This window comes from Papaver somniferum, chromosome 10 (assembly GCF_003573695.1).
Source record: "Papaver somniferum cultivar HN1 chromosome 10, ASM357369v1, whole genome shotgun sequence".
Taxonomy (NCBI): Eukaryota; Viridiplantae; Streptophyta; class Magnoliopsida; order Ranunculales; family Papaveraceae; genus Papaver; species Papaver somniferum.
The window spans coordinates 74347439-74419527 of record NC_039367.1 but is presented as its reverse complement, the minus strand read 5'-3'; the positions used below and the strand labels follow the sequence as shown (position 1 = coordinate 74419527).

The following is a 72089-nucleotide window of genomic DNA, read 5'->3' as shown; positions in this document are numbered from 1 at the left end:
TATTGGTCTAAAGTCAACAAGTTTCGTAGCGCTATCAGTTTTAGGAATCAAACTGATGTAAGTTTGATTAAAAGAAGTTGGCATAAACCCTGTTTCAAAAAATTTTTGCACAACATTAATAACATCTTGTCCTACTATATCCCAATTATACTTATAAAAGCCTGGTTGAAACCCATCAGGCCTTGGAGACCCCCAAGCATTCATATTCTTAATGGTTTGAAATATTTCATCACTGGTAGGAGTTCTATTAAGAAAAGAGTCATCATGAGTGGTAATGACAGTTGGAATGATATCAAAAGTTATATCAGTAAACCTAGGATTAGAGGTTTTACTAACCTGTTCAAAATGAGAGACAAGCATGTTAGCAATCTCAACATTATCATCAATCCAAGAACCATCATTATCACATAAACAATCAATGTTTTTCCTAAACATTCTCCTATTGGCCAGGGTATGAAAATACTTAGTATTCTGGTCCATATCTGTAATGAAAGTATCACCAGATTTTTGTTTGTAGAACTCAGTCCTAATGTTGAATCAATCATCAAGTTTTTTAGTAAGCAGAACAATGTTTTCATGCTGAGAAACTGAATTATGATTATTTTGGGAAGCTTCAAGTTGATCTTGTAATCTATCAATATTTCTATCAATATCTCCAAACTCAATTCTGTTCCAGTGAGAAAGTTTTTTCCTAGTACTTTGTTGCTGAGCAATAAGTTGGAAACCTGCAGAACCATAAGTATTAGTATTCCAGGCTATAGTTAACTGGTTTCTAAAAGCATGATGTTTCATCCACATTGCAAAAAATTTGAAGGGTCTCCAAGAGTTGTTGCTTAAATTTTCTGGAATAAGTAAAATAGGACAATGATCAGAGCCATCCTGAACTAGATGTTGAAGTTTAGGATGAGGAAAGGAAGTACACCAGTATCTATTGCCTATAGATATATCAATTATATACTTTCTACTACCTGTTCCAAAACTATTACTAGTCCAAGTATAGTGTTTTCCAGTGTATCCTATATCCATCAAAGTACAACTATTAATTTTATCTTGAACATATCTATCTTCCATAGAAAAATTAGCAGCCTCAGATAACTCATGCATATGAAAATTTAGGTCACCTATAACCAACCAAGGTTGGCTTATATTTTCACTAATCCTTTGTAGGTAATCCTACTGAACTTTTTTCTTATCAAAATAAGTGGATCCATACATAAATGTAATAAGGACATCAGGTTTACTAGGATTAAGTTTAGTGACCACATGAATCATATCATTAGAAACATCTTGAATCTCACAATTTATACCATCTTTCCACATAAATAAGATACCTCCAGCTAGGCCAACTCTGTCTATATGGACATAATTGTAGTAGTTCGGACTATTAGCTAGGAAAATCATTCTTGCACTATCTATCTTAGTCTCTTGAAGAAATAAAAAGTCAGGAGATTGTTTCTTGACTAGTACAAAAAGCTGATCCCTAGTAAATTTGTTAGTTAAGCCTTGAACATTCCAAGCCAAAAGTTTCATATTTGAAAAAAGAAAGCAATAAAGGTAAGAGAACTTAATTTGTAAAGGGAGGGTTGTAGAGGGAGAAAAACGATTTGCTGGTTTTTAAGGAATTGAGGAGACGACCATACGGAGGAGACTCCTCAAACCGAGCGACATGTTAAACCTCACACAGATGCACCGCTGCAAAGGGGGTGCTTTATATTCGAGAGATCAATCTGTAGTACTCCGGCCTAAATCAAGATAATGACCGTTCCAGAGTAAATTCGGTCAAAAGAGAGAGATGGGTTGATATGTAGGAGGGAAGCTGAGAAATGTGTGGAATCAATGGTAATCAAAGATTGTGGGTGTGTGAATTCTGAATACGATAAGCTCTGAGTGATTGAAATTGCTCAATTGAGAGTAGTTGCTCAATTGATGAGTTGATGATCTCGTGTTGTCAGTTTGACGTGAGATTGATGATGTTTTAATCATGATTCAGAGACTTATTTATATTGCTGGAATTGTAGACACCATGATTCCATGAAGTGTGACAGTTGATAGAATCAAGGAGTGGGGAAGCGGAGATCGTGTTTGAAACAAGTTGCTCAACGTGTGGAGACTTGGTCGATTTTCCACCCACTACCTCGTGAATTCCTTCAACTGATTGCACGACTTGCTCACATTCCATCGTGTGTTTGAACACACGTGCCGTAGACCGCCAGACTAAAAACCTAAGTGATATCCCCCCAAGTGACACGATTGACGTCTCGTGGTTTGTTAGTCAATTGATGACTTCGTGGTTTGATGGGACGAAGAGTCCATGTAGTCATTGAGTTGAACATGATGTTCTGAAACTCGTGAATTAAACATGTCATGAGACAGAGATATAGTTCTTACGATGAAGTGAGCAAGTATTGCTCATTTGATGGATCGTTGAATATTGATTGTTGAACCAATATTCCTTGGTTTGAACAAATATTTATCATCTGAGCAAGTTTTTCTCATGTGATGAATTGTTGAATATTTGGTCGTCTGAGCATGTGTTGCTCGTCTGATGGATTATTGGAAGCGTACCAAAAATATTAATTAGAATACCGGTCGTTGAACCGAGCATAATTAATAAAATTAATGACCATGAAGTTGTCATAAAATTATTAAGGTTAGAATCTGGAATGATGATCCTTGGATTCAGAAACCCTAATTCGATCAATTGATGATCAATTCATGGTTCGTCAGAATTTAAACCATGGGAAGAAGGAGGGAGCGACTACATGGGACCGTGGATCAACCATGTAGTGTCCATATGCTCACGTGAGCAAATACGAAGAACTCCTGAAGAGTTGACGATTTGTTGGTGAAAGAATAATTAAATGCTGGCTTAATCATTTATTCGAAAATACTCGTCTGAGCCTTAGGTGAGAAAACCTAATTAATTATGACGAGGTGAGGGACTGACCATGGAGTCATGAAACCGGCTCTGGGTTGTCCCGTTACCGCCTGACGATCACTTCATGAAAATACAAAGTGTTTGGGAGAGTTTTTGACCTAATACGAGCAATTGTGCAAATTAGGTTAAAACTGTGAAAATTCATGGGACTGGCTTCCATGATCCAAAGAGTCAATCTTGGTCGGTCAAAATAGCGTGCTCGTGTCCCCAAGGCATCCGCGTCTGAGTCCTGAGAATTTTGATATTTTCTGGCGTGCAATTGAGCATCCATTCGAGAAAATATGCCAAAATTAGGGTTTCGACGAAACTGAGGAAAACACCATGAGATGATGAAAAATAATTATAAAATAATGAATGAGGAGGCGTGGGACCGCCGTGGTCAAGGCATGGTCGGGCGGTCGTGACCACGGCCCCGTGGTGCCTTTTCCTTAATTTTATAATATTTTGATGATTTTATGAAAAATTCATGAATTTTGAGGAATTTGATGAATTTTGGGAGTTTCCATGAATTGAAGGAGTTTTCATGAGTTCAAGGAAGCAAAAAATATTAAAATAATAAAAAAAGGGCGTGTGGGACCGTGGAAGGCATGGCCTGCCGGCTAGGGCCCGGTCACACGAGTTTCCCTAATTTTATAATGATTTTATGAAAAATTCATGAATTTTGAGAAATTTGATGAATTTAGGGAGTTTTCATGAGTTCAGGGAAGCAAAAAATATTAAAATAATAAAAACAAGGGCATGTGGGACCGTGGAGGCATGGCCGACAGGCTTGGACCCGGTCCCACGAGTTTTCATAATTTTTTAATATTTTTTAGGTATTTTTGATGATTTGAGGGAATTTTTCCTAATTTGAGAGAAATACCATGAAATCAAGGAATTTGATGAATTGAAGGAAAACTAATAATAAAATAATAAAACAAAGGGGCGTGTGGGACCGGACGGCCAAGGCCCGGTCCCACAAGTTTTCATAATTTATATTATTTTATTATTATTTGATGATTTGTGCAAAAATACCATGAAATCAAGGAGTTTTTTCATGAAATTAGAGAGATAATAATAATAATAAAATAATAAGGAACCGTGAGTGTGGGTCCGGTTGGGACCAAGGCATGGACGGTTGGCCAATGGTAACGCCCCACACTCCTTTCCTTAATTTTATATTATTTTTTATGGATTTATGAAAGTACCATGAAACCGAGGAGTTTCCTCGAGACGAAGGAGATTTGATAAAATGAGAGGATTTTCATCAAATCATGGAAAATAATAAAAATGCATTAAAATATAAAACTGGCGTGGGATTGACCACGACACGGTCGGTCGGTCGTGTGTTCGTGCTCCCAGCACCCTGGTCAATATTTTTAATTATTTATTATTTTCTTCTCTATTTTGCATAGGTTCATCATTTCGTTGTATTTTTGAAATACTCGTTCGTGCGGTGACTGTTAGTGTATCATCGTAGAATACACCTTCACCATTTGAATCGGGGCTTACTTAGAGGTAGCTCAGACGCCCAGTTGTTGATTATTTACTACTAATTGTGGAATTCAGTGGAGAATAATTCACAAAACTGAGTAATAAGATGTTTATTATTAATTCATAGGATCAGCTGAGGATTCGACTACGAATTCAGAATAATAAAGTGAGCATTAACATTCCATGGGATCGTAGATTCGACCATAGAATCGGAGTAATTAAGGTTTATCTATTACCATTTATGAGACCAGTTGTGGATTCGATCATGAAATCGGAGTAATGAGATAATATAGTTATTGCTATTTTATGAGATCAAGCTGTGGATTCGATCATAGAATCAGAACAATTGTTATTGTCATTCCAGGGGACCAGATTCGACCATGGAATAGGAGAAATTGTTATTGCCATTCCATGGGACTAGATTCGATCAAGCTGTGTTCCTTAGTCAGCATTAAATGGTGATTTTCCGGCCATAAATAATAATACCAGTAATTGAACTTAGTCGTAAGTTGAGACGTTACCGGATTTAGAGAGCATGAGCAAACCACGACTTGATGAAGGCTTCAATGTCATGATTGGAGCATCGTTTGATGAGCATAAATTGGTGTTGAACCGCTGGTTTGGATGACGAGTCCGTGGTCGGTTAGGATTCGCGGGTCGGGCCCAATAAGGAAATCCTTAGAAAATTAGGTTTTGGAAATAAAATTGATATAAAAGGGATTAATCCTTTTTTTTTTCCTCACACACGACCAGCACCTTCATCACCTTCACGCCAGGGAAGGAGAGTTCTCCCGCCGCCGTCGGACCACCACCTGCCGCCGCCGGTCGCCGTCGGCCAATTTCCTGTCGGCGCTCCCATGTACATTTTTTTTTGATGTTTATGATCCTCATGAGTTGTTCATGCTTTGATCATGATGAAGTTATATACATGTGTGTATATTAGTGTGAGTTTTATGAAAAAACCCTCGTTTTTTGAAAACGTATGTTCGTTCGATCGTTAGTTTTGAAAACTAACTATAATCCCTGATTTAGGAGAGATTTTTTTTTTAATATGAACCTAGGTCCAGTGATAAAACTTAGTGTATGAGCTTTCATGTATACCAAGGTTTCATCATAAAAGAAGTGAATTTTCATGAAATCGGAATAATCCTTCGTTTTAAATAATGATGACACGAAGGAAAATATGTATGATGAACTTGTATCCAGTGATAAAATTTCGCCTGTGAGCTTTCATGTACATACAAAACTTTATCATATTTATGAGATGTGAGCTTTCACAATATTTTTTAAAATAAACCTTCGTTTTAAAGACAAATAACGACGATACGAAGGAAAAATATTTTTTTATATATATATATGTAGCCGTGACATATATTGTGTAAAATATGATGGTATATTTTATTTGCATGAATTTGTTTTCATTAGATAAATTCTTTGAGAATTTATATATGCAAGTTGCATTAATTGCTGTTTTTTTCGAAAAATCAGAAACGTGGGTTTTGAGGAATCTTCGAAGATAGACAATATATTTATGATGAAATATTTTATTGGTGTAAACTTCATAGGTCAGTTGTGTGAATGTTAACATTATGGAAATTGTGTCCGTGATTTCATGAAAAATCAGTTTCGGAAATTAAATAAAGTTTCGTTCGTTTTTGCAGTTTTCGAAGAGATGAACGATTTTGGGGTGTTAATTCTAGCATTACTATCACTATTGTTAGTGGAAGTATAAAAGGTAAGATTTAAGAGTTACCGTTTTTGCTCGTATTTCCTTGATTTATATCTGGACGGCATACTGAAGTAGAATGTAGTGTGAACATTTTCAGCTACTTAGCAAAGATGTCCAATTCCCAAGCTGACGACGCCTCGAGGGAAGATATTTGCGTTGATGATGGCATCTCCAGAGATGAGACATGCATGGATGAAACTTCCGGTTGGGGGAGACAAAGACGAAATCCCGGGGATTAAGAATGTCCCGAACATAGATGATTCATTCTTTGAAGAAGATATCTCAGGAGCTGAGCAACATTTGAAATCCCCAGTTTATCGTCTTTTGATAAATCCCATAACTGTTACTCAGAAGAAATTGGTGACTCCTAAGACAGTGATTCGATTTTGTCTTGAACGAGGGGTCTTCGCCTCATCAATTATAGATTTTAAGCTTTCTCGACGACCTTTAGAGAAATTTGCCGGCTGGGAGAGGCATATGTTGGGTTTTCCTCATGTGAGGACTATGCTCGACCAGGCGCAGGTGACGAGAGCTATTCAAGCTTCTGGAGAGTTGTTCATTTATCATGACGCAAGTGGTATTGTGGCTCTGTTTGCTCGTTGGTGCATTCCCACTCACACTTTCATATTTAGATGGGGAGAATTTACCATTACCTTGGAAGACGTGGTGGATCTGATGCATCTCCCGATCACGGGCAATCTTCCTGGGGATTTTTCAGATGAGGAGACTGCCGTTTCTCATGTCTTGACAGCTGCAATGGAGAAAGCGAATAAGGCTGGTAGTAAAGGATGCTATGCTTCCTGGTTGACACACTGGTGGCCCAAAGACGAGGTTTCTGATAAACCCATCGATGGTATGTTACCCATTGCTGCTTTCTTAGGTTTATGGTTGTCCAGAGACGTTTTTGAAGACAGTGGAAACTTGTTGAAGCCTTTTGTGATTCCCTTTGATATTGAGATGTCTCAAGGTGAGAAACTTCCGATAGGTAGTTTATTCTTAGGCTCCTTGTATTACAACATGGACTCCTTGATTATAGACTCCAGTGTGTCAAACGACTCTATGAAGATTGAGTGTTATGCCAACACGATGTTTCTTCAAGCTTTGATGTGGGAGCATTTTAAGAATTATGCACCTACTCCACGTAATGTTCTGCAAGGACCGAATACTGATGCGCGCCATACTTTCCCTGAGAAAGATAATGCTAGGATCATGCGTTGGTCCACCAAGCAGCCTCGTTCTAAAATACGTTTTATTGATGTGTTAGATGAAGAATCTGAGTTCAATTTTCGCCCGTGGGTGTCAGTCCCTGATTATGTTTCTCAGCCGATGACTTTCAATACTGGAGAAGGCACGAGTTTGACGTCTGGTGCGCATCTGAGTGATGGCGAAAGATCTTTCATGTTGAGTTGCACTCCTGGTCATTTGCTATCAGTCACGTTTGGAGAGCTTTCAGTGGAGGAGTATAATATTGATAGAGCAGCTCGACAAATGGGTATGGATCAGTGTGTTCCAACCATACGGAGAAGGAAGCCATCAGTTGAGCAACTCAGGACTCATTTGGATCATACTCACGTGGAAGGGAGTAGCTACTGGTTTCCTGGTTCTGATAGATTCGCCTATGTAACCCCAGGTTATGTAGAATTCTGGGACCAGCAACTTGGGCGTTTGCGTGGCTTTGTAAGATTTCCCAGACCTCCATTCAAGGATCTTCCTTCGGCTGAGATGATTTCCAGTCGACCAAGATTGAAGTATCTTTCTGGTGATAAACGAAAGTCGTCTCCAGGATGCTCTCAGGTATGTTTCTTCATATAATCTTCACGAAATTATAAGAACTGTATTCTGATTATATTACTGGATTTCACCACAGGACGGTCGTAATATACGACCTCGAATCGGTGTAGATTTCTCAGAGACTGAGGCGGTTATTCATGGCGGAGAAGGCAGGCATAAAGGTTATAAGCTGTTACCAATACCGTAAAGTCCCCAGTTGGTGCTTTGGTGAGTTCCCAATATTTCTCACCGTGACTTTCATTGCTATTAACATTAGAATCATGAAGCCAATGTTGTTAATTTTGTTGCAGAATTTTACTCCATCGAGTCTTGAAGGTCTTCAATTTTCTGCTACTGAACAAGCAATCGCTGATTTGAGTGACGAAGAAACTGTAAGTATTTCTTCACATGTTCAAATGTGGTGCTTCATAGATGAAAATATTGATTGTAAAGGACGTGTACAGGAGGATGTCGTCATGGAGATGGAGAATTCTGGAACTCAATCATCCTCTGGGAAGGGGAATGGAGGTAATTCCCAAGATTCGGAGCCGGATGGAAGTGATGTTCCTCTTGTCGTTGATGTGGACAATTCCAACCCCTTGGACACTTTGGAGACTCCTCAAGTAAGTATATATCCTGTATATTCTTCATAGAAGTATAAAAGTGCTGACTTGTGAATGAATGAATGAGAACCCATGTGAATATATGAAAACTTAGTCGAATTTCGTCGTCAGAAAATTCAGAACCCAGCTTTTATAAAACGCTGTAGAATCTTCGTCCGGAGTCGGATTTTGATGATCTGCATGTGCAAATTCAAGCCCGGAAAATTTCCAAGTTTAAAGAAGATTTTTAAGTTTTGAGCACGTTCAGAGCTGAAAAAGGCGAAATAGTAAACTTCCAGGAGACTTCCAGAACTTTTTCAGATTGCGCATCACTTGATATTTTGGCCACATCTACTGCTCGTTCATCGGATTGTCATGAAATTTTGACATGTCATAGAGGACATCCATACGAAGAGAATGGAATATGACCCATCCTCGATTCCTTGTAGATTGCTCCCAGTTCGTCTCCTAGTACAGGGCAGAGTTCAGTTTCTTCAGACGGACTCATCGTAAAATGTGTTTTCATGACTTTCATGTTATTTGCTCGTGCCTTGAATGTAGTATGATGAACCTTGATGATGTTGCCTTGCTGGTATACTGTGTTTCATAATCTCCTTTGGATTCGTGACTCTAACCTCATGTAATCTTCGTATTAGGTGCTAAATACCGAAGTTGAGGATACTGGAGCCAACGATGATAACTCTAACCATTCCGGAGTTATTGATGAAGAGAAACCATCCCTGTATTTCAAGGCCATGAGAAGGTCGCTACTTGTTATGGAAACCCAGATGGTTGTTGCCTCAGTGATAGAAGAAACCGAGACAGCAGCGGAGAATACCGAAGGAACTGTTGCTTTAGTCGTGGGAGCCACTCCAGTGACCGAGAACCGTATAATAGTGTATGAATATCCAACTGCAGGGGTCTTTCGATCCTCCCTTTAACACTTCACTCCCGTATCATGAACTGGTCGGTGGATTCAGCGTTCCCATTGGATATGCACGCTTGTATGAGACGATATGGAAGAAGTTCGGCCATATGATCGTTGACAGGAACCCTGGGCGTGCTTATGCTTTAATCATGCAAGTAGGCGTTATCTTGCGTGTCGTGAGTGATATGCATACGAGACCCAGGAATACCGTGACTCCAGATATACTCTTTGATTGGGAGTTTAACTTGGAGAATTCAGAAAGACTTGGCCTCAACGTGAAATGGCTTCGTAAGCAAATAAACGTTATCAAGGATTCATGTGAGAAGAACATACCCTTTCCAAACGATGCTGTGAAGGAGAAGGAGGACAAGATTTCCAAGCTGACCGAGGAGTTGAACAAGGAGAGGGCGGCTTTGCAAATCTTGAAGGATGCTGATGAGCGAAAGCCTTTTCTTGCTGATCTCTTGAACTTCTGAACTTCTGAGAGATGTGAGGTTTATACTTGGGTTTTTGATATTTAGATGGTTTTGGATTGACTGATGGTTGAGGATTTTCTTGTAGATTTGATAGAGATTTTCTTTTACGAAATATGAACTGAATTTTGATAAATTGCTGAATTCAAATACTGATTGCAAGTATTGCAAATGTTTTGGAGGAATTGAAATACAAATGAAAGAAAATCCTAAATGTTAAATCCCAACACCATGAGTGCTTCAAATGCCCAATACCTTAAATGTCCAATAATTTCAGATAAACGCCTTGAGCCAATTTTCGTGAATTAATGGTAGGTTCTGCCATCTGTGTTGGTCAATTTGTAGTATCCTCCGGCCACAGATTCAACGACCATGAATGGTCCTTCCCAATTGGAGTTCCTTGTGGAATGAAGACCGCGTTGAACTGCTTTGAGAACCAGGTCCCCTTCATAAAACTTGTTAGGCTTGGTCGATCGTGCCTTGAATATCTTCCACTGATTCGGAATTCCCTGTTTGATGGAATTCCTCGATTGTGGCCCGTATGGATACTCGCGCAGAAGAGAGTATCCAGCATAGCGTTGATCATGCTTAGCCAAGTCTTCAGCAATAAACCTCTCGACGGAGTGACCGAATTGAAGAAGTTCTGAACCCAACCATTGAGTGTAATATTGCTGAGGTGAAGTTACCCACTCATAGCTTTTGATGACTGATAAATTATTCATGGGGAGAAGTCCCTGGACCATAGTAGCGTATTTGAACATTGGTAATATTGGAGCAAGAGGAGTAATAAGACTTGCCTGAGCTCGAAACCTTCTGACAAAGGTGTGCGGATTATCTCCAAGTTCCAGCGCAAGTCCCATCAGAGTTTTTACTTCTTCCAGATGCTCAAACGGTGATGCGTCCTCGGCTTCGTCTTTCGACTCGGAATCCTTGTCGATGACAGGATGTGTTGAAGGCATCGTTGTCCTTTCATCATGAAACCAAGTTCTCCCAAGGACCATGTCGTATCCAGGGTCTTCCCGGATTTTGAAAAACTTGGCCTCAGTGCAGATCGATCTTTCCGTAACTTTGAGAGTGATGAAGCCGTATGCGTTTCTGGAGATTCCTTCGTGGTCCCTGATTGCTATGGGAGCGTGGGTGGCTTCCCGTCGAGTAATACCAGCAGCTCTGAGAGTTTTCAAAGGGATGATGTTGACGGCGGTACCAACATCTATGAACGCCCTATTGAACTCATTTCCTTTAATGTGCACTGTGGTGAGCAGTCCCCAGTCATACATTTCTGTGTCGGTGGCTGAAGGTCCAGTGGTGGTCTCTTGGATCAGCGGACGTCTTCTGGACACGATGTGGTTCAGTGCAACAAACATGTCTTTCCTTTGAGCTTTCGAAAGATACAACAGCTCGCAGACATATTCGATCAGATATTGGACCGTTTCCTTGACAGGAGGTTCGGAGATGGTAAAAGTTCTGACTGGGAGGGGGTTTTTGTACACCCCCTCAGTCCTCAGGTTGAGCTCTCCGGATTCGACCTTTTCTTTGAATATGCGCTTCAAAATTTTGCAATCACTCGTGGGATGGATGACGTATATATGGAAGCGGCAATACCGAGGATTTTCCATGGCCTCTTCAGTTGGTTCCTTCTTGACATAAGGCAATTTGATTGCGCCGTCTTGAATCCAGGCATCGATTAGTTCATTATCTTCTTCCATTGAACAGGGAAAATCAGGTTTTTCTGGATCTTCCGTATGCTGAGGAGGGATTTTCGAATTCTCCTTCTTGTGTGTCTTTGAAGGGGCGGAGGAAGTATGCTTGTGTTGTGGTTCTGCTTTTCGCTTACTCCCTTCCGCGACAACATTTGTTGAAGGTTGCAGGTTATACTGCTTGTTGATCAGACGCCTGCTTCCTCGAGTGTCTTTTGAATCTTCAGTCTTTGTTGACTTTGCTCTTTCCAAAAGAGCGGGTGCAATGGTTTCCGACCTCTTCGCAGCTTCGTGAAGCTCTGAGAAAGTCTGGAATCGAAGGTTTTCTAGCAAGGCCCTGTAGACCGGGAGCATGCCATTGATGCACAAGTCCACCAGTTGTTTTTCCATGACGTTTGGGTCATGACAATCCAGGGCTTGGACTCTGAACCTTTTCACATAATCATTGGGATTTTCAATGACCCTCTGAAACATTCTTCCAAGGTCGGAGAGGGTCACTTGTTCTGACACGAAGGAGTATTTCCTGTAAAATGCGTTAACCATTTCTCCCCAATTGTTGATGGTCCCTGGTGTGATGCTGTTATACCAGGTGTAAGCCATGCCTTTCAGAGATTTTGATAATTCCTTGAGACGGACGACATGATTATGTTCATGTTCTCCCAAGGCTTCGAGAAAACGAGAGACATGTTCCCGAGCATTGACAGTTCCATCAAACAAGGTGAAAGTTGGAGAAACATAACCTTTGGGGAGTGGAATCCTCTGCGTAGCGGCAGGGTAAGGAGGTTGATAACGATGGTCATGCGATGTCTCGCCTTTTCCATGGTTCTCTAAGAGGTGCTCTAGATCCTCGCGAGTGATGAAATTCGGTGATCCCTTTGCTGATGAGTTGTCGGCAGCAGTTTTGTGGACTTCGTCGTCTTTTACTGTATGGATTGGAATTACTTCAAGACCGTCATCCGAGGATTTCTCCTTCTCCTTTACCTTCTCTTGAGTCTTCTCTGACATCTTGTCAGTAAGAGTTTTGACATAATTACACAACTCCTTCTGTGTAGCAGCCATGTCAGTCTGGTTCTTTGCAAGAGTCTCCTGCGCTTTGATAAGATCAGCAATGGTAGGCGGTGGATCTCCTCTGACTTCTTCAGGGTGTCGTCCGGACAGTGGATGACCTTCATCGTGAGGAGGAGTAGTGTCACCACCATCAGTGTTGGAAGTCGGAATTGTCTCCGGGATATTCTGATTGTTGTTGTTGCTAGTGCTAGCACGGTTTGTATTAGGATTTGTAACTGAACCTGACCTGAGATCAACCATCTTGTGAAATTTTGAGATTGCAACCGAGAGAATGACGTCCCACTGTGGTCGCCAATTTGTAGATGGGGAAAAACGATTTGCTGGTTTTTAAGGAATTGAGGAGACGACCGTACAGAGGAGACTTCTCAAACCGAGCGAAATATTAAACCTCACACAGATGCACCGCTGCAAAGGGGGTGCTTTAGATTCGAGAGATCAATCTGTAGTACTCCGGCCTAAATCAAGACAATGACCGTTCCAGAGTAAATTCGGTCACAAGAGAGAGATGGGTTGATCTGTAGGAGGGAAGCTGAGAAATGTGTGGAATCAATGGTAATCAAAGATTGTGGGTGTGTGAATTCTGAATACGATAAGCTTTGAGTGATTGAAATTGCTCAATTGAGAGTAGTTGCTCAATTGATGAGTTTATGATCTCGTGTTGTCAATTTGACGTGAGATTGATGATACTGATGATGTTTTAATCATGATTCAGAGACTTATTTATATTGCTGGAATTGTAGACACCATGATTCCATGAAGCGTGACAGTTCATAGAATCAAGGAGTGGGGAAGTGGAGATCGTGTTTGAAACCAATTGCTCAACGTGTGGAGACTTGGTCGATTTTCCACCCACTACCTCATGAATTCCTTCAACTGATTGCACGACTTGTTCACATTCCATCGTGTGTTTGAACACATATGCCGTAGACCGCCAGACCAAAACCCTAAGTGATATCCCCCCAAATGACACGATTGACGTCTCGTGGTTTGTTAGTCAATTGATGACTTCGTGGTTTGATGGGACGATGAGTCCATGTAGTCATTGAGTTGAACATGATGTTCTGAAACTCGTGAATTGAACATGTCATGAGACAGAGATATAGTTCTTACGATGAAGTGAGCAAGTATTGCTCATTTGATGGATCGTTGAATATCGATTGTTGAAACAATATTCCTTGGTTTGAACAAATATTTATCATCTGAGCAAGTGTTGCTCATGTGATGAATTTTTAAATATTTGGTCGTCTGAGCATGTGTTGCTCGTCTGATGGATTATTGGCAGCGTACCAAAAATATTAATTAGAATACTGGTCGTTGAACCGAGCATAATTAATAAAATTAATGACCATGAAGTCGTCATAAAATTATTAAGGTTAGAATTTGGAATGATGATCCTTGGATTCAGAAACCCTAATTCGATCAATTGATGATCAATTCATGGTTCGTCAAAATTTAAACCATGGGATGAAGGAGGGAGCGACTACATGGGACCGTGGATCAACCATGTAGTGTCCATATGCTCACGTGAGCAAATACGAAGAACTCCTGAAGAGTTGACGATTTGTTGGTGAAAGAATGATTAAATTCTGGCTTAATCATTTATTCGAAAATACTCGTCTGAGCCTTAGGTGAGAAAACCTAATTAATTATGACGAGGCGAGGGACCAACCATGGAGTCATGAAACCGGCCCTGGGTTGTCCCATGACCTCCTGACGATCACTTCATGAAAATCCAAAGTGTTTGGGAGAGTTTTGGACCTAATACGAGCAATTGTGCAAATTAGGTCAAAACTGTGAAAATTGATGGGACTGGCTTCCGTGAGCCAAAGAGTCAATCTTGGTCGGTCAAAATAGCGTGCTCGTGTCCCCAAGGCATCCGCGTCTCAGTCCTGAGAATTTTGATATTTTCTGGCGTGCAATTGAGCATCCATTCGAGAAAATATGCCAAAATTAGGGTTTCGACAAAACTGAGGAAAACACCATGAGATGATGAAAAAAAAATATAAAATAAGGAATGAGGAGGCGTGGGACCGCCGTGGTCAAGGCATGGTCGGCCGGTCGTGACCACTGTCCCGTGGTGCCTTTTCCTTAATTTTATAATATTTTGATGATTTTATGAAAAATTCATGAATTTTGATGAATTTGATGAATTTTGGGAGTTTCCATGAATTGAAGGAGTTTTCATGAGTTCAAGGAAGCAAAAAATATTAAAATAATAAAAAAAGGGCGTGTGGGACCGTGGAAGGCATGGCCTGCCGGCTAGGGCCCGGTCCCACGAGTTTCCCTAATTTTATAATGATTTTATGAAAAATTCATGAATTTTGAGAAATTTGATGAATTTAGGGAGTTTCCATGAACTGAAGGAGTTTTCATGAGTTCAGGGAAGCAAAAAATATTAAAATAATAAAAACAAGGGCGTGTGGGACCGTGGAGGCATGGTCGGCCGGCTTGGGCCCGGTCCCACGAGTTTTCATAATTTTTTTAATATTTTTTAGGTATTTTTGATGATTTGAGGGAATTTTTCCTAATTTGAGAGAAATACCATGAAATCAAGGAATTTGATGAATTCAAGGAAAACTAATAATAAAATAATAAAACAAAGGGGCATGTGGGACCGGCTAGGGCATGGACGGACGGCCAAGTCCCGGTCCCACAAGTTTTCATAATTTATATTATTTTATTATTATTTGATGATTTGTGCAAAAATACCATGAAATCAAGGATTTTTTTCATGAAATTAGAGAAATAATAATAATAATAATAAAATAATAAGGAACCGTGGGTGTGGGCCCGGGGGCCAAGGCATGGCCGATTGGCCAATGGTCACGCCCCACACTCTTTTCCTTAATTTTATATTATTTTTTATGGATTTATTGAAGTACCATGAAACCGAGGAGTTTCCTCGAGACGAAGGAGATTTGATAAAATGAGAGGAATTTCATCAAATCATGAAAAATAATAAAAATGCATTAAAATATAAAACTGGTGTGGGATTGACCACAACACGGTCGGTCGGTCGTGTGTCCGTGCTCCCAGTACCCTGGTCAATATTTTTAATTATTTATTATTTTCTTCTCTATTTTGCATAGGTTCATCGTTTCGTTGTATTTTTGAAATAATCGTTCGTGCGGTGACTATTAGTGTATCATCGTTGAATACACTTTCACCATTTGAATCAGGGCTTACTTAGAGGTAGCTCAGACGCCCGGTTGTTGATTATTTATTACTAATTGTGGAATTCAGTGGAGAATAATTCACAAAACTGAGTAATAAGATGTTTATTATTAATTCATAGGATCAGCTGAGGATTCGACTACGAATTCAGAATAATAAAGTGAGCATTACCATTCCATGGGATCGTAGATTCGACCATAGAATCAGAGGAATTAAGGTTTATCTATTACCATTTATGAGACCAGTTGTGGATTCGATCATGAAATCGGAGTAATGAGATAATATAGTTATTGTTATTCTATGAGATCAAGCTGTGGATTCGATCATAGAATCAGAACAATTGTTATTGTCATTCCAGGGGACCAGATTCGACCATGGAATAGGAGCAATTTTTATTGCCATTCCATGAGACCAGTTGTGGAATCGACCATGGAATAAGAGCAATAATAGATTATTCCGGGAATTCAGTAGTGAATGTCACGACAGAATCAATCTTAATTAGGATTAATTAACTTTATGGCTCTATACTAGCAGAGCAAGCTGTCTAGGAGCATTAATTATCCCTATATGAGCTTGTCGGTAAGTCATATCCTTTATATAGTCAGGGTAAACTCGTTGTTTGTTCCTGAAGATGTTATCGCTCTATACTAGCAGAGCAAGATGTCTAGGAGCTGTCCATCTCGTGATGCTATATAGAAATAATCACTGAAAGTATTCAGTATTCATGAGATATTTCGTTGTCCAGTCGTGAGACTACATATCTACATGTACTCTGAGAGAAAGTACTCTCCGTTGAGAATTCGATGAGAGACTCATGTCTCGATACTCACGTCCGATTGCTGAATCGGAGTTTTGTATAATTATGAGTTTACGAATTTAGCCTTTGTTGAAAATCCACCATCTACAAGAGTTAAAAATTTAGTTACCACAGTTGCAGAAACCTCAACCATTTCATGAGAGTACTCTCTTGAAGATGGTCCTCCTTCTTCAGCCAAGTCATGCTCCATGCCATCAAAGTGTCCAATCTATCAGTAGATCCAGTATTAAGACCAACAATGTTTTTATGAGTAATATGGGTCTCTCTGGAATCCATATTTTCTTCAACATCCTCACTTCTAGCTCTCTTTGCCTTCCTTTCTTCCTCTTGCTCCGCAACTCGTTCTTGTTCTTCAATTTTTCTTTGGCTAGCTTCACAAACTCTTTTCAGCAACAAGTCAAGGTCCTCAAGGTTGTGACAGTAAGTGACATATTCTTCATTAGTATGTCTCCTGATTTTTAGATCCAACGCAGTGTTTTCACATTCTTTATCATCATGATCTATAGTGTAACATTCCTTGCAGAGCAGATGTGGCTGCCGTTCCCAATGATATCTAATCCAGGTAACTCCACCAGATGTAGTGTTCCACCATCCACCTCTATCATAGGCTTCTTAAGATCAATATTGACTCTTGCAGTAATCATTGATCCATATCCAGGTCGACAGTTATCTGGAACAGTTCTAATTTTTTGACCTAAATCAATTAAAGCTTCATCAATTACCTGAGCTGAATGATGCTCAATAAGAATGTTCTTGAACTGGACATTCCATTCTTGATGAGTAAAAGTTTGATCATTCACAACAATGGTTGGGTCATATTTTTTGAGGTTGAGATGGTATCGAGAAGCTTATATTGTTTCCATAGTTGAGTTACTTCTTTTCTGATTTCATCTGTCTCAAAAGTATCTTTGGTGATAAGCTTTCCAATAAGCGTACTGCCCAATTCTTCAGTAGCTGCTGAGATATCTCTATTGGAACCAACAGATTTTCTTACTTGCCTAGAAATGAGATCTCTAAGCTTAGTTGCTTGCATCTTCGATGTGATAAGGGAAACTTGATTGTTTGAAGAAGACGATATGTTTCTGATTTTCCAAAGTTGAGTTTTTTCTTGAGAGAAGATGATAAGAAAAAGTTTCACTTTCTTTATATTATAAAGGTGTGGATCGAAAATATTATAACTAAAATTAGTTATATTGGTATAACTATTTTGATATATTCTGGGAATGGATATCTTCTTTTGAGATGGAGGAATAAAGCTGACATTCAATGAGATAAAGGTCAACTGATACGTATTCAATACTATATTGCATGGCCATCTATTACGCTTAGTTATAGGGGGAACTTTGAATTTTGAAAATTCAAAAAATTCTTCCTGTAACAATGGATCAGACTGTTTAACTCGTAGAGACTTGAATCATCAAACCCTTTGTGATCATAAACATAATCTAAACTAAAATACTGGATCATACTGATAGAAACCACCTTTCGATTGATGACTTGCAAAACTGCTATCGGAGCTGAAATCAAAACGGTCGTTGGCTGCAACAATATAGTTGTCAGAGTGAGAAATCACCATACTAAAGTCCAAAAATGGATGCCTACGATGATTTAATGAGTGAGGTCCTGCAAACAAAAATTAGAAAGCCATTAGAAGATGAAGAAAACCATACGAAAGGAAAATTAAAATTTGAAGAGGGATTGTATCTATAAAAGTTAAACCGGCTAAAAAAATAAGAAAACTAGATTTATAAATCGTTAAGAAAGAATAACAGTAAGACAGTGTGAGAAGACATAGTTGCAAAAATATTAATCATAGCAGAGAACAAAAGCTAATGAGAAAAGATCAAAATCCAGATCGAAATCAAAAAAAATTGGAACTGAGTTGACTCATAATCGCCCGAGTTTAGGAGAGAGGGGAGAGCCAATTTTTGTCGGACCACATCTCCCCAAGTCAGCCAACAGCCAACCATCTTTAGTGTATATACCTAACCTAGGGACATTATTGCCGGACAAAGCTTGAAGTGCACTACGAGAATCAGAACTTATCAACGTTCGTCTGAATCCCCATTGCACAACCCCATTCCAAGCCAGCGACAACAACAAAAAGTTCAGTCTGACAACACTCAAAGCACCCATCACCCTACTATCAACATTTCTTGCAACTAACCTGGCGCCGGCCATGCCAAGATTTTCTCCAGCTACTGTTGGAAAACGATTAATAAAAAAATAATTTTTTAAAGTTTTAATAAAAAATTATAATTTATTGTTTTGTTTTGTGAATGAAACTTTTTAGTCCCATGTCGTGGAGTTTCCGATTTTTAGTAGTTTTAAGAAACTATACAAACCTTTTAGTCCCACATCGGGGAGTTTTTCTTCTTAAGTTGTATTTGTCAATTATATAAAGAAATTCACTACTTTTGTAAAATCTATGGGAAAGGGGTTGCTCTATATTTTAGAGGGACCCCTAAGGGAAAATATTTTATAGCGTTTCTTAAGAGTTCGCGATTTTCCTTAACGGTTTTCGGAGTTTCCAAGCTCAAGTTGAGCATCTACTACATATGCTAGTAGTAGGTGTAGGGTTTTTATCCTGGAGATATCCGTCCTGTGAGGGCTATAGCATCACTCTTGAGTGTAGCGGGCGTAATGTCTTAAGGCAACGTGTTGAACACGTGACTCACTCTGTTTTTCCAAAGTTTTTCCTTGTTGCTGTTGTGGAGATATGAGAAGCTCGTTCGTTTCGTCAATCGATCAATTCCATTATAAAGGAGATAAGTATCAATAACTTTTGCTTATTTGATTTTTCTTTATTTTATTATTGCACCCAACAATCTTAAGACATTATATTTGTAATAATAAAAAATGGTTGGTTGGTTTGTGAATCATGGATGTTAATTGTGGAGTGAAAAACAAAAACGAATTTTTGGTCAGCTGTAGAGTTTCGAGTTATCTCTTAACCTAGAAGGAATTTCGATGAACCCTTTTGACACAACGTAGTAGACATCCTGATAGTTACCCACGTAAAATTTCAGAATTTTTGGAGTTGTAAAAGTATTTTTTTGATATTTTACAAAACAGAGAAATGTTCCTGAAAAATTCTGACGGGCAAACTTTTGTTGTTAACTAAAGTATTTTTATGGGGTAATCATGAGTTTTTGATATGGTGGTTCAAACGAAGTTTGTAAATCTAGATATTCTTCAAAACTCATATTTTATCTTCCTTTCGGAACTAAGGTTTGTGAGATGTGGTGTATTAGGTGATTGGGAAATTACCGTGTCCGTGGTCAGAGTATAAACGAAGATTGTGACATGAAATTGAAAAGGAACATGGCTACCAGGCGCATGTGGATGAACACAAGTCTTCCAAAGCTGACAAAGGCGAGAACATCAAACACAACTCTAAGCGTAGTCTTCATAAGAAAGGTATGTTTCGTAAAACTGAATCCGGCATTACTTTAATTAAGGGTGATTGTTATGTTTGTAAAATTCCTGGCCATACGGCGAGTAAAGTGTAGACAACATAAAACCTTAATAAGTAGAAAGTTAATGCTAATTTAGTTGAAACAAATTAGAACGAGTTCATTGACATGATGTCGGAAGTTATTTTAATAACCAATGTGAGAGACTGGTGGGTGGACTCTGGAGCCACTAAGTATGTTTGTTGAAACAGAGACCTGTTCACCTCTTATCAGAGGATAAGGGATGTCGAGAAACTCTATATGAGTAACTCATCTGCGACAGAGGTTGCATAAAAGGGAAAGGTCGAGCATAAGCTCATATCTGTAATATTCTCACACTGAATGAAGTTTTCATGTTCCGAGCATATGAAATAATATTGTATCTTGTTCTCTTGAAGATGGTAAAAGATTGAAGATCTTAATTAAATGTGGAAAACTTGTTATAACTAAGGGTATTGATTTTTAGGCAACAGTTATAGGACTTAGGGTCTATATAAGTTTGAAGGAAAATCTGATGAAGTGAACATAGTTGATTCTTGTGCTTTCTTTTGTGTGTCTTTGAATGTTTTGCATGGTAGACTTGGAACCGTAAAATTATAAGTCAATGTATAAACTGCCTAGCATAGGCTTCGTACCCAAATTTAGTTTGGATCTTGAACACAAAAGTGAAATGAATATGCTATAAAATCTTTTAGCACAAATGTTCATAGTAATTCTAATCCCTTAGAATTAATTCAGTTAGGCCTAGTTGACATGAGTTCAACCCAAAACCACTATGGTAAAAGATGGTTTATAACTTCCGTAGATGATTGTACGAGGTACTATCTTGTATAATTGCTTAGGGATAAGGATGATGCCTTAGAAGCCTTAAGATGTATAAACTTGAAGTTGATAACCAATTAGAAGCCTTGAACATATTAATTGTATCCTTAAGGAGATTATAATTACCATGTTGATTAGTTCAGGATTACCTGCGGTCTTGTGGGAGGAGGAAGTCCTCTTAACTAGTATATCCTGAATATAGTACCCTTAAGGATCCTATGAAACTCCATATGATTTATGGAAAGGTAGATGACCTTCTTATGAATATGTCAAAGTGTCGGGGTGTTTGACTAAGATTGTCATTCCTCTTCCTAGAAGAACTAGATAGAAACCAAAAATGGTGATTGTGTCTTCATATAAGGTATGCTGAGTATACTTCTACATATAGATTTTTGGTTGTGTGTTCTGATTTTTCATACTTTTGGTGTGATTTTTCTGACTTTGGTGTGCTTACTATTACATAATCTAGGGATGCTGAGTTCTTTGAACATGTTTATTCTTAAACCTGTACCTCATTAGAGATGTGTTGTTGATCCCCTAGATTTATTTTCAAATAGTCAGAACTTATCTTAAAGGAAAATGAAGTTACGGTTGAGCCTAAGAGAAGTAAAAAAAAAAAAAAAATTAGACTTGAGACTTCTTATGAAGCCGACTTCATAACATGCCTAGCTTAGTCTAAGCCCCGTACTTGTAAAGAATCCTTGATATCTACTGAAACCCCGTTCTGGTAAGAAGCTTCATTTAGTGAAATGGACTCAGTCCTTCGGAACCTGACTTGGGAGGTTTATAGTTTACCTCCAGAGAGTAAGACCATGAGATGTAAATGAGTCTTTAAGAGGAAACATTAGGTATATGGAACTGTAGAAAAATATTAGGCTAAGTTGGTAGCTAAAGGCTATAAACTAAAAGAGGGTGTATATTTCCTTGATTCTTATTCACATGTGATGAGATTTACTTACGTTGAGATGCTAATTGTTATTGCTGTCATAAAAAAATTAGAGATACATCAGATGGATGTTAAGACAGCTTTTCTAAAATCGTGAATTAGATAAAGAAATTTACATAGACCAACCTGAGGACTTTGTAGTGAAAGGTTATGATGACAAAGTTTGTAAGTTGAACAAAATTTTGTATGGTTTATAAAATAAGCACGTAAACAGTGACATGGAAAATTTGATCATGTGATAATGTGTAGTGGATTTAAGTTAATGAATCTGACAAGTATATTTACAAGTAACTTGTTAAGGATGCCTGTGTGATTGTATGCTTGTATGTTGATGATATGCTTATACTTGATACAAACATAGATGTGATTGATTCCACTAAAAACATCCGCTGAATGAGAACGTTGACTTGAAAGACTTAGGCCCTGTTGATGTAATCTTAGGGATGAGGATTAGAAAATAATCTAACATATGTAGTCTTAGTCATTCTCATTATTTTGAATTTGTGCTTAAGAGATACAATCAGTGTGATTGTAAGCCTTCTTGTACTCCGTACGATTATTCTTGTGGACTCAAGAAAAAAGGGTAATGGAGTATCTTAACTTGAATACTCAAGAGTTATAGGATGTATGATGAATTTAATGAACTGTAAGAGTCCAGACATTGCCTATATTGTGAGTAAGTTAAGTAGATATAATTATAGTCCAGAGCAATAGCATTCAGATGCACTGTGTAGAGTATTATGGTACCTAAAATACTCTATTACCTTCTATTTGATTTATCAAAGGTATCTTGCTGTCCTTGAGGGACTTTGTGATGTAAACTGGATAGTTGACTCAGAGGAGTCTAAGTCTACGAGTGGATATGTTTCACTCTAGCATCAGGGTTTGTTTTTGGAAGATTTACAAACAAATATATATTGCTCAATTCATTATGGAATCTGAGAGTATTGAGTTAGATAAATCACGAGAGGGGGCCGAGTGCCTAAGATGTTTTTTAGAAGACATCCCTCTCTGGCATAGGCCTGTGCCAGCTATATCTATATACCGTGTTAGCCAAGCTATAATAAGTAAAGCTAAAAATAACTAATCTCGATTGGTGTTATTTCCATTGATTGGATAAAGTCCAAGGAGAATATCGCGCAACCTTTGACGAAAGGTTCATCCAAAGAGATTGTTAGAAACACATCGAAGGGGATGGGGCTTAAGCTCATAAATTAAACTTGCCATGAAGGATACTCAACCTTGCTGACTGGAGATCCCAAGATCAAGGTTTCGAATGAGACAACTAATTTGTGGTGGGTAAAGGTAAACACTATCAGAGAATTTTATTCTTTGTCCCTTCCCTATGGTGTAGACGTGATAGTGTGACTGCATGTGAAGGATGACTTTTAAGAAGTCTTAATGAGTTCTATAGTTTCAATTTAAGATTGAAGTGGTGTGTAGCAGTAACACTCTTTATGGAAATTCACCTATCTGAATGAGGAAGTGGGCCGCTTCCTATGAGAATATGAGCTTTGATTCTCTAGAGCATTCTGAGAAACAGGATATGTCCAGGGCCAAATTGGACAAAACGACACGAGCTTGGCAGCAATCTTGGAGATATCACCCGTGGTTGTTATCACGAATTACATCAAATGCTAGCAGTTCAAGACATAGTTCACTGTCTCTAGCAAGTAACTCCGGTAATATCTCACTAAGCAAAGGTTCAAGACCTCATGGACACCTCTGCCTAAAATGGTATTTCCTGTGTTTTTTATGTGATTTTCGTTTGGATGGTTTTGGTATTACTGGAACTTAGGACCTAAAGGTCATTAAGGGTTCACTAGTTCATGCTTTTTCACTTTGGTGAAAGATACCCATAGTCTCACCATGTGAGAACTAAAGATGAAAGCTCTCAATACTATTATGATTTATGCAATCCATAGTATGACCCTGGGGTCAACACACTTTTGTGTGAGGGAGAGGACGTAGAAATGACTAGTATGATTTCAACACTTGCACGATCAGTCTGTTTGGATCGTGAGGTTGCGATGTTGATTTACCAAGATCTATATGTGTTTTCATGTTTTATTGAGTTTTCATTCATGTGGGGGATTGTTGGAAAACGATTAATAAAAAAATAATTTTTTCAAGTTTTAATAAAAAATTATAATTTATTGTTTTATTTTGTGAATGAAACTTTTTAGTCCCACGTCGTGGAGTTTCCGATTTTTAGTAGTTTTAAGAAACTATACAAACCTTTTAGTTCCACATCGGGGAGTTTTTCTTCTTAAGTTGTATTTGTCAATTATATAAAGAAATTCACTACTTTTGTAAAATCTATGGGAAAGGGGTTGCTCTATATTTTAGAGGGACCCCTAAGGGAAAATATTTTATAGCGTTTCTTAAGAGTTCGCGATTTTCCTTAACGGTTTTTTCGGAGTTGCCAAGCTCAAGTTGAGCATCTACTACATATGCTAGTAGTAGCTGTAGTAGGGTGTTTTATCCTGGAGATATCCGTCCTGTGAGGGCTATAGCATCACTCTTGAGTGTAGTCGGGCGCTAATGTCTTAAGGCAACGTGTTGAACACGTGACTCACTCTGTTTTTCCAAAGTTTTGCCTTATTGCTGTTGTGGAGATATGAGAAGCTCGTTCGTTTCGTCAATCGATCAATTCCATTATAAAGGAGATAAGTATCGATAATTTTTGCTTATTTGATTTTTTCTTTATTTTAATTATTGCACCCAACAGCTACTCCATTACAATAGAGCATGTGTTCATTCTCTTCTAGTGGAACCTCAGTACATTCCACCGGCTCAAAAAACTTCACTGTTTCGTGGTTCACCTAAAATAATTCCAAATTCTTAAATCCTCCCGAGAGTCGTGCATATAACCTCATTTAAAGTTCTTATGAATAATCTGGTGAACCCTTGTCTTGGACTTGTATAATTTTGCCACAACTCCAAAAGACGAGTCACACTCCACTATCAATCTTTTAATCCGCAATTTAGCAGAAGAATGAGACCATCTCTAACTGCCCATAGTTCATCAACACTACTATCATTTTGAAAAATATGCTTGCTAAAACAAGCCACAAAAGCTCTGTTAAAGAAAGTAAACGAGCTACAATTTTGTTTAAGGTACCTTGCTTATCTATAATTAGACCAACCCATAATATTTTCTTTAATAAAATTGCTACAGATTTTACTCGTTTATTTTATTAGAACGCGCAATTAGGAGATACATAATGTAACTAGGGATATGATAATAGGAAAAAAAAGAAAAATTTAAATAGTAAATTATAGTCACAAGACTCACACCCTATTCATGTATCTTAATTAATTCTTAATCTACGCCTGACTAATCATGTTTAGTGATTAATTGAAATTAGTTAAGTTAAAATTTGTTTGATAACCATTAGTATAAGTCAAATCACTTCACTTGGGTCCAAAGTAGAAGGAATTTTTTTGAGGTAATAGGAATTTGGTTAAAATGAGTACTCCCAATATACAAAATGCGGATAAAATCAATGCCGACAAATGTTACAAAATGTACAGAAAATGGGTACCCCAACTTATAGTGCCGGCATTGTAAGTTATTTATCGAGCACGCCGACACCATTTTTCAGCATGGTCTTCATCACCTCCGCTCATCATTAATACAACGCCGACGATGTAAAAAAAAATTCACTTCCGACATGATCTTTATCATTAATACAGTACCGGCGATGTAAAAAGAAAATCATTTTCAAAGTGAGGAGCGGGTCGCGAAGGAGAAGTGAATTTCAAAGCGAGTCGGAAATATTTAGGTTTGATTTAGATTTTATTTCTTTAAAGGGTGTTTTAGTATTTTCGGCCCAAAAACACTCCTTAGCAGAAACTATTGGATGGAAACATTAATTTTACTTTCTATATCCCCAATTGCAAGTTCTTTTATTAACGGGTGCCTATATGCAACTTGAATTTTTAACTAACTATTAGGCATCAGCTTTCGTTCTCTTTGATAAATTTCGAATTATCTGTATGCTTTAGGCTTTTTAATAAACAATCCACGGCAACTTTGTAATTTCCCCCAAAACAGGTCTAATTGCTGCAAAAGAACGACCCACTAATTCTTGCTAAGAAAATATAAACAAAATATACAGAGCATTGTCCTAGTATCTTTTTTTATGAACCAATACATATTCCCATTTAATTATTTTCAACAATACCTACCCAGAAAACATGAATTAAAAAAAGAAGAAGAATAAGATTTGGTTGATTTCATCATATTATCGAATCATCCAGGCACGTCTCAGTGGTTGGTGCTAATCATTATCTTTAAGAATTCATTTAGAATAATGATCATCCGGTGCAGCCGGCTTTTAACCGACTCTGGAACGCGTTAGTCCGGGCCCAATCAAAAAACCCGATCCGACCCGGGTTAACCTACAGTCCACCGGGGAAAATCAATTATCTGGAGGTCCAAAAAAATTTAAATTACTTCTTTGCCCATCAGCATTCACGTGTGACTAACTTAAAACTAATCCTTTTTTGATTTTTTTTTAGTTGCAGAAACATTTAAACTTGAAACTGAAAGTTAAAACCACCGAAATAGATTTAGGGCATCGTAATCTAGGGTTTTCAGTTTCTAAACCACCTGAAACTGAAAAACTAGGCATAACTTCGAACAAAAAACCAAATCATCAACAAAAATTGTTAACACCAGAACTATTGAAAGAACAGTAAAGGAAGTAATTGAAGAACGAAGTACACCTTCATCAATAGCAAACAAGAAGAAGATTGCTCCTTCAGCAATATCAAAGTGAAAGACAATCGATGTTACTCCTCCACGAACAATTAAGGGGAAGAAAGCAAAAACCCCTAAAAAAGGTACGGCTTTCTAATTTTACTTCTTTGATCTGGAGCTATGACTGTTGAATTAGAAAATATTCATTTTTCTGGTTCCATTATAGGGGTTTGTGGTTTGATTTTATCGATTTGTTCTGATATTTTAGGTCTTGTTAGATTTGTATGCATGATTTTGATTTATCTGGGATAACACATTTCATGATTGAGTAATTGTTCTCATGTTACAATGTGTTTCTATTGTAAAAGTTGAAAGTACCTATTGATATGTACTGTAAGAAATCAGTACATATTACTATGTGTGAAAACATTTTTATGCTTGAATGAAGAATCTGTACATGTTGGTATGTACTGCTGAATAGCTATTAGGTACATATCGGTATGTACTAACATGAAAGGGAAAAGGTACACATTAGCATGTACTACATGCAAGGTACATATCAATTTGTTTTGATATGTACCAATTGAAAAACTCACTTCTGACAGTTCATACCTACCAGTACATATCAACATGTACAGTTCTGATCATCATACAATACATATCAGTTTGTGGTTTGATTTTATCGATTTGTTCTGATATTTTAGGTCATGTTAGATTTGTATGCATGATTTTGATTTATCTGGGATAACACATTTCATGATTGAGTAATTGTTCTCATGTTACATATTCACATTGATATGTACCTATTGATATGTGTTGCTATTGGAAAAATTGAAAGTACCTATTGATATGTACTGTAAGAAATCAGTACATATTCACATGTACTATGTGTGAAAACATTTTTATGCTTGAATGAAGAATCTGTACATGTTGGTATGTACTGCTGAATAGCTATTAGGTACATATCGGTATGTACTAACATGAAAGGGAAAAGGTACACATTAGCATGTACTACATGCAAGGTACATATCAATTTGTTTTGATATGTACCAATTGAAAAACTCACTTCTGACAGTTCATACCTACCAGTACATATCAACATGTACAGTTATGATCATCATACAATACATATCAGTTTGTATTTGGGAAAGGTTGATTCATTGATGCAGTAAACCCCTAGCCCTAGCTTATGCTCGAATACGATCCTACATTACATACCGATACGTTCATAAGGGAAAAGTGATTTGTTGATGCAATCATGCAATATACATCAATATCTACTGTATAAACCATTAGTTTATAGTAATGCATTCTTATTTGCTATTTTACAAGAAATTGTTCATGTTCCTTCTTGTTTGCTTCTTTTAGTTATTTAGAAATCCTAGTTATTGATGTAAGCTGAATTGTAATTTCTTTATGTATACAGTTACCATCCTTAATGATACATTAGAGCAGTGTACGCCTTCTCGTCAACAAACTTGAGGTCTCTAAAGGAGAACAAAGTGTCATACAGTCTGAAATCCATGGTACTGCAGTAAGCCGTTTGTGATAGTGCATTTTGAGCAGTCATATTTCTCAAGATTTACCTTGTATTTTCTCTTTCATTTATAAGAGCAATTTATTTATTGCAAGCGTTCTTATGTGTTTTATTTCAGATACTAGAATTTTTACTCTAAGTTAATGAAATGTCTTGCAATTTCATCTTATTGCATCTATTAGTTAATCCTGAATATGAAACCTCATACTTCTTTTAATCAATCCATAATATGAAATCACATATTTATTTCAGCAAACCATTAGTTGTATAATTGTTTGTACGTGGATCTCTAGGACGGGTTATGTTGACCACTAGAGTGTCCATGTTTTGTATTCCGTCATTTAAGAGAAAAGTCATTTAGGTGCAGGTAGTTTCTAAAGTCTAAAGCAACTTGCGTAAAATGACGTTTAGAATTGATAGCTTGAAACAGATGGGTAGAAATGCTTTAAAATTTGACAGTATTGACCTACTGGCTTGTCCTGATGTGAGGTTTCAGATTCTCATCTCAAAATTTAAAGATACTAGACTATTATTCAGGTTTCAGATAGGGATATTGCAGAACTGGATGTTACGAAGCTAATTACCCTGCCAACAAAATATAATGAATTGATATCTTGACCTCTGTTTCAGTTCTCCATACTGAAGTACATATGATCCCTTTCGTTACCATAGATAAATAAACATTGGAAACTGAAATTTCAATTTTCTATTACAGAGGCTACAAAATATGTAATCAAAAACTCTTAAGGCTTCATCATTTTCATTGTAGCATCATCACTGTAGGCCGCAACCACATTTCTGTGTGGATGGTGAGCAACCCAGATAACATCCTTCTCATGAACCTGTCAGCGAAAATTAATGAGAAAAGGTTAGAAGTTAAAACCACAACCATGGGATTTAGACATTTTTGTAAAGGGAAACCACAAGAATCAAAAAACAAAATTGCAGTACATATACACATGTACCGAAGAAAATAAGAACCGAAAGCCTAGTACATATCGATATGTACCGAGTAAAAACTAGTAGATATCGCTTAGTTTAAACCTAGTTGATATCACGATACATATACATAAGTACTGAGGAAAAACACATAAATTTATAATCGTGCATACTATTGACACATGTTACAAAAAAATCCGTAGTTTCCAAACATGGCACATAGATTCTACATGATCACCCTTAACTAAACATGCTTAAGAAACATTTGAGAAGAATGAATTTGAATAAGACATGACAAAAAAAAAACATTCAGTTTTCTCTGAACATCCCAAGTTCTCTTAGAAACCATGACAGCATCAACAATTATTATCTTTACAGTGAACTTCATCATAATGACACGCCATGTATCACTCAGTTATCTCGAAACAGCGATGAATATCAAAAAAGAGGGGACCACACTTACTTGAGTTGACTCGGTAGTGTAACTTCCGGAGGTGATTATTCATCACTTCACTTGTTAAAAGTTCTTCTATATTCAGGATCTGGATAAATATCACATAAAACAGAAGATAGAGAATTTTTATCACTTTCTACAAGCATCGAAGATGGGCCCCGAAACATATCTGGTCTCTGGTAAAAAAAACCCATGAAACATTAAAAGCTACAGTATCGGGTAAGTACACTACCCATTTTATTACTAGTATGACAATGTTACGCTGAGATATTAGAGCTCCAAAACTAGTTAGGCGACATTGAGAGACTAATATAAGATATTAGGTACTTGTTCAAATTTTCAAGACAATATAGAAACAAGAATTTACACATTTCAAAATGAAAAATCACAGTACATATACACATGTACCGAAAGAAAAGATAAATGGAAAACCTAGTAGATATGTATTGTCTAAAAACCTGGTACATATTGATATGTACCGAGGAAAGCTGGTAGATATTACTCGGCACATATTTATGGGACATACAAATTAACTAAGCTCCCTGACCATTCGGGAAAAAACCAGACATATCAGATTACCTATCGGAAATTGTACTGGTTAAAGATTTCACTCTAAAAGAGATCCAAAACAAGCTATTAAGTTGCTCGTCCTCCACACTACTGTTCCTAAAAGATTACCCGAACTACCAAAGGTTGGTTTCCTACTGATTTGAGGGCATTCAATAGCTCTTCTTCCTATCATATGTCAACTTACTCTAGTTGTACCTCTTGCAGGCCCTCGTTTTTGTTTCTTTTTTTTTTGAAGTAGTGCATATTGTTATGTACAGGGTGAGAACCCAAAAATGAGAACATTGTCCTTTATGCAAACTCCTGCAGACCCCATTATGCATATATTAGGTAAACATCACAAAGAAGCAAAACAGAAAAATTGAATATGTGCTTAACTTTCTTTGTTACTCTATTAAAATCCCATTCGTCAAGTTCAGTGCAATTTAGATATACACCCATTTATCCAAAGTACATTTGGATATGCACTCATCTGTACACAAGAGATAATCAAAATCCGTACATATTCAAGGAATTAAAAAACCAAATGTAATTATTGTAAGGAATAAAAAAAAAGAATTACTATGTCAGCGCATCCCTTGCATAACACAATCAAACAAACTAACACTGTAAGAATTAGGGTAGTTTGTATAAAAAAATCAATAGTTACTTACCTAAATCTGAGCAATTCCTTCTTGTCTAATCAAGTTTCACTAAATCTCTTTTAGTCTGCCTCATAATCATTTCCATTTTGTTCTTTCACAATTATATTCTAAAGTAATCGTCATTTTCTACCAGTAGAAATCATGATATAAAAGGTCCAGAAATCAACCAATTTAAGCAAATTATAAACTAAACCCTAGAAAATCAAAATCATAAGAGAAGAATTGAGAAGAAAACCTAAATAGCGATAAATGAACTCAACCAACCAAAACCAAAGAATTGATCTTGAATTAGCGTTAAATCATATCTCCAGCAGCTCTAAGAATTGGATTCGTTTGACGATTGAGAACCAAAAAAATCGAAGATAAAAAGCTCGCCGTCTCTCGCTCTGTATCTCTAGAGAAATGGGTAATTTTGGAAATTTAATAAAAGCACATAAGAAGTTTGACACGTGTTTGGACCTGCTAATAACTTTTTTGGTCCAAAAACATGTTTATGGACCACCGGTTAAACCAATTATATGGGTGGACTAGCCATTATACGGGTTTCTGTATAATGGATTAACTAGTAATTCCTAGATAAATAAATCAGTCAGATACCATCTGGTGGTAGCAGCAGCTCTTGTAAGTATCTGATTCAATGTTAATTTCATTTGCATATCATTGCAGTCTAAATTGTCTGAACTCGAGAATCCTAACAACCAATAAACTTGTCTAAAACATCTCACATGTAGTTTCTCTTCATTTAAATCTGGTCTCAAATTATAAGATAATATGCTAAGAAAGCTAGCAATGTACGGGAAGACAAAAAAAGACCCCAGTTTACAAAATCTAACAACAATTTTACAAGGACATCGAGTCATCGATCTAGTTCCCTAATTCAATGTGTAAGTAATGAAACATAACTTCAGGTTTCATCTTTAGAGCTTTTTCGAAATATTTTCATTTTTCAAGCTTGCTAAGTAATGCATCCATTTGAGGCAGTTCATTCACAATTTGTTCCCAATCAGGCATGCCCTGCAAAAACACGTACAAAATGCGTCACCGGGGTTGTAAGAAGACTCTAAACTAGTAATAAGAGAGTCAACGGTTTAGCGAAACTCAGGGTTTTCATATTGACGACTAAAATCAATTGCAGTGGTGATAGGCATCATCATTGTAGTTCTTTATTGAATGAGGAGGCATTTATGTTATTACACATGTATAAGCCTGCCTCCATATGTGTCTAACTGAACAACTCAATAAGCTTTAACTCTTATTACGACTTAATATTGATTTCCCAGTAGCAAAGGCAGATTTCAAACTACACTTAGAATATCTACAAACTACAATGACTTCCATAAAGAGATTCTCTGATGATCGACTTACCCTTCCTGATCTTCGAACACGACCATCTAACCGTAATATTATATACACATCTTCACCAGGTGTAACACCTTCAGACTTTTGTTGATCACGAATCCACCTATATGAACACAAAAAAGAATTTGAACGACATTAAATGAAGAGAGCGTGCTGAATTCTATGAGCAATTATTGTTATATTTAGTATAAACGTTGTGTGTTAATGCTATAAGTAATATTATTTCAGCTTGAGGTTTTGTTCATAGTCATAGTATGCCTAACATATGATGTTTATGTAGCTGAATTTCCAACAAAGAAGAACAAAATCATCTCGTTTGTGAAAGCGAATGCTACTAGTATTATCTTGTTTAAGTAAAGACACAATTTAGAGTTATATAGCATTTTTGTACAGGAGAATTACTCAGTGTTTGAGTTCATTGCGTTGAGTCCAGTTTTGGGATTAGATAATCAATCGTGTGGGTAATTCTGTGTGCAATTCTTTGCAGGCACAGTAGTTCTATAGAACAGAAGGAGGTCGTGGTCGTTTTGGTAAATGCAGATAATATACACACACTCTGCATATTGTTGAACCATGTTAAACTTATGAGTGCTTCACTAATTGCTTCATTTTATGTTTGCATCTTAACTAGTTCTCTTGTTCACTGCTTTTATCCTAGATCCTGAAGCAGTTTGGAGAAACGTAGGGTTTCTCGTTGGCTAATTCATTTCTGCAATATTAACATTTAGATAGCTCTGAACCGCAGCAAAAGATACTGTTTAAATGTTTAAGATAGGAAAAAGGGTAGGAACCTGAACAATAAGTCAAGATACCTTGCGATAGAAGTTTATATTCGATTATCTTTAGGGAGTACGTAGCAGAAATATTTCAGTGCACCTTTTTCAAATAAAATGCATAGAGCAAGAAAAAGATAGAAACCTTTCCCATTCAGTGGGCGAGACAACCTCAGCCTTGAATCTGACTTCTGCTTTCAACCGTGACTTGGCAGATATTGACTGAGCTCGACTCTCAAAATCATCCTACAACGAGTTCACCACATGTTAACTTTTCAATAAACAACCATAACTTTTAGATGATTGAGAATGCATGCTTAATAATGGGCAACTCAACGAAAAACATCTACTCTTTCCGATACATTAAGCTGCTATCATGTTTCAGTTGTCACACCAAACCTCTGGTAGAGCCCCGGTGACAATGCACTTTTTATACTTACCCCAATAGAAGGAAGAGATGTAGAAGCCTTTGCAGAACCACCAAAGCCTTTCTTTTCGATTTGCGGCTTTTTACCTTCTCCAAATATGACAGGGACCAAAATCACTCCTCGTTTAAGGAGTTCCATTCTGAAACGTTCGGCCCTTTGAATGGCAAGAGAAACGGTCTCCTTTTTCCCAGCCAGGATAACCTAAAAGCAGTCTTACTTGGAACGTCAATACATACAGGTAAGAGAAAGGAGAGCGTGGTATAATTGAAGTAATTTACTACTTTGAACTTCAGTAACAACATATTTAAAACTAAGGAAAAGTGCTGATGCTAACCGGCCTAGCGTTGTCTCGCAGCTGCATGAGTTCAACAATCCGACTGGTTGAAAGACGCAAAGGCAATCTTGATAGAGTTTCATCACGAGTTATTTGCGCAAGCTGCTCCTCTTCCTTCTTGCTGTCCCATATAAATAATGCCACCAGTATAGCGAAACCTGTAAAGTGCTGATTCAAAAGATCAGTCAAATAAGATTGTTCATTTTCTTAGCATCACCTAGTTTAGCGAAAGTACAATTTAGAATCTTCTTACTCACAGTATATGTATCATTGAGTAAATAAAAATGACAAGGAATCGGAAACCACATCAAACATGATGAACCACTTTTTTTTCAATTGGGATGTAGATTTTTGTGCTATGACTACATTTTCTCTTTTTAAATTCACAATAGAGAAACTAGTCTTCTAACTAAGAAGCTTTGCGGGACTACCTCCAATATTTATGGCACCATTTCCGGCAGTTTCCAAGAGATCAGGAGCACCATCACCACCTTGAATTGCACGAATAAGCCTAGGTACAGTAAAGAAGGTTGAAATTCCAGCAGCTGCAGCAAAGGCCACGTAAAAGAATTTCCTGACCCCACGAAATGGTGCTTGAACTTCACTGATGAGCTTAAGATCTCTCCTGAAACTATATCCAATGTCCTCCCCACCTAGCCTAGCCTGGAACCAAAATTAAGAAAACATGGAGATCGATATCTAAAATCGGTGAGAATTTCAAGATAAGAATGCAGAATGGTTCCAAACAAGGCACGGTATTTATTTCATGACAAAGCAGATACAGTGTTGTGTTATTAAAAACTCTAAACCCGTTGTGATCTTAGCTGGTAATTGACCCATTCAGACTGCTTCTAAATTTCATTCAGATTTTCTCCCTTAACTATATAGTTCTTCCATCAAAGGAAGTTTTAAGCCACTGCCAGGGTCCACCGATTTAAGATAACGAATTATACAAAGAAACACGCACCTCTTCTTGCAATTCTTTGAATTCAGGCAAAGCTCTGAAGGATGCCAAATCTGGATCATTGAGAATCGTTCCAAATTTGAGTTGATATTCCCTTAAACAAGTTCTCAAACACTCTGCTGCTTTCTTTCCTTCCCCTCTGCCTCAGAGGAAACATGAACAATAAACAAGGGATTACCCACAGTTGAATGCCACCAAACCAGATTTTTCCGACGGAATCCAAATGTCACACTGACAATAAAGTACACCAAGTTAGACAAACCTTACCGGTACGCATGGCAGCAGGCTTTGTTATACAGTGCAGCTTGACATTCTATTGGGGTTGGATCTAAAGTAAGTGCTGTCTCAAACTGAGAAAGGGCGTCCTTTACCTGCCAGATCCATTGAACTTGTCAATATGTGTAAATTCTCTTTTATAATCATATAATCGTAATAAACTGTTAACTAAGAAGTATTAAAACATTAAGTGTATAAAGAACCCGATGAAAGGCACATGAATGCTTTACTTGAAAAAGTTGCAACATGAACTAATAAAATTTAGTCTTGGAATGACATTTAACGGGCCAACATTCAAGCCACCGTTGAGGATCAACTGGATTTCTAATTATGGAAGATCAACTACTGCATTCAAAAGAAAAATCTTGAAGAATAACAAGTAATCACAGAGATGAAATATCCAATTGGAGTTCATTAAACTATACAAATATAAGCTGCATCCTAATACCATGCGTCCAACACCTATTCAGTAAATGACCAAACCCTTCGCTTCCTTCACTGAAGAAGTATGAAGCTAGCATTAAGTCACAATTTGCAAACAATATAGTTTTGCGCACACCTTCATAAACAAATGAAATCTAGTACACGGTGTGAAGTTCTTGAGGAAAGATGAGTAGCTACAAGTGGAGACCAGAATTATGATTTTATTGAGTAATTGTCTCAAGATAATATATGTTAGGCTTTAAAAACACTCATAAACATTCCAACAAACTACTAAGGAAATTCCAGTAGATTTTACCCTTTACCCAAAATACAGCTCCATCAAAATCATCAATACTGTTCATTTGAAAAATTATTGCTAAATCTAACCATGTGAGTCGTCGGATCCTACCTGATCATGCTTGAAATTGACACTTCAAAACACAATCGAACTAAAAATTATTGGATGCTCATGACATTAAAACTGAACTAAGAAGTAAAAAAATTAGTTTAGGTAACTTACTCTTCCTTTAGAAAAGAGAGATAGACCCAAGTTAACACAAGACTCTGCAGTGTTTGTTGTCGTAGTCTCAGAAGATGAACAAGAAATCAAACTAACTTTACTAATCTTAATGGGTTTCAGACAGTTCCTTTGAGGAACCCATGAATTACGTTTTGAAAGTTTGAACAAATGCTGCTGCAGTGCAAGAGCAGCCATAGCCATTAATTAACACTCCGAAATTCAAGTTATCCAATTCAAATGGATGTTCTTTTTTTCCCTTCTGCAGGCCAAACGCCACGTGGCATAGCCACAGTCAATCCTCGTTGCGGAAAACCTATGTTCACCTTCTTTTATGTATGTGATTGTTCACTTCCTTTGTGAGGGTCTTTTAAGTCATTAACAAAACTAGTCTCTCTACTTATTAGGGTTTTTCTTTTTCTCCGTCATTTTATAAACCCAAAGAGATTTTCTTCTGCGAAAAAGTTTCTCTCGGCGGACCTCAAGTTTCTCTGGTAAGGACTCTAAATCTAACGTTTCTCTATTAATATCTCATGGATTTATAGGGTTGATTCTATGATATTCCGGTAACTATGTTTACTTAAGCTCAAAATCTAGGGTTTCTGTGAACTAATTCGTTTTCACTGTGATTCAGTTTACCTGTTGATTTTGTTTCGGATCCATTACCAACTTGCCAAGATGATGAACGAAGAAGGACAGAATATGGATCTTTACATCCCTAGGAAATGGTAAAAACCTAGTTATCTGTTTGTTTTGTGTTTGTAGTTTTTCAATTTTGGGTTAAAATTAATCATGAGTTGAGTTAATATATGTTTGTTTTGAATTGTAGTTCTGCAACAAATAGGATCATTACCGCAAAAGATCATGCTTCTGTTCAGCTCAATATTGGACATCTTAATGAGAGTGGCATTTACACTAACCAATTCAGCACCTTTGCACTCTCTGGTTTCGTCAGAGCTCAGGTTACTATTCTTACTTATTTTTGTTATAAAGCATTTAGTTTGACTAAAACATTTAGTGTTTGTGTTCTCGATTGAGTCCTGATGGTAGTGTTTGTTTTGAATGGGTGTGGTTTTAGTGCAACACAAATAAGGGCTGGTTTGTAAGTAGTTAGATTTTGATTGTACTTCGAGTAATCCATCCTAAGTTAGACCTGTTCGGTTTCTCTGAATTCCTGGCTGTTAATTTGTTGGTAAAGAAACAATTTACTTTAATCTTATACAAATGGTACTTGGTAGTTAGGGATGAGGGTACAAGGTTATCAACCATGTAGTTTTGCTTGCCTGTATAGATAACTACGAGAGTAAATATAGTGTAGGTCTCCCTGCCTAATTAGTTGATAGTTGAACTATATAGAAATTAGAACGAAGTAGCTGGAATTAAGAAGCTCTTGAAATAGTTAATGGGGAAAGCAGGGATGCTATGTATTGGAGATGTTCTTAAATTCACTACACTTTGTAAGAGTTCTCTGCATAAGAAGTTATGTTGATTGAGTTTCAAATATCTGTTGATCTATCAACAGTCGTTGCTTATTGATTCTATCTTTTTTGATTTTTGTTAAGTTGAAGAGTATTACATTATTATTGCTTACCGTGTTCTCAGTTTAGTGTATGTCATAGTTTGTGGACCTTCTGGATGTAGCTTTGCTTGTGTTGAACCAGAAACCCGCTGTCTGGTTTTGTTGATGGATATGGTAGTTTATCAAATTCAAAACAACAGTTCAATCATATCTAAGATGTTTAGCTAAAAAAAAAAGCTTTTGGAATTTTGCAGGGAGATGCAGATAGTGCAGTAGACCGTCTTTGGCAAAAGAAGAAAGTTGAAGAGAAGCAGCAGTAACCAGTTTCAAACGTCACTTGGGATATCTATGATGAGGGTGTTGTCTTTGGGAGAAGGCTCTTTCTTTCTTTTTCTTATTAAGGTCAATGTCATAATTTGTTAGTGGTTTATTTAGGAGTAGATTTCAATCAGCAAAATGACCCTGGAGGATTTTGTTATACGTTCTTCATTTGTGTTTTAAAACAAATGCGCTTACATTTTGTCTGTTATAACAGTTTCTACATCGGATCATTAGGCTTCTTTGATATATTCTCTATGTTATGATTTAATGTTCTGTTAGAACTTCAAAAGCAGTTTTCTTGGTTCAAGTAGCATTTCGTACGAGTTTGATTTTGAGAGGAAAAAGATTTTGAACAGAAAAAGATTTAGAACACATTTCTTTCAAAATGCTACCAAATCTGCAAAAGAGAAGCATGATATAAAACTTAATGCTTGATGTGAATAAAAGAAAATGTTGGTTAGCAAAATTTTCCTTGTGAGCAAGTGAGCAGCTTCAAGTTTTGTGGCGAGGCATCTTTGAGGATGTCAGTTTCTTAAAAGTTTGATATAACCCTTGGAATTGACCTACAGAAAAATCCTTGTATGGTCATATGCCTCTTGTTGATTGAATAAGATAATCTTGCTCAGTTTTAACCAACTTGACACACCATCATCTTCCTGTATCCAGAGATTTCCTTATAAGGTATATGTTGGTATAACCCTGTTGAAAAGCTTGATAATACTACCAGTAGGTAATTTCTGTACATTTAAGTAACAGAACGAACAAATTAGTTCTATTTTTCTGGTATTTAAAAGTTTGATGATTTCACTCGAGCTACTTTTTGAGAAAGACTGAAAATTTTAGAGTATGTAAAACTAATAGTGGAGGAAATGTGAAGACTTGCAAGCTTCTGAATGAAGCCATCAGCGATAATGTTGACCAAACATGAAGCACAATCCATTCCTCGCTTAACAATAATGGCGTTCTAGTGGGTTCAGTTGAAGTGATTCTGGAATACTGGTTGGAATGGAAGGGAAATAAAATGTCTAATTTGGATTACCAACAGATGAGAAATCCCATACCTGAAAATGCCAAAAGAGGCAGATACTCTCAAGGGAGAACATGGGAAATTAAGGTTGGTGGAACTCTGGGGAAGCTTGAATGCTTGTATGATGATAGGACAAGTACTAAATATCCCTCTTATAACAAATTTTTTTTTTTCATCTAATAGATCTCTCTTATAACAAAGAAACACACCATCTCAGTTTAGAAGGAGATGGTGCTGTTTGCGTACCGGAGGCCGATCATCTAACCATCCAAAACGGTGTGAATTTGCAGCCTTTTTATGCTATAATTTCACACATCATAGCCCTCCACAATGGTGTTTTTTGTTTTTTCTTCCATGCATAATCTATTATTCAGGTATTATCTTTGCTTTGATAATCCAATTCTATAAAGATTTATGGTTTTATTTGTGTTTCGATAAAATAAAAATATACCTAAATATCCCTTGCTCCAAGTTTAACACGAATATTCAACCATATATTATTATTATTCGATGATTATAGTATGGAGCTACAACATTATTCAACAGAATTCCGGCACAAAGCACTTTAATAATAAGGTGGCGGAACTAGAAGCTGTCTTGCAATCTTTCCATCTCCTCCGTTCGGGAGGAACCCACCCGGAACATGTTCGTTTCCAGTTCCATATACAATTCTCAAAATTTCAGCCGGTGTTCGGCCATAAGATTTAGAATCAGACATTGCTGATAAGACATTGCTGGTTGTTAGATTCTCTGCTCCTAGGTTCGTTGGTACAATGACGCCTTCTTCTTTGATTCCGCACCTCCCCAAATTATTCCTCAGCTTTGAAATTTGTGTTGTGAATTCGGCGACAGTGTAGTTGTATGGGTGCACTAGTTCTTGGCTCCTCTCGTATAGGTACATCCTTATGACCGCGTCTTGGCCTGATTCAACTCCTAACAAGCCTCCTAGCAACTGCAATAACACCCACGCAATATCGGTCACATCAAGAGCAAGTGAACCCTGACAATAAGTAATGCTTGTAATATTCAGATTCTTACCCTTTTAGTTTTGTACCCGTTAAGGAATGGATTCATACCGACATAGCCGGTGAGTCCAACGTATGGAATTAAGTACGAACTCAACATGTAATTGACGCTGTTTGCATATGGATCAAATGGAGGCTCCAAATGGTGTCCGAATGCATTGTCCATAATGGCTGCAAAATTAGACGCACTTAAATCCAACAACGGCCGTGGATATCCTCCAACTGTTGACTTAATAACCCTGAATTTGTACAAGAAAAACAGGTATAAGATTCATGGTTCTTATCATTTGTCAAGAGAAGGAAATACTGAAGGAAAAAAGAAAGTATATATATATACCTTAGATGACCAACTTCCTGATATCCAAACTCCTCGATAAGACGTTTTGCAAGATCATCAAGGTTAGCTTTCTTGGCTCCCTTGGGTGGTGGTCCACCCATGGCTAATTCTTGCGCAACCTGATCAAGACCATAGCCCAACGCTCCAAATAAAAAGTATTCAGCTTCTAAGTATTCTAGATTCAATGCAAATTGCAAAAAATGAATGTCTTCAGCGTAAACTGCAACAGCATCTGGAGGAAAAACTGGTCCACAAGTTGGAGGCGGGTTTGATACACCAAGAGGTACAAAGTTCAAGCTCGAAAGTATGAGCAAGAAGAAAGCTGAGAGAAAGGAATTTGAGATTATAGTAGTCATGTTTAAAGAGAATGAAGTAGTGGAATGATAATTTAGTAAGTAAATTCATTTTCCTAATGAGCCTATTTATAGTGATCAAAGTTGTTATCACTTACCACTTGCTTCTTTGGGTTGTTGATAATACTCTATTAAATTCTCACCAATATAAAGATCATTTTGATGTCTTTCAAGAGCATTAATTTTCTTATCTTTAAATGGGTTTGCAAGATTTAGTTTTATCCTAAAACCAAGCCATGCAAATACTCCAAAAATGAATTCAAAATTTTGAACCATTCTAGTCAATTTCGAAGTACCTGTATTACCCAATGTGTACGTTGACACGATTAAATTCTAGATACCTCGTGTCATAAGTGTACGATGACACATTCATACCATGGATGTGTTTACTGCATTGAGCTCCAGACATTTTATGGGAAAACTTAATTTACTTGGGTAAAAATATAGAGGTTCCAGAAGCTTTGCCGATCCATACCACCATAAATTACGATACAGATACGATGATGCATGCACCGTAACAACTTTGACAAAAAAAATGGATTTAGGCATAGTCACAGTGCCGTATTACAATAGAGTTAGTGCTGCATTAATGTAGAATGCTAGATTCACACAAGCATGCTAGATATTACCATATAATATTAGTATCCCAAGATGTTTTGATCAAAATAACACAATAGTATATTGCAATTGAAAAGTGGGAATATATGATAGTTGATACATGGATTTGGTCACTTACTGTTACTTTATTACCAGTCGCTATGACACAACTCCATATCAAGATGCTAGGATTTGCAATCGTCCAACCAAAAGAGACTAGCAAGTACCAAGGTTTGAAAAACGAATCACCTACATCCATGACTATATAAGACCCATAAATAAAAAATAATATCGTTATTTAGATCCGTTATAACCGTTGTGACGTGTGTTGTTTTCCTTTTGTTTCCCTTTTTTGATCTAAATAATATTTTAACGTGAGTTTTTTAATCATTTTTTCCGTTTTAACGTTCATTATGACCGCTTTTCAGAAAAAATAATAATAATATTTTCTTACCTAATTTTTAATTTTCAAAATTAAAGACGAGAAAGTATAATAAAAATATGAAAAATAAAAGAATAAAATACAAAAACATTGGAACAACATTATTACATCCGTTATAATTGTTTTCAAGTACATTATAACCGCTAGGTAGTAATTTCATATCATAATTTTTTTTTCATTTCCTAATTAACCGTCGATATTTTAAAATAACATACTCTCTTTGTCTTTTATTAACTTTCCTATATTCTATTTTGGTCTGTCTATTTTTATCTGTCCGCTCTATATATAGACGTATTTTTTTCTAAAACTATCAGATATACCCCTTTACTTTTTATAATCATAAAATTATTTTTAATATAAACTCAATTCAAAATTTTAAATAGTATCACCATATATAAAGAAAAAGTTTATTATATCTTTCATATTAATCGCCATTTTCCTTTTTAAATAAAAATATTTATGAAATCTATAAAATTCCTAATTTTAGCAAGTACCAAGGTTTGAAAAATGAGCCATTTCTTCCGAGAAAACCGCCGTTATAACGTTGCGAGTCTATAAAAAATTATTTAGATCCGTTATAACCGTTGTCACGTATGTGGTAATCCTTTTTCTAAAATTGCATTTATATTTTTTTATTCTAAATAATAATTTAACGTGAATCTTTTTAACCATTTTTCCCATTTTTACGTCTATTATGACCGTTTTTCTAGAAGAAACAATATAATAATATTTTCTTAAATAATTTTTGATTTTCAAAATTAAAGACTAAAAATTACATTAAAAATATTAAAAATAAAAGAATAAAATACAAAAACATTGTAACAACGATATTAGATCCGTTATAATTGTTTTCAAGTAACCGTTAGGTAGTACTTTCATATCATTATTCTTTTTCATTTCCTAATTAACCGTCAATATTTTAAAATAACGTATAAAAAACAATTTTTTCCCTAAATATTTGTTTGAAACGTGCTCACACCCGTCAAAAAGCGTCATAACGGGTCAAGCTCGGTTACCGTGACCTGAGCCGTGACCCGTTTATCAAACCTTGGCTATTATAGTATAACCTCTTTGTAAAAAAGCTCCATATGAGAATAAAAAAATTGTAGTAGAAACTACCATTTAGTCCTAGAAATGAATAATAGAGTGAGTTTGGTCAAGTTGACCTGGTCAACTGTCTGTTTGGTCCTTTTATAAAACATACATTACTATTTGGTCCTAGAAATTATTTTTTGGTCCTAGGATGGACAATACCTACGCGGGATGACGTCATGGATGATGTAATTGTCTTTTGATAGTGGCAGAAGTACCTTTTTGGGACCATATACTCAATTATTAAGAGAGAAGGGAATTATTTTTATTTTTGTTTCACACTACTTTCTTTATATTTTTTTTTCTTCTTTTTGTTGATGAAGAAACGATGATGGTGATGAAGATCAAGACGATTGATCTTGAAGCTTGATTTTCAGATCTATAAAGATTGATTTGAAGATTACTAGTCCGATTTTGATGTTGTTGAAGACGATGAAGATTTGTGTATTTTTTTCTTCTCTGATGTTGCTGCTGTTGTTGAAGATGATGGAGAGATGGAGATTGTAGTTACCTAAAATTCGAGAGAGGCTAGAAGTGGGATTCTAGGGTTTCTGAAAGTGAGTTACGGGAGGTTGAGCATGAACAGTCTCTGCCTAAACCACGCACAGTGGCCGTTCAAAGGCTGCCTCAGTCACATGGAAAAGATTTAGGACTGGTCTTAGGGAGGGAAGAAGATGAAGAGAGAGAGAGAGATCAAAAAATTCTAGGTTTGAATAAAAAATGCTCTAAGAGGTTATGAGAAAGATGATCGTAGCTTGGAAAAATAGAGGACCTATTTATAGCTGAATTCTCTAATCTCAGGTCAGTGAAGATAAGGATTGATTTCCGTGCCGTGCGGAGAAATTCTCCCCTCTCTTCAGGAGAAATAAGCCGAGTATTTCTCACACGTGTAGTAGTATTTCTCATTATTCCACCGCCTTTGCTCTCTTCTGTGGTGAAAAATAAGCCGAGTATTTGTCACACGTGTCGTAGACCGCCAGACCAAAACCCTAATTGTTATCCCCCCGTTTGTGTATGGTTGAGTCAACCTTCGTGATGACATGTTGAGAGAGAAATATTCTCTTTAGCTGAGTTGGACGAGATAGAGAGATATTCTGCGATTTGTAAGAATGACTAGGATGAGTCACGTGAAAAGGCATGGGATGCCTCAGAATTCGTTTGAAGAAGATACTTTATTCCTACGTGAGGCTCGTGCCTACCATGGGGAATATTCATCCTTATCCGAGATTTTCCTAAGATATTTGAATCTCTTTGAGATTTTTCAAAGAGATTTGAATCTCTCAGAGATTTTTCAAAGAGATTTGAATCTCTCAGAGATTTTATTGACGGATCAGAATCTCTCTGTCGTCAGGTGGGACTCGTTTTGAAGAGATAAAAAGGGATTTGTATGCCAGATTAATGTCTCCGCGAGACTTTGGCTCACTTGTATTTAACCAGCGTATCTTACAGAGATGTGCTAGGAATCAAATATGTGTCCATATGATGGGCCAACAAGACCAGTGTATCTCGAAGGATGTTTTGGGAGTCTGTTGAAAGGGACCGGAGGCAGAATAACCAGCGTATCTCGCGGGGATGTCCTAGGAGTTATTCGGAAGCCTCAGTAAGTCGAGTCAAAGCCTAGAGTAGACATGATCAGTGTATCTCACGATGATGTTCTAGGAATCAGTCCTCGATCTCAAATAGGGTGAGTCATGCTTACAGGAGATATGCATATCTCCGCTCTGGGTCATAAGTCCGTCGGGGACCTATTTACGGATCTACAGAGCTTACATGACCAGCAGCATCTCGTCGAGGATGTATACTAGGAATCATGTCATCACAATCAGCTGCGTCTTGCGAAGACATGCTGGAATTATGGATGTTCTGGTTCATAATTAAGTCTACTGAGGACGTTTTACGCTCTACAGAACTTACGTGTTCAGCAGTATCTCGTCGAGGATGTGCACTAGGAGCCACGACATCACGTCCAGCAGTGTATCGCAGGGACGTATACTAGAAATCGTGGCTATTGGTGCTTTGAGGACCAAGGGCATATTCTCTCCCGTGAGAGTTGAGTTTTGTTTATGGTCTCGAAATGACGCTTTTGCACCTTATCCAAATTTCACCATCTACATTAAGTCCCCTACTCAGAGTAGAACCTTTATTTTTCTGTGATGAGTATATAGATGGTTACGAATCGTTCAGGAGCGAAATTAAAATCTACTCGGTCTTCTAGATTTGCTAAGTCCCCAAGTTAACGTTTAGTCTTTGATTGTTATGACTGTGGAATCGGTTCTGGACTTTGGAACTTCATGGGATTTTGTGTTGGACGTCAATGACATGATACTAAAGTCTTGATGAAACAAAATTTTCGTCTTGAGCGAGTGTAATCTGTTAATTAGGGTTTACTTGTCCAAAACCCTAATTTTCTCTCTTTGTGCATCCTTGAGCTTACGAGTTTGTATAGGCGAGTATGTGGGGAAGAGAGAATTTTTTAACGGTCCCTGGCTGGCCTTGATGTTGGTGAAGGTATGTGAGAAGAGATATGCACTTACTTTGAAGTTACGGAGTCCCTATCCCATGTAAATTCTGAACTCAAGCTTGTACCATACTAAACCCTAATTTCTTTTTTATTCGCGTCTGACTCCTTTAGACACTCTGGAGGGGCTTGAAGAGGCTTGTAATGTGTGCATATATCTTTTGGGGTTGGCACCTTGTGTGATGAAAGCGTGTTTAATTCCTTGTGCGAATCAGACTCCTCTTTATTAGAGAAAGTACATACTTTCGAAACTAAGAGTATTTTCGTCAAAAATCACTATGAGCTTAATTTTTCTTTGGCATGAGAGAGACATGGAGCCTCCCTAGCGATAGTCACGTCTTGAAAGAGGGATTGGCGCATTTCTGGTCTTGGTTTTGGAAATCATGAATCCGAATTCCCTTTATTTTCTCCGCGTTTCTGCCTTCCTGGATTCCGTTTCAATTCCATTCTTCTTAGAACACTTAGAGAACTCAATATTCACAAGTATGAGTCCTTTGGAATGATTAGATGAGATCTTGGTCGGTCTCTTGTTGTATTAAGGCTTTCTTCTTTGAAAATACTCAAAATTGCAATATAAGGGTATTTTGGTCAAAATCCCTTATGAGCTCGTTTTTGTTAAAGAGTAATGAGATAAAATAGTTTGAAAGAAACTTAGATAACCTTACAAGAGAATGGGAGAGGCTTAGTTCCTTCTCTTTTAGAATAAATCCCCTTTTCATCAAATTCTTGAAATTAGGGTTATTTTCGCCGAAACCCTAATTCTCTTCGACTTTGATCCCTCTGAAAAAATTCCGAGAGAATAAGAGACGTCCCACTGGCCTAGGAAACCTTTCTCATGCATGGTAAGGTCTTGGACACGACTTGGAGGAGTTTTGGAAGGAGAAAAGACCTTGGTTTCCTTATTTGACCCAAATTCCTCTAATTTCCTCTTTTAGTTCTAACTCCTTTTCCTTTTGCTTCAAGGCTTACTTTTTGGGATTGATTCAAAAAGATAAGTATTTGACATGTGACAACACATGAAAACCGGTCCACCTCTTCCACGAATTCTATTTCCATTAGAATTCCATATCTTTGGCTATGGCATGCATATATATACACACACACGCATGTGTAGCTGAATTTCGTGAAAAATTTCGTTTTCTTCTTTTATAGAAAATAAGGCTTCATTCTCATTATCCCTTCTTTCGATTAAAACTTCAATCATGTCTTCAAACACGCTCAACGTTATGATTTCCAGTGATGTTAACAGTAGCAGCGATTCCGCCCATTCTTACAAGAGTTCAATGAAACCCGCAAATTCTGTTATCTCAGCTATAAAACACAAATCTTCTGGCCAGGTATACATCCCTACTCTTCATTAACTATTTCTCGTTTTGTTGCTTCACATTCTGACAAAATAAAAATATATATATTTCTGGAAAACCATATAACGCTCAGGAAAGTTATCTTGAACATATGCTAGAGTTGCCGGGCAGGCGAACCAGAACTCTTCCTTCCCAAACTATCTTGGAAGAATGCTACAATAAACTCGAGGTTGGTCTTGCGATTTTGGAAGCCGAATTTAAAGTGCTCAAAATAATGGTCCATACATATTCGGCTTCGAAACCTCAACCCCAATTATGAAAAGAAATAGAAAAAGCTAACCAATGCAAAAGCAATAAATTGATTCTGATTCAATTATGTCAACCACTTAGGCATACACTTTCGACTTCAATATTCCAATTCCACGCTCCTCATTGAGTAATAATATGAGTTGATAAGGCAGTCCTTGTATTATTTGGACTCCTGACATGAACCAATGTTTAAACGTCACCCCTTGAGTATGATGACTTTAGGAAACCTGCTTGGATTAATCAGAAACATGTCTTCCAATTGATTTTCCGTTTATATTCTTCTATTATGAATCTAATACTCTCCATAACACCCAGGTTGCTAATGCAAAGGAGAGAATCAAAACTGGTAGTGGAGTAGGAGTTACCATGAATTCGAGTCAGATCATAGAGTGTAACCCTCATTCTTTGGAATACACAGATGCTAACATGGAAGCTCCAATTTATCCTTCACTTAAGATCGGTACCGCCGAGTTGTCTGGTGATGGTTTGACCGGTGGTCTTCACTTCATCCCGAGCATGAAAACTATTTACCCTGGTGTTGTTGGTGGTTTTTAGCTTAGGGTAAAATCGTAAAACCGTACATCTGACATGACGTCACTACGACCACTAGCGCATTTATTGAATCAATCAGCATGCCTACATAAGAATTACCAGGGTACCTTTTTTTTATATACATGTGTCATGTTCCACGGAAGAACCCTTAGTATTGACTGACATTATCTTCGTATATACCAAACCCTAATTCTCGCACAACCGTGCCAATGGAAAACCATGCCAGCCACGTCTCCGCGCCAAGGCATGCCAACCATGCCATCCGCACCACCGTGTCAATGGAAAACCATGCCAGCCACGTCTCTGCGCCAAGTCATGCCAACCATGCCAGCCGCACCACCGTGCCAATGGAAAACCATGCCAGCCACGTCTCCGCGCCAAGGCACGCCAACCATGCAAGCCGAGCCACCGTGCCAATGGCAAACCATGCCAGCCACATCTCTGCGCCAAGGCATGCCAACCATGCCATCCGCGCCACAGTGCCAATGGCAAACTATGCCATCCACACCTCTATGCCAAAGCCACGCCGACCCTACTACATGCCGATGACTGCCAAAACGAAGGGTTGCAACGATCAACGACCACCCTTCCATCTGAGATGCATATCTTAGCCGTCCAAGGTCGCCAGCCAACGCGTGGTAAACTTTGGCCCAACTCCAAGCCCTAATTTTGGCCGCGTCCAAACTATGCCAAAACCCTAGTTTTTTGGCCGCGCCTAACTATGCCAAAATCCTAGCTTGGTCACGCCTAAACCGTGCCAAAGCCATGCCGACCACGCCTTCATGCCGCTGGCTGCCAAAACGAAGGGTTGCAACGATCAATGACCACCCTTCCATCTAAGATGCAGATCTTAGCCGTCCAAGTACGCCACCGAACTAAAAGACTTGTGGCGATGGCCTTGACGCCAAATTCTTTGGCTTGTGCCACAAAAATCTAACTTTGGCCATGCCACCATCCCTCCTGAATTTTTCCTGGTTTTTACTGTCGGGCAGTTTTCACCACCCAAACGAGCTCAAAACCTAAATAATCTCTCGTATGGAGATAGAGAATTCTTTTCCGATCGAAATGGAGGGTTGGATCGTCAAAATCCGAGTCCGTAGGTGAATTCTACGGCGATTCTAGTAAAGGGCGCTAATTAGGGTTTCGGTATGTCAAACCCTAATTTAGACACAGCCGCACACTTCCTTGGGCTCCCTTCCAAGCCGCAAGCGACTCCCTTGCAAGACGCACACTGCCAGCATCTCCACTTCACACCAAAGCCATGCCGTCCATGCAACCATGCCGCTGGCTTCCAAACGAAGGGTTGCAAAAATCAACAGCTACCCTTCCTCTTGAGATACGAATCTCAACCATACAAACTTGCCACTAAACGATTTGTGGCAATCCTTTGGTCACGGCACCAACCTGGCTACAACGCTTATCCTTTGGTCACGACGCCGACCTGGATACGATGCCTATCCTTTGGTCACGACACCAACCTGGCTACGAAGCCTATTCTTTGGTCACGGTACCAACCTGACTACGACGCCTATCCTTTGGTCACGACACCAACCTGGCTACGATGCCTATCCTTTGGTCACATCACCAACTTGGATACAAACGCCAAATCCTTTGGCCACGCCTAAACCGCGCCAATGCATGCCGAACATGCCACATGTGCCAATGGCATCCCATGCCAGCCACCTTGTCGCGCCTAAACCATGCCAGCCTTTCCTTCACGACGTTGGCTGCCAAAACGAAGGGTTGCAACAATCAACGACCACCCTTCCATCTGAGACACATATCTTAGACGTCCAAAGTCACCAACCAACGCATGGTAACCTTTGGCACAAACCCTAGTTTTGTCCACGCCTAAACCGCGCCAAGGCATGCCGACCATGCCACATGTGCCAATGGCATGCCGTGCCATACACCTTGCCGCGCCTATACCATGCCAACCTTTCCTTCACGACGTTGGCTTCCAAAAAGAAGGGTTGCGACAATCGACGACCACCTTTCCATATAAGGTGCGGATCTTAGCCGTCCAAGGTTACCAGCTAACGCATGGCAACCTTTGGCCCGACGCCAAGCCCTAATTTAGTCGCGCCCAAACAATACCAAAACCCCAGTTTTTGGCCGCGCCTAAACTATGCCAAAATCCTAGCTTGGCCATGCCTAACCATGCCGACCATGCTTTCATGCCACTGGCTACCAAACGAAGGGTTGCAATAATCAACGACTACCCTTCATCTCAAGATGCAAAATCTCGACCGTCGAAGGTCACCACCGAGCCGGAAAGTCTCCCAAGCTCAACTTGCCAAACAGCAGCAACATGCTACATGTTTTCCACGAAAACACTCGAGACATCAACACATGTCACAAACTGGGGGATGCTCATTTGGGTATTGGTTTGGCGGTTTACAGCGTGCGGCGTACACTACGCCCGTTACAAGACAGTGTCATAAGGATGGGGCGGTTAGTAAATACAGGGAGTAATGGTGAAACGCTTTCCTTCATTATGGAACATCAATTCCATGCGTTACCGGTTACCACCTCCTCCCATTTACTCACCCGTTTCCACTTTTTACGAGACCAGAGTACGTTTCACTTCGACTTGTATAAATAGGTCTTACCTATTTCCACCGAACAACAAGTTTTGGCCAGGAGCATACAACACTCAGAAATCAATTGTTAGCTTTCCCATCTGTTAGCTTTCACTTTCTGATACAAGTCACACAACTACTCTTCCATAATCAACTATTCTGGTCTCAACAATCTCTTCGCTTCCCTCCCCAAAACCAACCCTTCTCCTTCACTTTGTGACCGAAGCAAGTCTGGAACAACCATTTCTTGGTTTAGGCCGGATTTGTATAGATTGATCTCTCGAATTTAAAGTACTCCCTTGCAGTACATTGTTTAGGGTTTAAGCTCGTTTCTCACCCACAACACACAAAATTACCGAAACCAGCAGAAACTGTTTTCACCATCAAATAATTGGCAACCATAGTGGGAGATTGATCTTTCAGTTACAATGTCAATTTTCAATCCTCGATCTCATACTTCGACCCAGACATCAAGATGGTAGAAGCAAACGATCCGTTCAGGGATCGACGACTCGGCTACCAGACGACCCGATTATCAGTCTTGACACGACAAGGGATGACTGGGGACTACCTAGAGGTTAAAAGCAAACGATCCGACCAGGGATCGAAGACTCGATTATCAGATGACTGAGAGACGACTGGGGACTTTCCACAATCACGGCGGTGTTTCCCACAAAACTCGGTCTTACACCCGGAAGATTCCTTTTTCATCATGAGATCCGAAAAACCGAGTAAGTATTGCCTAGATAAAATACATGGTTTACTATTTCAAGTTTTCACGGGAATGATTAAACCGATATCCATGTTATGTTTCACCCCATGTCATCTACCGACACGCAACGTTCACGGTTCCACAAAATTCCTGAGATATTTATGCTACTTATAATCATAACCAAAACAGTGTTATCCTAAAACCATTCATTCCAAAGGATAATCCAAAACCCTCATAGATAACGGTTATCTATCAATTCAAACCAAACCATAATCCAGGCGCTTTGTTTTCCTTTCAAACAAAAAAGGGGAAACCCTAACGCCAGTTCTTTGTGAAATCAATGGCATTCACCTACCCGTGTGTGACTACTTTGCATAATAATGATTACCCGTCACTATTCATGAGGTAGCTGACGTTACTATGGTGAAATTCGAAGAGGAATTGTTTATGATGAAATATTTCTACAAGTTTATGGAACGCATACCTATGGGTAGGGTTTACACCAGTTCAGAAGAACAATATTTCTACAGATTTATGGAAGGCATACCTATGGCTAGGATTTGCGCCAGCACAAGAAAAAAAGAAAAAAAATGGAAAGAGGCGACTAGGATCGCAAGAACAAGCCAACGCCCATTCCAAGCCGATCCAGCGCTAACAACTTGCATCTTTACAGCGCCAGCAGCTTGCATTCGATCCAGCGCTAAGAGATTGCATCTTTATAGCGCCAGCGGCTTGCATCCTTTCTATCTCTAACAACTTGCATCTTTACAGCGCCAACGGCTTGCATCCTTTCCAGCGCTAACAACTTGCATCCTTCCAGCGTTGCTCTTGAACGCCCAGTAGAAGGGAATCATCAATCCAATTTCACCACACGTAAAGATCAGGAATGACTTTTCCAAAATCGAGGCAAAGAAGATCATCAACCCCCCTGAGTCCACAAAGACTCTCTTCCTGTCAGGAGCTGCATGATTTCCGGGGACTTCGCCCACAAAATCGTGCAGTCTATGATGAAACACTTATGTGAGATTCAGCATTTACCCAAGGCGCAGCGTCAAGACATATTTGCATCCCTCAACCGCACTGCATCAAGGAAGCAGCTGTTTCCAACCATAGAAGTCGTTCCCAAACCCCAACCTCTCTTGGAAAGCACTATTAATAAATGAAACTGATTAACGTAGCCGCTCTGCTTCAACGTTCGCTCCAACAACCACTTCACTTCAACGTCCTCCAACAGCGGCTCCGCTTCAACGCTCCCTCCAGCAGCCGCTCCGCTTCAGCGTTCTCCCCATAAGCTGCTCCAGGATCCGAAGTCGAAGCTTCAGCGTTTGGATTTTTAAGTTTCAACATCCTCTCCAAGGTCCGAAGCTGCTTCAACGCCGCTTCTTCCTGCAAAAGGCCATACCACCACGTTCCCCATGTCAATGATCATGATCATAGCCAACCATTATTCGTAGTCATGGCCGCATTTTAATCCATCCCGCCAAAACTCGTGATCATGGACAGTTTTCTCGCTAACGCATCCAACCAATCCTTTTACTTCCACGGATGCCCATACAATTCCAGCCAACCTACCTTGTTACCACGACAATGCAGTATCTTCTGATTACATATGCTACCAAGAACTGTTGCCGCCCATTTGTTGATACCAGCCAGAGCTTCACCATAGCAGCAATCACTAAAAAAATGTAAACCATACTTTGGAACTGAGGATATACACAGAATTCCTTCACTGTCAAAGCTCAGAAGACACAGTCAACCAAAAGGCCATAGCCACAACAAATTCATCTACTCTTCAAGGGTGCAGCGCAAGAATATCATCACCTCTCTGTATAGAAGACGCCTTCGACACTCTACGAGGCTGTGGCGGATCCCAAGCCTACCCAGAGGAAACAACTTCAGAAACTAAAGAAAAGCGCGACTGGGCACTGATCATCGCAGTCCATCCCGATGACCATCAAAGATTCGTGGGATAAATCCAGAGACGCGGCTGAAACATTGTCCTGAAGAAACAGAGGGAGCCAAGATAAACAACATAACTCTATCATTTTCTACCTCTTCGCTACCCAGAATATTTCATCCATGTGATATTCTGAGCATCCCGGAAGCTTGCATAGAATCCTGTGGACGTGGATTCAAGGCGATGCAATGAAATTATGCTACACATGGGGACCACCAACATGGGACGCTTTCACTCCCCTCAACCAGGATAGTCCAAGATTCAGAAGATGGTTCGAAGGATGTCGCTTGGAAAAAAGTCCTTGAAGACTTTTATAGCAATACATCGGTAACGGAACGTCTCCCAACTCATCTATTTTATCCAGTGGCGTCGGAAGATTTCGACCATACAAGCATTCACATCACATCATCATCACGGTCAGAAAGTCTAGGCACTGAACAACCTAAAGCCGAGGATTGACCGACAACGTAACCACTATCTCCAATATTAGCCCTAACATGGTCGTTGCCGAGTACATATTTCATCCATCCGTCCCAAGAATGCGACGGAGTTCGGTAAATTTTGGAATCCATTGGAGAGACACTGAAGACGAAGGCAGGGATCCGGACGGGAAACATAAAACAGAAGAAGGTCAATATCTCTTTTCATGCGGACGGAGTTTCTAGAGTTTGAACAAAATAAAGATTCCTTATTGCTCCATGAAACAGATGAATGGGCGCGACTATGCCACCTCGGGCCCGCAACATCCATCCTGAATTCTTCTTGAATTTTACTGTCGTGCTGTTTTCACCTCCCGAACGAGCTCAAAACCTAGATATTCCTGCGTGGGGAGATAGAAAATTCTTTTCCGTTCAGAATGGAGGAGAGGACCGTCAAAATCCAAGTTCGTACGAGAATTCTACAACGATTCTAGTAAGGGGCACTAATTAGGGTTGCAACATGCTAAAATCTGAAGCAAGTTATTATCTTCCCGAAGCCAGTCGTCACCTTCCCAAGGAACTGAAGTAAGTTATTATCTTCCCGAAGCCAGTCGTCACATTCCCAGGGAACTGAAGCAAGTTGTTATCTTCCCAAAGCAAGTCATCATCCTTCCACGGAACTGAAGCCAGTCGTTATCCTTCCGAGGAACTCAAGCTATCTCCACTCCAAGTCCAAGCCGACCAATGCTGACGACTCCCATTCCAAGCCAATCAAGTGCTAACGTCCCCAAGTCCAAGCCGACCAATGCTGACGGCTAATCCCAATCCGATCCAATGCTAGCGGCTTCCCTTCACGCCAAGCCTATGCTAGCAGCTCCGCTCCGCGTTCCAAAGACTAACCCGGAAGGCGCGCAACCATTCCAGATCGAGGGCAACAGCTTGCATCTCAACCGGCCTCTACCACTCCGCAACCTAACCTGCGGTACCACGAGAAGAATTTATGCAAGGCGCAAACACGAGTATCACGAACTCTCCTTACCTCTCGAAAAAGGTTAGCTGGGTCTTCCTGACCATTTTTCATGACTCGTCATTTCGATTTTGTCCTTGCCTGTCACCATCTTATGCTTACCTCGCAACAATGCTACTGTTCCGAGCTAAGCAGGGGACTTAATGTTGATGGTGGTTTTTAGCTTAGGGGTAAAATCGTAAAACCGTACATCTGACATGACGTCACTACGACCACTAGCGCATTTATTGAATCAATCAGCATGCCTACGTAAGAATTACCAGGGTACCTTTTTTTAATATATATACATGTGTCATGTTCCACGGCAGAACCCTTAGTATTGACTGACATTATCTTCGTATATACCAAACCCTAATTCTCGCACCACCGTGCCAATGGCAAACCATGCCAGCCACGTCTCCGTGCCAAGGCATGCCAACCATGCCAGCCACACCACTGTGCCAATAGCAAACCATGCCAGCCACGTCTCCGCGCCAAGGCATGCCAACCATGCCAGCCGCACCACCGTGCCAATGGAAAACCATGCCAGCCACGTCTCTGTGCCAAGGCATGCTAACCATGCCAGTCGCACCACCGTGCCAATGGGAAACCATGCCAGCCACGTCTTCGCGCAACGGCATGCGAACCATGCCATCCGCGCCACCGTGCCAATGACAAACCATGCTAGCCACGTCTCCGCGCCAAGGCATGCCAACCATGCCAGCCGCGCCACCTTGCCAATGGCAAACTATGCCTGCCACGTCTCTATGCCAAATCCACGCCGACCCTACTACATGTCGCTGGCTGCCAAAACGAAGGGTTGCAACGATCAACGTCCACCCTTCCATCTGAGATGAAGATCTTAACCGTCCAAGGTCGTCAGCCAACGCGTGGTAACCTTTGGCCCAACGCCAAGCCCTAATTTTGGCCGCGTCCAAACTATGCCAAAACCCTAGTTTTTTTGCCGCGCCTAACTATGCCTAAATCATAGCTTGGTCACGCCTAAACCGTGTCAAAGCCATGCCGGCCACGCCTTCATGCCGCTGGCTTCCAAAACGAAGGGTTGCAACGATCAACGACCACCCTTCCATCTAAGATGCAGATCTTAGCCGTCCAATTCCGCCACTAAACTAAAAGACTTGTGGCGACCTTTTGGCCTTGACGCCAAATTCTTTGGCTTGTGCCACCAAAATCTAACTTTAGCCATGCCGCCATCCCTCATGAATTCTTCCTGGTTTTTACTGTAGGGCAGTTTTCACCACCTAAACGAGCTCAAAACCTAAATATTCTCGCGTGGGGAGATAGAGAATTCTTTTCCGATAGAAATGGAAGGGTGGATAGTCAAAATCCGAGTCTGTACGTGAATTCTACGACGATTCTAGTAAAGGGCGCTAATTAGGGTTTCGGTATGTCAAACCCTAATTTAGACACAACCGCACACTTCCTGTGGCTCCCTTCCAAGCCGCAAGCGACTCCATTGCAAGCCGCACACTACCGGAAGCTCCACTTCACACCAAATCCATGCCGTCCATGCAACCATGCCGCTAGCTTCTAAACGAAGAGTTGCAACAATCAACGGCTACCCTTCCTCTTGAGATACGAATCTCAGCCATACAAACATGCCACCAAACGAGTTTTGGCATTCCTTTGGTCACGACACTGTTGAAATTTTGATAGTGGTAAGTAGAGTTGTCGTTCACTCGGACTTGTTGAAATTGATTCTAGGCTTAAATATAAAAATACTAAAAATAAGATATTATATACAAAATATATCACGGGATGAAGAATTCACTGGGACTCAGGATTTCGCTGCTTTCATATTCAAGTGGTTCAAAAATTAATCCTAGACATTTATCGCTCAAACAAAAGAAATATCAACTCTAATATTTTGCCAAAGATAGATTTCGTAAAACATCAATTGTAAATTACAAGCATAGTGTATCTAAAGCACCTAAGACTAAGCATACACTATCTAACAAGATGACAATTGATTAATAGAAATCATAAATCATTTAAAATCGGTGAAAAAAGTAAATAAAAGAATTAATCAAATTACCACATTGATGAAATCCAACTTCCTCCGTCATCCCAATGTTGGGTTTAGCTCATTAGGTTGGAAACACGCCCGAAATATAATTTCATTGCTCAAAGTGTTTACAAATAATGAAAATGGGAGAAAATTATTAACACAATGATTTTATTTTCTCTCCCCAACTCCCCCCCTCAAATGTTCTCTCTAGCTCTCTATTTATACACACAAATACACATTACTCAAATATATTCTTCCATAACTCCAAAATCTTCTTCTTTTTAATTAAAAATATCTTCAGGAATTTTTCCTTCTCTTTATTCTCCATATTTCTTTATTAAACTCATATCTTCTTTAATTCGCAGAATAAAATCCAAGATAAAATCTTCCAAGGATATCTCTCTTGTTTAATACAAGATAATTTCCTTTTTCTTCAAATTCTTCCTGTTTATAAGGCAAGAAGATATTCTTATCTTAAAGATAATAAATCCTTTGTCGTTGGAACCAAATTTCCCGCAAATATTATTTTTGAATGTTGAAGATGAAGGGTGCCTCTTATCCTTCTGTTGGGGTGCCGATAGTAATTTGGGTGCTGAGAACAAATTTGGGCTGCACATAACCGCGGGTTCCCCTTAGGAAAATCTAAGGTCCGCTTAGCAAATGTCCTCTGGGGGTGCCTTTAGCAGTTTTTCGAGCCGATTCTTCCAAAATCGTTTATTTTCCAAAAATACCTACAAACACACAAAACACCAAAATAAGTACAAAATCGAGTACCAACATAGAGAAAATTGAGGACAGTTTAGACACAAAAATGTGTCTATCAACCTGGCTACGACGCCTATCCTTTGGTCACGACACCAACCTGGCTACGACGCCTATCCTTTGGTCACGGCACCAACCTGGATACAACGCCTATCCTTTGGTCACGACACCAACCTGGCTACGAAGCCTATCCTTTGATCACGACACCAACTTGGCTACAAACGCCAAATCCTTTGGCCACGCCTAAACCGTGCCAAGGCATGCCGACCATGCCACATGTGCCAATGGCATGCCATGCCAGCCACCTTGCCGCGCCTAAACCATGCCATCCTTTCCTTCACGACGTTGGCTGAAGGGCTGCAACAATCAACGACCACCCTTCCATCTGAGACGCAGATCTTAGCCGTCCAATGTCACCAACCAACGCTTGGTAACCTTTGGCCCAAACCCTAGTTTTGGTCACGCCTAAACCGCGCCAAGGCATGTCGACCATGACACATGTGCCAATGGCATGCCGTGCCAGCCACCTTGTCGCGCCTAAACCATGCCAGCCTTTCCTTCACGACGTTGGCTGCCAAAACGAAGGGTTGCGACAATCGACGACCACCTTTCCATCTAAGATCCGGATCTTAGCCGTCCAAGGTTACCGGCTAATGCATGGCAACTTTTGAACCGACGACAAGCCCTAATTTAGTCGCGCCCAAACAATACCAAAACCCTAGTTTTTGGTCGCGCCTAAACTATGCCAAAATCCTAGCTTGGCGATGCCTAACCATGCTGGCCATGCTTTCATGCCACTGGCTACCAAATGAAGGGTTGCAATAATCAACGGCTACCCTTCCTATCAAGATGCAAAATCTCGACCGTCGAAGGTCACCACCGAGCCTGAAAGTCTCCCAAGCTCAACTTTCCAAACAGTAGGAACATGCTACATGTTTTCCACGAAAACACTCGAGACATCAACACATGTCACAAAATGGGGGATGCTCATTGGGGTATTGGTTTGGCGGTTTACAACGTGCGGCGTACACTACGCCCGTTACAAGACAGTGTCATAAGGATGAGGCGGTTAGTAAATACATGGAGTAATGGTGAAACGCTTTCCTTCATTATGGAACATCAATTCCAGGCGTTACCGGTTACCACCTCCTCCCATTTACTCACCCGTTTTCATTTCTTACGAGACTAGAGTACGTTTCACTTCGACTTGTATAAATGTTTCTTACCTATTTCCACCGAACAACAAGTTTTGGTCAGGAGCATACAACACTCAGAAATCACTTGTTAGCTTTCTCATCTGTTAGCTTTCACTTTCTGATACAAGTCAAACAACTACTCTTCCAGAATCAACTATTCTGGTCTCAACACTCTCTTCGCTTCCCTCCCCAAAACCAACCATTCTCCTTCACTTTGTGACCGAAGCAAGTCTGGAACGACCATTTCTTGGTTTAGGACGGATTTGTATAGATTGATCTCTCGAATCTAAAATACTCCCTTGCAGTATATTGTTTAGGGTTGAAGCTCGTTTCTCACCCACAACACACAAAATTACCAAAACCAGCAGAAAATGTTTTCACCCTCAAACACCTGGTTATGAAATTTAGGTGTATTTAGTTTTCCCAGTCGCCATGCCTTGCTGTATTCAGAAATATGGGCAAAAAATTGGTCACGTTGCTACTACTGAGGTTTTGAAACATAGATCCCTTCTTGTTACATTTGTGGACGAACTTTTGTCTAATGTGGAGGAAATGCGTTAAAAATCCTTCAATGTGATCACCAAAGAATCGATATCCAGATGGAAAAAGATGATCTCTTCTTGCGAAGCCGTTCGCTTCAACATAGGATGGTTGTGTTCGAAGTTTGATTCCATTCAAAAGGAGTATGCATCTCTTCGAGAGTTCCTCGATTTTCATATCCTGTCTTGGTACCGGAAGAACAACGGATGGCCGAGGAAGGATTGGCTCTCGGACTCATGAAGGAGAATTTTGACAACAAAGTTTCGACTTATTTGCAGAAGGTTGGAACATGGGCACGCATGAAGAAGAAAGTGCTGAGAGGTTTCCTCTAAAGAGTTTCTCTTTTTCTTTTGAATGATCTCAATCCCTTAAATAGGTTGTGATTTGAAAATAACATTACTTAATACTTCCACGAGATATTAAAATTTTTTGTGAAATTACACTTTATTAAGAAAACAGATGTTCAATTCTAAACAAAATACGACTTAAGCCACTTTCCATCGATTGCCATACCTTCCTGCTTGCCATTCATGTCTACTATCTCGTAATACCTACTAGTTGTAGCCTTCGAGATGATAAATGGACCCTCCCAGTTAGGGGAAAACTTCAGAGCTGATTGATTTTGCCGGACGTGTTTTGCTGTTATCAAAACTAAGTCCCCAACTTGGAAAATTCTTGGCCTTAGTATTTTATTATACGTGCGCGAAAGTCGTTGCTTGTAAACAGCAAGATGCTCTTCTTCCTTAGCATGTCTGGCGTATCCAGATCCTCTATTCGAGAAAGCGATGCCCCAGTCACGTCCCACTGAACTTCGCTTTCCATAACAATTCGAGCTGAATGAATTTTAATTTCCACAGGTAAAATTGCATCTGTTCCGTAAACCAAGGAATAAGGAGACAAACCTGTAGAAGTCCTAGGCGCATCCAGATACACCGATAATGCCATCGGTAATTGCTCATGCCAAGACCTAGGGTTATCATGCATGGTTCGACTAAGAAAAGGAACCAATGTCTTGTTAGTAGTTTCGACCGATCCGTTTCCCCGGGGACAGTAAGGGGTGGAAAAGATATGTTTTATACCGTATCACCGAAGCATATCATAAACCTTTTGATTAGCAAACGGGGTTCCATTATCTGATATGATATACTTAGGGACACAGAACTTGCAAATTATGTGCTCCTTGAAAAACTCTGCGATTGTAACCCCTTTTGTACTTTTAAGAGGGATAACCTCTACCCATTTGGTAAATTACTCTGTAGCCGTTATTATGTACTCATGTTGTTGCGAAGAAGGCGGGTTAATTTTACCAATAAAATCAAGTCCCCAAATGTAAAATGTCCAAGGACTACTGACGGAATACAGGGGGAACACTTGGTGCATGGATTAAATCTGCATGAGTCTGACACTTGTGACATTTTCGAACAAAAGATGCAGCGTCGTCTTCCATTGTGGGCCAATCATACTTTCCGTGTACCTGAAAAACAACCTTCTCTTTCCCTGATGTTCCTTCTCGTGGACTTTTTGAGAACAGTATCTGCTTCAGTTTTTCCCAAGCAACGTAATAAATCTCCTCCGTAACTTTTCCGATACAAAGTCCCATTATGATAAAGAAATCTCTTGGCCCTCATAGAAAGTTTAGCGGCCGCCCGTTTCTCTGAAGGTAAGACATTATCACGGAGGTAAAGGATAAAGGGTTCTTTCCAATCTCCACTATCATTGATAACGAACGATCGGCTTGATGAGGAGGCGCCTGAAAATCAAAACATGCTCCCTGAAGTGCTCGGGCTTGAAATTCCATGGTAGGCCAGTAGTAACCCAGACGTTGAAGCCTTCTATATAGGGTAATATCTAATATGTGACCACATATCTCCTTGTGAACCATCTCTAATTTCTGTTGTGCTTCTATTTCTCCAACGCATCTTGATAAAGACAAATCAGGATTCCTACGATACAATATGCCGTGATGCATGAAGAAATTCTTCAGTTTTTTGAGATGAACCTTTTTCTCGGGTGTTGGCTTATTAAGTTCCTTAATTATTGAGTATCTCCAGTCGTTATGCTCATCAGTAGCTTGTTCAAGCCGCGTTGAAGGGAGAGTACTCCTCTGAACAGTGAAAGTCTTCTCAGCTCCTTCGAATTTGAGTTTTGATGCCAAGGTAGCAAGGTAGTTAGCATGGATGTTACCTGTCCGCCCCACGTAAATCATGATTGTTTCAAAAAAATGTGATAGGAGTTTTTGTGCTTCGGATCTATATGGCGCCAATGTAATCTCCTTTATCGAGTACAACCCATTCATTTGGTTTATCAATAATTTAGAATCACCTCTGACTTCGAGACGTGAAGCTCCAGCCTGTTTGGCTAATGGAAACCCTATCAGGAATGCTTCATCTTCGGACGAGTTGTTGGTACATTTAAAGTCAAGCTTGAATGAGTGATAAAATATCTTCCCAGTTGGGGATACCAAAATGATACCATCTCCTCCTGTTCCAGTGCTAGGGGTGGCTGACCCATCAAAGTAGAGGAGTCATTCGTCACCTTTTACTAAAGAGATCTCTGGGAATTCTCCGGGTACAGCTCCATGTAATGAGGTAGTATCCTGTCATGGAAAAAATGCTAGGAGATCTGCTACGGCTTTCCCTTTTATTTCTTTCGGATTAATACAATCTATATCGAATTCAGTCATATGTAATAACCACCGGGCCGTTCTTCCAGAGAGAACATGCTTCGCCAATAAAAATCTTATGGGATCTGTTTTGGTAATAAGCGTGACTTTGTTTGCCAATAAATAGTGTCTGAGCTTTTGGATAGAGAATACCAGGGATAGACACGCCTTTTCTATCTTTGGATATCTCAGCTCCGCTTCTTTCAACGTACGACTGATTTAGTAAACTGGGTGTTCGGTCCCATCATCATCCTCTTGAGCGAGCAAGGCACCAATTGTTATATCACTCGAATCCGTATGTAGGAGTAATGACTGTCCCTGCAGTGGAGGTTTCGTAACATTTGGAGAGAGTAACAATCGTTGAACCTGTTCGAAGGTGTGTTGTTGGGAGGAAGTCCATCTGAATTGAGTATCTGTTTTTAGCAAAGGAACAAAGGCATCTATGAGATGGGCCAAGCCTGGAATGAATCTCCGAATGTATGAAACTTTCCCCATGAAACTTTTAAGTTCTCTCGCTGTTTGCGGCGGGGTCATAGTGGCTATCGCTTGAGCTTTACTGGGATCCACTTTAATTCCTTCCTCCGTCACCTGGAACCCTAAAAATTTTCCATAGGAGACCCCGAAAGCACATTTTAAGGGCTTCATCCGAAGATTGTAACTCCAGCATCTTTCAAAAACCTGTCGGAGAATTTCAAAATGGGACGCCTCTGGTTTTTGATTTGACAACCACAATGTCAAGATAATCTTCAATTTGTTTATGCATCATGTCGTGAAAGATCGCTGTCATTGCTCTTTAGTAAGTGGCTCATGCGTTCTTCAGTCCAAAAGGCATGACGGTGTAATAAAAATTCCCAATAGGAGTGCAGAACGCAGTTTTTTCAGCATCTCCCTCGAACATTTTTATTTGATTATAACCGCTATAGCCGTCCATAAAAGAGAAAATGGCATGGCCGCTAGTGGAATCCACCAGCATGTTGATATTTGGTAATGGAAAATCATCTTTCAGGCAACACTTATTTAGATCTCGAAAATCTACGCAACACCTGATTTGCCCATTTTTCTTCTTGACTGGTACAACATTCGCTAACCATGTAGGATGTTGGATAGGAAACCCGGTTGCGAGGAGCATTTGTACTTAAATTTTTATTTGTTCTTCTACTTAATGTCTGAAGTGCCTTGGATGCTGCTTTACTGGTTTGGATCCATGAATTATATGAAGATGATGCGTTATCAATTTTTCGTCTAGCCCTGACATTTCTTCATAAGTCCAAGCGAAAATATCTTGGTATTCTTTGAGTAAATCTATCAATAGTAGACGTTCTTCTGGTAATAGGGACACACTGATAGGTAAAGTCTGGGAGATTCCTCAGTTCCAACGTTTACCATTTCAAGAGTATCTGTTGTGGACGTTGTACCATCTTGCAGTTAGGGAGGTGCTTCCTGGATCTCGTCTTCCTCTAGATTATGGGGTTCACAAAATAGGGGACGAGGGCCTTGCTTTTCCTTGTCTTGATCTGATATAGTTTCCATAGATCGTTTCCATTAGAATTGGTAAAGCTTCCCATCTTGATAGTGACCATGTTTATAACCACGCAACTGAGTGGACAACCTACCACTATGGTCGCCAAAATGTAGTTAACTAAAATATGAGAGAGGCTAGAAGTGGGATTCTAGGGTTTTTGAAAGTGAGTTACGAGAGGTTGAGCACGAACAGTCTCTGCGTAAACCACGCACAGTGGCTGTTCAAAGGCTGCTTCAGTCACATGGAAGAAGTTTAGGATTGGTCTTAGGGAGGGAAGCAGATGAAGAGAGAGAGAGATCAGAGAATTCTAGGGTTTGAAGAAGAATTTATCTGAGAGGTTATGAGAAAGATGACCGTAGCTTGTAAAAATAGAGGACCTATTTATAGCTGAATTATCTAATCTCAGGTCGGTGAAGATAAGGATTGCTTTCCGTGCCGTGCGGAGCAATTCTCCCGTCTCTTCAGGAATAGATAGAGATAAGCTAGGTTGAGTTTATCTCATTATTCCACCGCCTTAACTCTCTTCTGTGGTGAGAAATAAGCCGAGTAGTTCTCACACATGCCGCAGACCGCCAGACCAAAACCCTAATTGTTATCCCCCCATTTGTGTGAAGCTGAGTCAACCTTCGTGATGACATGTTGAGAGAGAAATATTCTCTTTAGCCAAGTTGGCCGAGATAGAAAGATATTCTCCGATTTGTAAGAATGACTAGGATGAGTCACGTGAAAAGGAATGGGATGCCTCAGAATTCGTGTGAAGAGGATACTTTATTCCTACGTGAGGCTCGTGCCTACCATGGGGAATATTCATCCTTATCTTCGAATTTCCTGAGAGATTTGAATCTCTCCGAGATTTTGCAGAGAGATTTGAATCTCTACGAGATTTTGCAGACGGATCAGAACCTCTCTGTGGCCAGCTGGGACTCGTTTTGAAGAGAGAAAAAGGGCTTTGTATGCCAATTAACGTCTCTGCGAGACTTTGGCTCACTTGTCTTTGACCAGCGTATCTTACAGAGATGTGCTAGGAATCAACTTTGTGCCCATATGATGGGAAAACAAGACCAGTGTATCTCGAAGGGATGTTCTGGGAGTCCGTCGAAAGGTCCCGGAGGCAGAATAACCAGTGTATCTCGCGGGGATGTCCTAGGAGTTATTCGGAAGCCTCAGTAACTCGAGTCAGAGCCTAGAGTAGACATGACCAGTGTATCTCGTGACGATGTACTAGGAATCAGTCCTCGATCTCAAATAGGGTGAGTCGTGCTTACGGGAGATATGCATATCTCCGCTCTGGGTCATAAGTCCGTCGGGGACGTATTTACGCATCTACACAGCCTACATGACCAGTAGCATCTCGTCGAGGATGTATACTAGGAATCATGGCATCACAATCAGCTGCGTCTCGCGAAGACATGATGGAATTGTGGTTGTTCTGGTTCATAATTCTACTGCGGACGTGTTACGCTCTACAAAACCTACGTGACCAGCAGTATCTCGTCGAGGATGTGCACTAGGAGTCACGGTATCATGACCAACAGTGTCTCGCAGGGATATAAACTAGAAATCATAGCTATTGGTGCTTTGAGGACCAAGGGCTTATTCTCTCCCGTGAGAATTGAGTTTTGTCTATGGTCTCGAAATGATGCTTTTTCCCCTTATCCGAAATTCACAATCTACAAAGACGATGAAGATTTAGGCTGAGCAAATAATCAAGAGAGGCGATTTCTTGACTTCAGTCAAGCGATTTTGACTTCCCTAGGGTTTGGATTTCGTCATTCTAGAGCTCGATTCAGGATGAAAGGATCTGAGTTTGTTAGGGTTTTTTCTGACTCTCTGCAATGGGTAATATCTATTTCCCAGATTATTTGTGTGTTTCTCCCTTTTAAGCATGGTTTTCAATTTCATTTTAAGGCTTTTATGCTTGGTTTCAGGTAATTAAGTTGAGTTTCTTCCCCCTTTTCTTTTAGATCAATTTTTGTTGTTTGGGTTTTTTAGTCTCATTTAGTTTAGTATCAAGTAAATCTTCAATCCCTCTTTCTTTCGTGCTATAATTTCTGGTTCACTTCTTTTGGTTTCCATTTTTTCCTCCTTAAATTCCCTGTATACTGGTTCTCTTGCAGCCTTCTTTGCTTTCGCTTAATGGTTCTTTCATGTATGTTTCATCAAATGTTGGTTCTCTCATGGGAGGGCTTTCTTATGTTTTAATGGAGAAACCCTCCTCCATAAAGGTGGCCTCTATTGCCTTTTTGAATGCTCTTCCTTCTCCCTTTTTGAAAGAAGAATTACCAACAATCATGTTAACAAATGATATATATGAAAAAGGTTTGAAACAATGGGAATTCAGTCTCATTGGGAGACTTGATTTAAATAAGATTAGGCTTGAACAATCTAGGGAATAATTGCTCTGTCAATGGATGTTTGAAGGTGAAGTCAAGCTCATGCCAATTAAAAAGGTTTCTTTTGTTATCAAGTTAGATAATGAAAGTGATAAGACTAGTTACTGGTCAGGAAACTTTTGGAAAGTGGATGATCAATTTCTGCAAGTAAGGGATCGGGAGCCGAGATTCAAACCCGAAAATCAAAGAAACTTCTTTGACTAAAGTTTGGATTAAGTTCCCAGGGCTTAGCTTGGAGTATTTGACTTAGGAAAATTTATTGGCAATGTCCAAAGCTTTTGGCAAACCTATTCAGGTAGATAAAAACACCCTATCTATGGATTTTGGGTTCTTTGCTAGTGTTTTAGTTGAAGTAGACTTTGCAAACAAGATTGCAGATCGTGTTTGGGTAGAAAATGGTGGTGATGACAGCGAAGAAGGCTTTTGGCAGTGTGCAGAGATCCCCAAGGTCCCTAAGTTTTGTTCTAATTTCAAAATTGTGGGACACTTGGTTTCTGATTGCAGGACAATCAACGAGGATGTTTCTAATGAGATTGAAGATAATTTTGTTCACATGAAATATTAAGAAGAAGAAAAAGAAGTCTAAAAAAAACAAAGAAACCTTGTCTGTTGGGGAGATTCAAGAAGGTGATAAGACGGATGTTGATATAATTGTTCCGCTTGTTTTGGAAGGGAAAGTTTCCTTGTCTTCTGATCCATCAATTCCCCCTGGTTTTGAGACACATAATAGATTCCAAGGACTTGAAGAAAAACAAGAGGTCATTTCAGCTCCTATAGTTTTGGAAGTCGCAGAGATCAACATCACCAATTCAACTGTGTCCGAGCCAAATTTAGGAGTCAACTCCAAACTGAGCCGAACTAAAACGACAGGTCCCTTCCCCGATGGTACTTTAGACATAAAAAAGAAAGGTACCTCTAAATCTGGCACTAATCCTAATAAAATCTCAGCAGTCAAATCTTATGGATTTTGGTTCTGTAATGGGGCTAAGCTTTCCCTCTTCAAAGGAAAACCGCCAAGAAATGTTTAGCGATGTGGAGAAAAACCATAAGGAGTTAATCATATAGGAGGTTGATGAAAGTCCTACTTAAATAAAATTGGCGCACTCGCTTAGGTTTGCAAGATAAAATTGAGGTTTGTTCCAAGATATGTTAAGATGCATGCTCTTATGATTCTTTTGGTTTCTTAGATACATTAAGATCCTTTCTCGTATGATGCTTTTGTTTTGTACTTGGAACTTCTTTTCTTTTAGTTTCTTCTTTGTTTGTTTGCTATAGTTAGGGATCTTTTTCTCAATTTAAGTTGTATTTTCCCGCTCACGGCTTGTATGCATTTAATACATTTCCTTTTGACTGATAACAAAAAAAGTCATAAATGTTCTTGGTCCATCTCAAAGAATTTTCCTCCATATAAGAATAATTGACAGTATAACTCTATAAATAATATAGGTTTTGTAATATATCAAAATCTAAGATGAAGTAGTGAAACCATTTTACAACATCATTTTGGTTCAAAATGATTTTTTTTTGTTGCACAACTCAATACAAATATATTTCATTCATATGATTTAATTTGTCAATTTTCAATGTCAAAGTTGAGTTTTTGTGTTTATACATATAAAACGAAATCCCCATACATATAGTATCTGTATTATCTAGGTACATTTTTGTGTATTATCTAGGTACATTTTTGTGTTTCATATGCATATCAACCTAGTTAGCAATTATCAGTATTATCTAGGTACATTTTTGTGTTTCATATGCATATCAACCTAGTTAGCAATTATCAATATTATCTAGGTACATTTTTGTGTATTATCAGTATTATTTAGGTACATTTTTGTGTGTCATATGCATATCAGCCTAGTTAGCGAATATTTACATATCCGAATTTTACCCGTACTAATCGGGTACGTAAACAACTCCGACCTGGGTTCCTTCATTTCATGAGTCAACCGAATTATCGGCGAATTTCTTGAATTCCGGCCTATTCAGTACTTGAATTGTAAGCAACTCTGACCTGGGTTCGTTCATTTCATGAGTCAACCGAATTATCGGCGAATTTCTTGAATTCCGGCCTATTCAGTACTTGAATTTTTATATTAATTTATAGCCAAAAAATTTCGTGCAGGAAAGCAATCGAACCTGAGACGTCAGGCTCCCTGCACAGTAGGTCTAACCACAGTTCCAGATGCTGCTTTTTGATTAAGAGTTCATATATTTTCTATATAACCCAATTAAACCATAGAATTCTTATGTTTCTTCGCACACTCCTCTTGAAATGTTATTTTTTTCTCTGTAAAATCTACGAATACTTATTAATTTAATTTTATATATAGGCCGAATTTTTTCTCTCGTATTCAAATATCTAAAATGAATTATATACGTACGTATGTCGTCCCGAATAATCCTCGAATTAGAAATGGTTGACCGAATAGTAGATCGATTTTATCTTCCGTCGAAACGAATAATACACGTAAATATGTTGTCCTGAACATTTCCCGTACACCGAATTGGTTTATAAAAATAAAAAAGAAAATTGGTTTATATATGAGTCTCATGACACACTAATCCACGCAGTTGCATAGTTGCAAATAGTTAAATAGATAACAACTCTCTCTGTAGAAAAACGAATCATAGTGGGTTGTGTGTATATTGGTTGTGGGTAGGTGAACCATGAACACCCAACGATATTTCACTTTGAGAAATTCTAGCATTTTGGGACTCTCCTCGGCGAAGATGAAGGTTCTTTGTTAAGGTACATGCATGTACTTATCCATCCTAATCAAAAAGTTATATACAAAGCAAACCACATAACTCGTTACCAGAGATGGACGAAAATTATTAATAGACACCCAGGTCGAAAGGGTAAAAGAAAATTATTTTATCTTACGGAAGCCAAAAGGCGATAATAGGTGCGGTGGAACAATTGGGAGTTGTTGCGCGAGCAACCATACGGCCAATGGTATCAAACTTAGTCATTGGATGGCTCTGGAGGCTAGTGTTTCTATACTGTGTTAGGTTCCTAGCTCAAGTTTTCAAGCATTTACCCTCTGTGACTGTGGAACATAACATACTCCACTCGTTTCGCACTCATTTAAACAGACAAATGACGAAAAATGATGAAAGACGACCTTAAAATAATACGACTACAAAACAGAGGAACCGAAAAACATACATTATGAGAACCGCAAAGGGATTGCACATGGCTGCTACGTGAGCAATATTACCTGTTCTCAGCTCAATCACTCTCCATTTTATTCATAGATATAAAGTTCATCAAGGAATACATCTGTTATTATTCGTAAGAACATAAAAGTTCTCTGGCAATCTTTCCATTTTCTCTTTTCGGGAAGAATCCACCGGGAACATGTTCACTCCCAGTTCCATATACAATCCTTAAAATTTCACGCGGTGTTCGAGCGTAAGACAAGGAATTATAGTCATCCGCCAACAAGTTGCTGGTTGTTCGATTCTCTGCTCCTAAATTTAGAGGCACACAGATACCTTCATCTTTAATGCCGCACATCCCTAATTTATTCCTCAGCCCTGAGATACGCTCTGTAAATTCAGCGACAGTGTAATCATATGGGTACACTTTATAATCTGCCCTCTCGTACAGATACATCCTTATGACAGCGTCCTGCCCTGCTTCTACTCCTAATAAACCTGCTAACAACTGCAAAACACACCAATATGCAGAACTTATTACATAAAAATTAACATTCACATATGAACGACGATGAACTGGACAAATCATATCATGATATAGCTAGAGTTCATACCCTTTTTGTTTTCCATCCCTTCATGAATGGATTCGCACCAACGTAACCCGTAAGTCCAACGTATGGAATCACGTATGAAGCCAACATGAAATTCAGGCTGTTTGCATATGGATCAAATGGAGGATCCAAAGGATATCCAAATGCATCATTCATTATCGTAGCAAAATTACATGCACTAAGATTCATCAACGGCCTTGGAAATCCACCAACTGTCGTTTTGATAGCCCTAATAATATAAACGATGAACTATCGATAAGGCTTACAGGATGCTGCTAAATCTTACAGGCCTGTGAAGCAGCATTGATAGCAACTGATTCTAAGGAAATTAAGCTTGGTGTCAACTTACAGATATGGAGAGTTGCATATGTGTTTCTTCCCATGATGATGGAGCCGAGCTGCGCAAGCTTCCTTGCTGACACCATTTTCATTGTGCCTGCATTATAGTCATGCTGTTATTACAGTGAGTATTCTGTATCAGTGTTTTTTTTTTTGAAGTTGAAGCAGCTAGGTCTACTGTGGACTCTTCACATGCTGCAGCAGTCAAACAAGTACATCATCTGGTTAGTTTAATTTCTCCTGTGGTAGACACTATTTTTTTGTTACTGCCATCCCTCTCCTTAACCATTTGGTCCAGATTGATACATATTGGACTTAAGATGGAAACTGATGTAACGATCAATAACATGCCAACTAAAAAATTCAGTGTTGATAATAGTCAACATGTGGACCACTACCTGTGTAGGATTTTGAATTCTTGCTGATGCAAGTATAAAACAAAGGATCGGACAATAGTTCAAAGCTGCAAGAGCCAGTTCCTTTGAGGATAATAGTTCAAAGCTGCAAGACCCAGTAGGTAGTCATATTTGAGGATAAATATGTTACTAGAAACATGTATTTTAATATGGGAACTGAAGTTAGTCCTGTCTGTTCTGTACATAGTTGTGACAGTGATAAGGATGCTTAGAATTTTTCTCGAGATAATATTTTTTTTGTATCTTGACAGGAAATTTGAATGGAAGATTTTACAATTCATGGGTCTTTTGCATTAAATAACTGGAATTGAAACATTGAACATAAACAGAGCATTGATAGAACAAATCAAAACAGCACAGTTGAGGCACTGGCTAGTCCAGCCCTCTTGGGTGAAGCTCTGGCTAAGCCCGGGCATGTGTACAACATCCCCATTCACCATCTATTTATACCCAAAGTCTCAATTAGGGTTTATACATTTTTCCCCCAAATCAGTGAAATTAGGGTTTGATTTTTACCTAATTTTGACGTGACAAATCACTCAATAAGGTCGACCCATTTCTTCTCTTCTTCTCCTGGTCCATTCCCATGCCTCAATTGATCTTCTAGCTCGACCTAATTCATTGATTTTCTCATCTAGGGTTTCAGAGAGAAAAGAGGGGAAATCGATGAATTAGGTGGGTAGAGTGGTAGGGAAATGATGGGAAAGGAGATGGGTTGTAGCCATCATGGCGTTTGGTGGCAGTTGGTGGCGTCAGGAAGTGGTGAAGGTGGTTGTGGCAGTGGCAGGGCGTGGTGGTGATGAAGTTGCAGACGGAGGTGAGGGAGGAGAGATCGATGGAAAAGAGAAGGGGGTTGTTTGGTTTGGGTATAGATATTTAGTGCTCGGGTGTTGGTCGGTTTCAGCAAATTGGATGAACAGCGAGGATGAGCCGTGGGATGTGGAGATGATGGATCGATCTAACGACGAGATAAAAGGAAGCGAGGATCGACCGTTGGATGCGTAAGTACAACGAAACTGACGGCTCAAGATGGAGTTAGGTGCTATAGTATTTGACAGGAGCTTCAGATTTTGATGCACTATGATGAAGCCACCGTAGGATGCTGAGATGATCCAATCTGACGGCTGAAGATGAAGGCGGGCATGGATATTGGAAATGGGTTTGGGTGAGGGTTTTGGGCCTTGGGTATGCCAAACCCATATCTTCTTTAAGAACAATTCTTCCTCTTCAAGCCCAGTTCTAGCCTTTTGGTCTTGCGCACAACATTCTTCGCGGCTTCCTTGTGTGATTCATCTTGGCTTCCACCACTTTTCTGCTCTTTTTGCTCCGTGATTCATCCAAACTTTATTTACAACCTAAAAATGCAAAATTAATTAATAAAAATATTTATTCTTGAAAACAATGAAAATACAGAATATGGGATAAAATGTAGAATTAATGCACAAAAGATGAGTTAAATGCTAATAAAAAGGGATAAATATAAACAATATTTGGCACTCATCAGCAGTCGTGAAGTTCAAGATTCCGTTAATGAAAATGATTATGGAACTATCGATGAGGTTTACAGACTGTTGCTAAATCTTACAGGTTTGTGAAGCAGCATTGATAGCAACTGATTTTAAGGAAATTAAGCTTGGTAATAACTTATGGTTTCAAAACTGGCTTTTAAACTGTAATGTACAAAACTGGTTTGATTACAGGTTTTGTGGATCTATCTTTTAAACTATAGCTTGAAAATCTTTATTTCCTCTTATCAGAGACTTAAAAGGCTTAAAATCCAGTAGGGAGCAATGATCAGATACAATCATCAGATTTGCGTCACTAGCAGTCAGCGATTATTCTGTAAAGGGTCATAGTTTGAGTCGCGGAATATTAGGATTTGCAGACCACAATTTGTCTTGCCACTAACAAAGTTTTAACGGAAAAATTTCAGATTTGCTTCGTATTCATTTAGATGATGAATTAATTTTTATCTGCATAAATAGGTATAGGAACAAAAGTCACACGTCGCCAACAATAGTTTTTCGGACGAATTAAATTTTGTCCGCAAAAATAGATATAGGGATAAAAGTTACACGTTGTCATCAATACTTTTTTTGGAGACCAACATTTTTTCTGTCAGTATAAAACATTCCATTTGCGACAACAATTTGTTTGGATACTAATAGTTCTAACGGCAAAATCCTTATTTGACGGGCATTCATTTCGACAACAAACTAATTTTGTCGGTGTAAGATACATTCAGGGACAAAAGTCTTGGATTGTTAGCAATAATATGTTTGGAGACTATAATTTTTCTTCGTCGCTAGAAACCAATTTCTTGACCGAAATAATTCGTCACAAAGAAGTATTTAGAGACGGAGACAGAATTGGTCACTATATTTGGTCACAAAAAAAATATTTAGAGACAGAGATAAAATTGGTCACCAGCAAGTTGTCACAAAAATTTTCAGTGACAACTTTTAAGACAAAATTTACCTTTTGTCGCGTAAAAAATATATATGGTGACCAAAAAAATATTCCTCCCTAAACACTAGATTTGTAGACAAAATTTTACTGGTCAC

The 72089-nt window shown here is 38.9% G+C and overlaps 3 protein-coding genes across 3 annotated transcripts; 1 reads left to right on the top strand and 2 right to left on the bottom strand.

The window, feature by feature from the left end:
- Positions 1-31448: 31448 nt before the first annotated feature.
- Positions 31449-36037, bottom strand: LOC113319095 (protein LOW PSII ACCUMULATION 1, chloroplastic-like). Its single transcript, XM_026567381.1, has 9 exons — positions 35819-36037; positions 34867-34970; positions 34603-34738; positions 34067-34298; positions 33636-33793; positions 33314-33502; positions 33019-33119; positions 32107-32203; positions 31449-31755 (listed from the first exon to the last, which is right to left on the bottom strand). Exons 1-9 carry the CDS (start codon positions 36017-36019, stop codon positions 31681-31683), a joined length of 1293 nt encoding a protein of 430 aa, XP_026423166.1. The 5' UTR covers positions 36020-36037; the 3' UTR covers positions 31449-31680.
- A 158-nt stretch (positions 36038-36195) lies between these two features.
- On the top strand, positions 36196-37930 carry LOC113317269 (40S ribosomal protein S21-like). Its single transcript, XM_026565413.1, has 4 exons — positions 36196-36309; positions 36450-36543; positions 36645-36777; positions 37589-37930. The coding sequence occupies exons 2-4, from the start codon at positions 36494-36496 to the stop codon at positions 37652-37654; spliced, it is 249 nt and encodes an 82-aa protein (XP_026421198.1). The 5' UTR covers positions 36196-36309; positions 36450-36493; the 3' UTR covers positions 37655-37930.
- Positions 37931-39165: 1235 nt separating this feature from the next.
- Positions 39166-40411, bottom strand: LOC113319656 (desiccation-related protein PCC13-62-like). Its single transcript, XM_026567906.1, has 3 exons — positions 40045-40411; positions 39721-39946; positions 39166-39634 (listed from the first exon to the last, which is right to left on the bottom strand). The coding sequence occupies exons 1-3, from the start codon at positions 40398-40400 to the stop codon at positions 39248-39250; spliced, it is 969 nt and encodes a 322-aa protein (XP_026423691.1). The 5' UTR covers positions 40401-40411; the 3' UTR covers positions 39166-39247.
- Positions 40412-72089: the final 31678 nt, after the last annotated feature.

What these genes read in the sequence shown, in the direction of transcription:
- LOC113319095 (XM_026567381.1), bottom strand. Translation starts at nt 36,019, where the DNA reads ATGGCTATGGCTGCTCTTGCACTGCAGCAGCATTTGTTCAAACTTTCA. An exon ending in TCAAAGAATTGCAAGAAGAG is followed by an intron (nt 34,299 to 34,602) that starts GTGCGTGTTTCT and finishes TTTTGGTTCCAG; the next exon opens with GCTAGGCTAGGTGGGGAGGA. An exon ending in TGCGAGACAACGCTAGGCCG is followed by an intron (nt 33,503 to 33,635) that starts GTTAGCATCAGC and finishes GACTGCTTTTAG; the next exon opens with GTTATCCTGGCTGGGAAAAA.
- LOC113317269 (XM_026565413.1), top strand. Translation starts at nt 36,494, where the DNA reads ATGATGAACGAAGAAGGACAGAATATGGATCTTTACATCCCTAGGAAA. An exon ending in CTTTACATCCCTAGGAAATG is followed by an intron (nt 36,544 to 36,644) that starts GTAAAAACCTAG and finishes TTTGAATTGTAG; the next exon opens with TTCTGCAACAAATAGGATCA. An exon ending in CTGGTTTCGTCAGAGCTCAG is followed by an intron (nt 36,778 to 37,588) that starts GTTACTATTCTT and finishes GGAATTTTGCAG; the next exon opens with GGAGATGCAGATAGTGCAGT.
- LOC113319656 (XM_026567906.1), bottom strand. Translation starts at nt 40,400, where the DNA reads ATGACTACTATAATCTCAAATTCCTTTCTCTCAGCTTTCTTCTTGCTC. An exon ending in CAGGAAGTTGGTCATCTAAG is followed by an intron (nt 39,947 to 40,044) that starts GTATATATATAT and finishes GTACAAATTCAG; the next exon opens with GGTTATTAAGTCAACAGTTG. An exon ending in ACGGGTACAAAACTAAAAGG is followed by an intron (nt 39,635 to 39,720) that starts GTAAGAATCTGA and finishes GTGTTATTGCAG; the next exon opens with TTGCTAGGAGGCTTGTTAGG.